The following is a 72,089-nucleotide window of genomic DNA, read 5'->3' on the forward strand; positions in this document are numbered from 1 at the left end:
TTAAAACATTTTTTTTTTCTTTTCCTTTTTTTTTTTTTTTTTTTTTTTCTTTTACTGCTAGGGCTTCCAGGACTTCTGATGTTTGATGTTGGGAAGTATGGACATGTGAAGAAAAGATCAAAGTACACTTCAGACTAATAAAACTCAGCAAAACTTACTGCACAAAATGCTGGTAAAATTAGACTTTATCAAAGAATCATGGATGGCTAAGGATAAAAGAAAAACTTTAAAAATCAGAGCAGAAATATTAAAAATAAAAAAGGAATTTAAAAATTGTTTTAGAAGTGCAGCAGGGAAAGATGCAAAAAATCATGCTAAACATCATGAACTAATTCTATATTTTCTTTTTTACATTGGTTTACAGACAATATGCCGTTAGATAATCTAAGTACTGTTCAGTAATAATGCTGGTGGAAAATGAGCATGCCTCCTGAATGACACCACTACATTTATGTTCAATATTCTAATGCTTCATAGTATTCATAGGGAAAAAATACAGTCTTGTTTTCCAGAACAACAGCAACAAAAACATGATTAAGAACTTTAGTTATAACATTTAGTTATAAACATTAATTTTAAATTTCAGCACTAGTTGTTCCATAGGAAAATTGTGCATCAAATACTTAGAAGGGACAGCAAACCTGTATGCCTTATGCAGTCAACTTGAAATAATTTTCTAATATGTTGGTTGTTCCAAATGTAGTGTCTCTTAGTAATTTTCACAGAAAGGCACATTAAACATGATTTCCAGGGCTCATCTGCCTACATATGGTGGGTTCTGTGTGAGGAATATTGATACAAAATTTCAGTGTAGAGAGACCTACCTGGATTGTAACCGAATGATTTATTTTTGTTATTCAGTTATAGTACCATTCTACGTAGCTTGCTCTGAAAGTAATGCTTCCTATTTATTTTCATGGAATCTACAACAGATACAAAGATCACAGTAATGCTATTTGATAGAGCAAATCCTCAGCTACAACACACTATTTTTCATCATAGCCACTACTATTAGCTAAGCATTTTTGCAAAAATTGAACAACAGCCTACCAGCCAGAGTTATAAACATCTGCATGGTTGAGGAGAATGTGGCTTTTCTTTCACATCACTGTTGCGACTGCTGAAATGCACCACCCACCACCTCACTGTGTTCACATACATTCAGCAACTGTTGGTGCATATCAGTGGGTGCCAAGTTTTCCCCCTACGGTGGAAATCAATCACATACCTTTGTTTCATTTGCACTTCTATGTCAGACACCATTTTGTCATACTGCCCTTTTGCTGCTATCTGTTGCACAGCAACAAAATCTAACAGGACACTGATGGGAAGGTTCAACCTCTACTGCCATATCACCAACATCTTCCTCTGATGATGTGGGCCACATAATAAAATAGGGGGTATTACTTTTGGAGCAGCCCTTGTAATACATTTTACTGTCAGTTTTCCAGTTACTGTTATAAATGACCAATATTTCCCAAGAATAACTGACATTTCCTGGCAGTGAGTTTCATATATTATTTGTATTGTGTAAGGTGCGGTTCCTCTTACATGTTTTAAATTGCAATTTTAAATTTGAATGTTCTTCGATTAAAAAAAAAAAAAAAAAAGAATAAACACTTGATTTTACTTTTTTCCATGCTTCCTATTAATTCAGCAATCCCAGTTCTCTAAACATAATTAAAGTTTTGTTGGTTGTTTTGTTTTTTTGGTTTTATTTTTGTTTTTTTTTGTTTGGTTTGGTTTGCTTTGCTTTGTTTTTTTGTCTGTGTGCAGTAATACAGAATGCTACAAATAATTCTGTCGCCCTTTTGTATTTCATTTGGTTATTCCAAGGAGGACACAGAGTGCAAAGTGAAAACTACTGATGTTATCAAACTGTTCTATGCCACTGTTGACAACCTATTCTTTCTCTTGTTCTTCATGTGAATTAAACTCTGGCTGTTCCTGGACACCAAAGAGGTGTTTTCTTACACCTGTCAAAAAATACATTAGATTCTGCTCTAGACAAGCATAATTATGCCGACTAGATTGCATCTGAAAAGCAAGAGCTTTATTAAACCAATCCAAAAGGAGCAGTGAAGATCTAAAATAGTGCAGTCCTCCTTATGAGGTACTACTTAATGAGTCTAGCCCAAGAAAATTACAAAATTTGCATAGTGTAGGATGATGACATTGAGCTTTCCCTTCAGAGTCCTAGAACAAGGATTCAGTGGCATTAAGATCCCAGGGTCTTCATCTTATTAGACAAAGGTTTAGAAAGCAAGTAGAATTCCCTTGCAAGTGAGTAAACTTCAATACCATGCACAGCATGACTTGCCACTCACATTTGCCTATGCACCCAGGTGCCATAGGAGAGCCAAGAAAACTGAATATGGATATGTCATGCCCAGTGACAAATTCTTTTCCTTCTTACTGAGGAATAAACAACCTGTGGCAGCTTCCCTAAGAACAAGAGAAATATAAGAACAAAGGAGGAATAAGAGATTACCGTTATATGAGTGGAGAAAAGCCCTCCTATTCTTCTTGGGGAGATAAAGAAGAGATAGTTGACCACATGCGTTAAGACCTGCTGATTACTGCTTTGAACTGAAGATGGCTCTCCTCTCCCACATTGATTACACATCGCAGGGAAGATAAAATGAAGGAAAATTTGAGACAGACACAGAAATATGAAGTTATGAGCATTCCCTTGCCCACAAAACTCATGTTACTACAATCTGTCTATTCAGTGTTTGCCAAGCAAAAGCTGCTACTTTACCATGTTAGATGGGATAAATATTTTCTGCATTGAGATAGTTAATTTAGGTGTCAGCAACAGAGCTGATTATTCTGACTTACGCTTTCATTACATTTTGAGCATTGATTTAAATTGCTGTCTCTCAGTGAGACTCAGAACAATGAGGACGTTCTGACTTTGATCTTTCTTTGCACAAATTATGCAAAGAAATCACTCAATGTTCACATTTGAACTTGTTAAGTTTTTATGATTAACATTTAACTAGTGAATAAAAAGAAGAGACAGCTCCCTAAAATTCAAAAAGTAGCATCCCAGTTTCCTTAAGACATCACTGAAGTATGATCAGTTTTTGCTTTCAGACACACTGCTGTGGATTTAAAGTCTTTTTAGTGAGGTTTGTGGAGCTTCTTGCAATTTGGCTGCCCAGTCAGAAGCTATGAAAACAATTGCTTTCAAGCAATTGAATAACTTCCAATATCAGTTTCTATGTTTATATATAAACTAAGCTTTGTACCCATTTGTTCAGATTCCTGGGGAAGAATCATATTCAAAGGACATTTGGCAATTTGGATTCCAGTCCTCTTTACTTCTTGGTAAGCAGAACCAAGGTATTATTAACCATTTACTCACAGGAAACATTTTAGAACTGGTATATTAGATCTGATACAGTTTTAGTAGCTAATTCATATTGCATTATTCTTTCCATACTTTAACAAGTATTAACTTAGCTTTTTCCTTTCATTCTTATTTCCTCTCTGTCTTCATTGTGTATGTGCTCAGTTTTGCTTCCCTCTTTTTAGGTTTTTCCATACACACTGTATTTCACATTCCCCTTCATTTCCTCCATCTTTTCCCTTCTTTTTACCCCCCATTTTACTCCTTCCATTTTCTTCACCATTTCTTTCTTTCTTTGTTACTTCATTTCTTTCACCCTATCAATCTTTTGATTGACAAATTAATGGATAGCTTTGAAAGGGTTCTCATGGGTGATTTTACCACCACAGGACCATTCAGGTGTACAAGAAGCATGTTCATTTTCAATTCATTAAATCATCACTTGACTTCTGAAATTGACCATGTGCAGTGACAACATTTTGCGTTGCTTCTTCAGAGATTTACATTTACTAGATAGGCATAATTCTTGTATATCAGAATAATACGCATCGAAACTGCAGTACATATCCTGCACTGCTCAAATTAGAGTCTGCTGCCAGATTGGTTGAAAGAGTATACAGGAAAGTACACAGCTGTGGCAGTCTCTCACTAAATGAATAATGCAATTTCAACATCTGTAGGATTTTTGAAATGCTAAACGTTCAGATATGAAATCTCTGCTGAGGACACAGATGGTAATGATGTTATTTTTGCAGCGGTTCCCACCAGAAAGAGACAGAGTTCCACAATCAGACTGGACTGCTAATGCATGAAACAATACTTTCCTTCAGCAGCACAAGCTCTCAATGCATCTCAGAATGATAAATGCTTTGTGGGTTGCATTTAATTCTAAGTTTTGTTAAGCTAAAGAAATCCAATAATGAATATGGACATCTTCAAGCACGAGTACAGATGCCAGCACCAGCTGATAGCACTCAGCAGGTGAATTTAAACTGACAATCCAAGTTAAGGTAGAATAATTAAAATGAATTTTCCATCCAGGGGAAAAAAAAAAATAAAATGTAAGAAAGTCCTCTATTTACCACAACAAAACATGAACAACCAGGAAAATTTACCCTATAAGCACAACAGTGCTATTTACAGGACTATACATATTGCTTAAAGAATATCCGTACATGCTGCCCAATGAAAGACAAGAAAAAGAAACAAAATAAATCTATGAATTCAAGCAAAGAAATATTGTTGTTCATTGGGTGTTTTAGAGCACTGATGTCTTATAAGTTATTCTATGTCCATTATTTTTTCTTTCAAAAAAACTGTGTTCCAAAGACAAGCAAATATGAAACTGGACTAAAAGTACTTTTGGTTAAATTAGATGATGCCCCTGGAGTAGCTGAAAGTACTGGCTGAAAACTCAACATACAATTAAGCAGTGTTGAGAGACAGAGGAATTATAAGAGGTTAATAATGAGAGAAATAACTGTATGATACAAGCTTCAGAAGGAAGGCATGATGTCACCAATCAACTCATCTGGACAGTTGTAGACTGAACGCTTGATCCCAGACAAAACTTATCTTCTTAGCTGGGATAGGCTCTCTAGAAAGATCAAGGATTATTTCCTTTATGCATTGACACCGCTGAGACAAGCGTATCAGAAATTTTAAAAACTGTACCCAGCCAAAGAAGAATATTTGAAAGGCTTAAAAAACAGGGGAAAATGTCAAGATGCTAAATCAGAAATTCCAGGAAGTCTGTGTAGACAAAGAAGAAACAGGATGCATCATTTTCTAAAAATGCTCCTAATTAACCCTACATATAACTTAATATATTACAATAACTCTCCTTGTTTGATTCATTTTCTAAGACCAGAACTACAGCCAAAAGAAATCTGATTCAAACACCAGTTACCTTCGCTTTCTAAATGCGGGAAACATTATCTTCAGACCCATCCCTGTGAGCCATGGAATTAATAACAAGTAGCTCTCTGGGAAGGGAGACAACATTTATATTCCTACTAGTGTTCTGTAGAAAAAAAAATCAGAAAGGGATAGTCTTGCATCATCTACACTACCATCCTCAGGAGCTGCTTAACAGCTTGTGCTTTTATCATGTCCAGAATACTTACCTTATAATCCATGTCCTGCAAAGATAGAGAGCCACATCCCTCTGCTGCTTTCTGATGGAGATTTTAAGAAAATTGGGTTCCTGCTTTCCTTTTGGATACATCTCCTTGGGTTTGGTATTTTCAAATGTTTGAGCTGCTATTCAGTAGAAGATGGTCTTGCCTCTGAAACTGGTGAAGCCACATAAGCAAAGTTTGCAGAGGATATGCTTTTATTTCATAGAAGAAAAGAAACTTTCCTATTCCTAGAAATAAGATTTTGGAAAAGAGTAATTGCTATTAGAAACACCTGGGGACAGGAGGTGAAAGGGAGGGAAGAAAAAAAAAGTAAGAAGTGAAGGTAGATAGCAGCACAAGTGCTTCCTATAGAAGTCAAATAATTCTACAGTACTTTGTAGTAGGTCTGCTGATATGGGACCTTCAAATGAGCTCAGTATTTTAATCACTTCACCCTATGGAGTGCAGAACTATGCAAAAAATCCCCTCAGATACAGATTTAAGAGTGTGAAAGTTGGTGTAAAATAAAGTCACTTAGGTCTTTTCTAGAAAAAAAATAAAAAGTTTGCTACTCTTCCCACAGGAGAAAGAGAAATGGACAAAGAATAGAGACAGGCTGTGAACTCTGGGGTCGCAGAAGCTGTTATAGCCAGGACTAAAACCCAGTGAGGGTCATCCTTAGGTAGAGAGGAACAACTCAGAATCTCCATGCTGTAAACTGAAGAACTTATTTTATTGACGTGGCCAATAGGGATTGGAAACATGCAAACATATTGTGTATAGTGCCAGCCAAAAGCAATAAAAAAGTTTTAGGAAAAAAATAAAAAACAGCTCTAAGATCCATATTTCTCCATAGAAAAAAAAACTTGAGGAACTGATGAATGTACATCTGGATGCACAAAACATTTGTATTTTGCACATGTTGGAATATGAGCTTTAAACTGAGCCACAGAGGGCCTTAGTGACTTGCCCAAGGTCAAAATATAAAGCCGGTGTAGGGCTCTTTGATTATGATTTGCTTTCTAATGTAGATAAAGCTCACATGCTGGGGGAACTGAAACACTTTTCAGGCATACAAGAGCTCCATCTAACTAATTTACTATTCATATATACTTTAAAGAATCTGATCCCAGTAGATGTTTGTTCACATCACAAAGCTACTACGTATTTTGAAGTAATCTGTTAGAGTTGGGAGGCTCTGTGGAGGAAAGGCACAGAAGTCCAGAACTGAAATAGGAGACATGTTACAAAGCAGGATCAAAAGATATACCAACAGATGCAGAGAGGAGGTGGAGGTGGTGTTTCTGTGCTCTGCTAATAGCTTTAATCCAGGCTATCTTTCGGTAATATCCACATCTAGAGTTTTATCAAAGGCTTAATAATGGCACTAACATGGTAATATGATTCATACTCTCTTGTGAAACTTCCACAATTGCTAAGTGTTCTATTTTACTTTTCCTCCTCTTCATTTTCTCTGTATTTCTTTCTATTGCTCAGTTTCTTAAATAAAAAATTCTTTGTTATACTCAGGAACATCATGCCATCTATATGTTCACTAAAATATACTCAGACCAATAAGAACCTCACTTTCTGTTAATAGCAGCTTCCTGCAAAAATACTAGCCCAATCTACAAAAGCCCTTGGATACACTTATTTTTTAGCTTTACAGTTAAATTCAGTTGATTAATCCGTTCAAATAGGTTCAAATATTATTAAACACTTTGCTGGTGTTGGTCAGCAGCCTCACTGCCAAACTAATTTCCTCGTGTCCTAAAATGTGCATGTAATTCATATATATTTTCTATTTCCTGAGAACATCAGAGTCTTTTTTTCTGATTTGCTGCCAAATAAGTAGACACCACTATCTGCTGCACCTTTGCTGCCCAATTAAATGAAGACAATATAAGCCTTTCCCATAAGTCTTTGATGCTAAACCATCTAATAACTGTGGTGCTCAGGCAGTTTCAGAATATCTTCATCTGTAGACATATCTACATATATATATATGTAAGTACGTTTCAACAGACAAAGCAGTTCCCTAGCTGAGGAAGCTGATCCATAACGGTCACTGATACTACAGATTACCGATGCAAAGCCAAAGAAACAAATGACCTGTTTGGAAAGATTATGATTTGTAGATCTAGGACATTAGATTTCAGGTTAGGTTTCAGCATGTTGAAGAATCTTATAGGAAGAGAACAAAATGTGCTGTAAAACCTTAAATTATGTAAAATACTGAGAAGTATTATGTGAGGCATTTTAAATAAGGGCAGAATAAAGGCTAAATACTTCTGAACTACCTCAGAAAAGTTAATCCTTCTTAATTCATGCACTGTTACTAGACTCTAATATTAAAATGTTGCCTGCCTTTAGGGTGATGTAGTTAATAATTATTCACTTGTTTTAATTCATATTTTATGTATGATGTATTTTTATGCCTCTGCAGTTGTGGTGGCATCCAAGAATTAGAAACAAGCATAAATTAATCTCTCTGTTACCAGCAACTGTCTTCAGCTAATGAACTAAAGGACCTTCCATGATTTTCAACTGAAGTTCTGAATAAGTCAATACATCTAATAGAAATATTGAAAAATCTGAACTTTTCAAGAACACCTTTTTAACAACACCCAAAGGCCACGTTTAACACTGAGTAATAATGAAAGCTTCAGATTTTTGTGTCTATGACTGGGTGCCCAGCACTAGGTAAAATCCTCTCAGCACCACTTTAGCTGTAGCTAGAGTATTGATGCTGGCAGCAGAAAAGTTATGTTCAATTTTATTTTGTAGCTGAGAATTTGCTCTATCAAATAGTGTTATTGTGCTCTTTCTATCTGTTGTAGTTTCCATGGAAATGAATAGGAAGCATTACTTTCAGAGCAACTTACACAGACTAGTACTATAATTTAAGAGCAAAAATAAATCACTCAGGCCTCTCTACAGTTAAATTCTGTATCAATCTTCCTCACAAAGAACCCACAACATGTAGACAGAAGAATCCCAGAAATTAAATATATCATGCCATACGGAGGAAATAAAACCAAACAGTTTCACAGCAAAATAATAATAAAGCCAGATTTCAAAGTGTTCCAGTTTCTCATATACTTCTTGTATATCCATTGTCATATAGTTACAATCCTAAATTATGCGAATCTATATATCCACTTCTCTCTTTAAAAGCTGCAGAAAGAAACTTTGCTAGTGCTGATTTGATTTTGAAGGTTACATATGCATATGTATTCATATACCTAGTGTTAAACTAAAAAGATTATATTGCAGATTTAAGTACTGAGACACTGATAAATGTAAAAATACTTTCATTTGTAAATTCTGACCATATAAACAGTATTTGTTTCCATTTTCATTTTATTTTGTAGAACCTTTTAAAACTTGACTTCCTGTTATCTTAGCTTGTTCTGATGAACTAAGTTCCCCAGGTCCCAGGTCTAGTTTATCTAATCTAAGATACTGCACCCAATTAATTCTCATTTATTTTGTGGCAGGATTTATTAGCTGAGGTATACCGACACAATTAACATAATGCCTGGCCAACTCAGCATTCAGGCACAAAATACACAAAATATGTAACTCCCTTCAGAGGTTATACAGATTCTCTATTGGTTTTCTAGATTCTTTCCACAATATCCTCTACTGTGGTTTCTTATCTCTAGTTCTCCCACACAGCTACTTTTCAAGCAGATCTAGCTCTTGGCACATGTGTCAGACAGCCTTCCTCTCCTTTCCCCTTTCAGCCAGGAGCAGACAACATTTTCACTACAAGAAATGAGACATATGATGGCTAGAAAACACTTCAGGGATCAGTCATAATAAAATATAAAAAACCTGTATTTAGCAGCCTGAACCTGGATAAATGGGGTCAAATTTTCAATAGAAGGCAAAGGGCACAGTCATGATGCAGCAGCCCCTCTTTGCCAAAACGGTTACTTACTTAACAATCAGAATTGATGATTACTTTACATTCAAGCTCATAACTATTTTTTCTGTGCTAATGAATAAACACTTTAAGAATTATCCTAATTCAGGTCAAGAAATTACATCTGAGTAAAATTTGAATCACCTGAAAATAAGATTCAGTAGGCCAAGTGTCCGGTAACATGAATATCTCATGTCCAAAAAAGCTGAAAATGAAAACCTTCTTGCACAGACAAAATATGTTCTGCATGCTATTAGTTTCTATACAAAATGAACGATAATTTTCCAGTACAAAGGGCAGATGTGCTAAGGGTGTGCATGCTGTTTACGTTTCTGCACAATGTTATTTTATCAAGACATCAAACACTTGGCACAAAGACAAAAAAAAAAAAAAAAAAAAAAAAAGACATCAGTTGTCACAAACTCTCCATGGAAGAGCAGCAACATTACTGAAAACTTTAGTGATGTATAGTTTATTTTATCCTCTTGTACTCAGACAGATGGGCATTATAAAAGAGGTCTCACATCTGAGGTCACACAGGAGCAATAAAGCAAGTGTTCAGATCCTGCTCTGTGGTTGTATTTCAGATATTATCTATTATTTCAGAGGAACAAAAGAAGACACCAATTCCTTGTCTGCTCCTTCACATTACAGATAACACTTCAAGAAATGGTGTCAGGCCAGCTGTGGTGATAGATTTTGTAATACAGAAGCTGTTTCACTATGAGAGAGACATAGGTCATCAACCCATGACTCACACAAACATGCTCAGGGATGTTAATGCAGGGAACTAACCAATTTTTTGACGTTTTCAGAACTATTAAGTTTCTACAAGAAGGTGACGTCATCTTGAAAGCTCTCAAACTTTTAAAGTTCTGATGAAACTAAAACTACCACCACAGTGTGTTCTCTCACAGCACCTTCTTCTCCATATAAAATCAGAGCATAACAAAACCACCCACCCTTCAATTATGCTAGAAAATTACATCAAAACTTACCAAAGATACAGCCTTATTTTGAAGCAGTACAATCTGATTCTGAAATAAAACAAACAAATAAATAAATAAAATTGTATTTTTATATAAAGACTATATTATATAAAAGCCTACGAGTAAAACTGGACAAGCACTGTCTTCCTGCACTACATTTTTTCCAAGCTGTTATTTTCTTGTCCCGTAAAAGAATAAAATTTAAATACTGAATCCTCAAGTATTTTTCAGGAAGTGATAATGCAAAAAGAAATCAAGGCGATTCTAAGTGCTTCAAATAAAAATCACAAGCATTATCATTTTCTTAATACTAACATGTTTTTATAACATTCCCCAGAATTAGATATAAATGTAATCAACAGCTTTGCACGCTTGGCACAATGGATTTACATATTAATAGTAACATTTACTTTTTCAGGGAAATAAAAAAGTACTTATTCTTTGTCTAAGATTGTGAAGATAGAAATTAGCAACTATCTACCTATGATACATTTTGGTCTCTCTCAAATAAAAGCACATCAAAATTCCTATATACAGTGCAGAAATGAAGAGTCTGAATAGAACACTTAGAACAGTTGGAGTAAAATGCATATGATAGAGCTGAATAGGTCACTTTAAAAGTAAAAACTGTTTTTCTTTATCAGTATAAAATAATCACTTCAGATTTATGGATGTCTTCAAGAAGTAGAAGTAATTAAAGCCTAAGAAAAACACTTTTTCAGTACAGCAATGTATTCAAAACAGATATGCTGCCTGGATACTATCTTAATGTCACATATAATGAAATGAAGACTATCATTTCATTTCAGCAGACAAGTGATCAGTCCCAAGATATCCTTTGCTGTAGTGAACTTCACTAATGAATTTCAATAGAGAAAACTTCCACAGGTTGATGTTAGATACTGTTCTGGAAATTGTTTGGGGACAAGTTACTCACACAGCATGTAGTAACATTTCCCCAAAGGAAGGAAAAAAACATCTCCAGCAACATAAGGCACAAGCATCTCAAGGTAACACTTGCATTTTAGTTTTCTCTGTGTTTATGTTATCAGGATTTCTGGAAGGTTATTTTTCTTTATCTTTAAATGAACAAGCTATAAGATGGAGCACTTCCACTTCAGATGTAGCATTAAGTCCTCTAGGTTGGACTTGATCTTGTACAAAGTTGAAAGCCCTGAAGAAAACAGACAGAGTTCAGAAAGCTTTATTGTCAAAATGATATAGAAAAAATCTAATATCTGGTCAGTTATTTTTCTTGTCATTGTTCTGCATGTATCACTGGTTTAAGATCAGAACTAAGGATGTTAAATATATATTATTTTTCTTTTTATTAAGGCTCTTGACAAGGTGGTTTCCTTCACAAAATCGATTGGCTAGAATTTTCTGAATATGTTTGGTTTATGAGATGTATTACCAATCCTGGTTGTGAGGGACCCTATGAGCAAGCCTTGTATATACACAGGTGTACTTCCTACCTCTTTAATTTTACATACCTTGTTTTCATCAGGTCTTCCATGTTTTTCTTTCTTTCATGAGAACCCAATGAGTAACATCAAAGTAAAAATACCAACCATCATTGAATCTCAGAATAAACTTCCTCCTCTTTGCTCTTGTGGAAAGTGTAGAAAACTTTCTCTAGAAGGTAAAATTGCAAACATGAACCACTGAAATTTTCTATGAGATACAACTTTGAGACATAAATGAGCCTGCAAGATTTTCTTGTAAGTAAGTTTTATGTCATGTTCAGCCAGTACTGATGTTTTCACACACTCTTGGGCTTTCTGCCTGGAAAGGAAAAGAAGACCACAGTTTGGGCTCTGCAGCACACCCACAATTTAACAGGAAAAACAGCAGCTGTTTTTTCCTATTATAACTTCCCATTTGGCAAATTTTCTGCACAATTGGCCTATCACCTGAACTTATGCCAGCAGAAATAGGAACCTTTGAATTTAGTCAGTGATTAACAGAATAAATTCCCCTTCCCACAGCCAGAAAGTCTAGATTTTGTCAGAAGGGTTACACCACAGAGGCAAGAAACATTCACTGGACAGAAGTCTACTCCTCCAGTTAATGATCGACATCAGAAACATGGTACACGCTGTTTAGACAGCCTGAAAAAAAGTGATTTATTTCCTATCAGCTCAAGGAAGCCTCCACACCTGTGAACACTGATTGGGTACCTACATGCAAGCAGAGATGCTACAACTGCTTCCTTCCTCTTCCATAAGACTGAATTCAGAGAGGGCTGATTCATATATTTCAGCTGCAGGCTCTAATTTTTTGTTTTATGAACGATTAAGAACAAAACTCCAGATAAAAGTCGGCTTTCTTGTCTGCCTCATTTTTCTCAATATCTCTATAGCTATTCATAAATATATACTTGTTAATAGTAATATAGTACTGGCTCTCTGACACCCATGACAAAACTGATCTGGGCTGTAGACCAACACTTGTGGAATGCAAAAGTGCTGAACTCCTGTGGAAATCTCACCCGTGTTATGTTCTGCATTACATTTGTGCATGTAACTACTACAGTTGTCTTAAAGCTTTTCCTGAAACATAACAGCAAATTATATTAGGTGTAACGTTCCCTGCTCCCATACAGCAAATATATAACTATATATTCAGAGCTTCTCACTGGTGACAGATTTGAATCAGTACCAATCACAAGAAAAAACTCACGTAACTACTACAAGTGCTAACACTCTGAACTCAAGGAAATCGCCAGCATCCTTTAAAATGTCTGTCAGGGTACATCAGGCCCTGAAGTACCTCAGGAAACATCTACAGTACTGAAAATTACAGTTGTTTCCAGTGAGATCCTTGTGTTGGTTTTATATGAAGTATTTATAGGAAAATATTGAACTGTATTTCACAGTGACTCAGTAAATAACTCATGTCACACTCAGTGCTTTTGGGCAATAATTAAAGATTTAAGGCATTCAACGAAAGCGTCATTCTTAATTAAAAACAACAAAAATCTTTCCAATATTTGCCTGTCACCACTCAGACTTTATTCTAGGTGTACTATAGGATTTTTGTGGCTAAGCTTACTTAAAGCAAGCAGTAAGCTATTTTTCCCTGGATGAAAGCTTTAAAAAATCATATTGCCTTAATCTTCACACTGTTAAGAATTTTAATATGAATTTATTCTTCAAATGTGCGGTCCCATATGCATTATTTAATTTCATTAGAGATAATGGGCAAATTGATACTTGCTATACTTTCATATCACTTGTGTTTCTTTGTTGAAATTGTGGAGCTATAATCTGGTTATTATCAGATAGAGCATTACAGACTGCCTCAGCCTCTAAGAATGGCTCTCAGGTAATTCTCTCCAGCAGTCCTTTGGTCTATAAAACCTGTGCAAACTGTTAGTCCCTTTGAAACAGTGAAAAGTGAACTTCCTCCTCCTTGTCCCCCCCCAGGCAATTGATTTGATGAGTAACATTGATTGGTGAATTAACCTTGTAGAGGCCTCAGTTTTATCACGTACTGGCCATCCACATAATCAGAAAAGCAAAAGAGACAGAATGCCCTGAAGGAAAGAAAAACCCAGAATCCATATGTATTATCACAGTGAGAAACATTAAGAGGGATTTTGTCATGACCCAAGTTCAAAGGAATAGTAGGTGTATATGAGATCCTCAAATGCTGTATTCTCAGCTTGTGAATACCAAAAAGACGTGGAAGCACATTCTAGATTACTTGGCCACACAGACCCTAATTTAAAAACTAGAATGTCTATCTTTTTGCCTACTGACATCAGTGTAACTAGTCCAGTGAAGTTCTTCACTCAGTTCTTCCAAATCCAAGTCAGATATTTCCCTGATGTTTAAATATCCTGTCATTGATTTCCTGTTCTCTATTACTTTTATTCTGACATTTAAAGAAGTTTAATTAATTTGTAGGTTATTCTTTTACGTAACTGTGACAGCAAACTCAATCAGATTTTCAGAGTTTATGTATATTGCATTTTAATTTCAGCTCATAAAAGACAAAGGAATTATCAGTACCAAACATTTTGGCTGATCCTAGATTACTGTATTTCATTTTCCACTTTAAATAGAGGTATACAATTTTTCATTAATTTATTTTTGCTTCTTAATATCCACATAGGCTTCCCCTTTGATATCTTTAAGAAGCCTTTGATCTGTTTTGCACCTTGGAATATTTAATAATTTTGAGTTGATATAATCATTTTTGGTGGGTTCTTTTGATGTCTTCATTGTATTTATTGCTTTGCTATATCTCTTTATTTTTACTTTCAAAGACCTCTCTTTGTTCAGAGACAGATATTACTTTCCCAATATTATTTTCCTGACATGTTCATCTATAAGAGGTTTGCATTCTTTATTTTTTGAGGGGCTTTTGCGCTGTGCCATTCATAATGCTTACTTTCATTCTATGACATCCTTTACTGCTAAATACAACAAAAATGTATCCTCTTGTATTTGGTGGCAGTTGCTTCTGGATACTGCTCCTTTCTCAATGGAGATTAAACAAAGAACAGAACCTTCTCAGAACAGTGGAAGGAGAGCCACTTGAAAAGTTAATACACATCTCTCTGTTTTGTTGTATAGTGTTATTGATGAGCTGATATATAGCTTGTTGAATTCTTCTATGCTTTGCTGATGTTTTCTGCCCCAAAATGTTACTCAGAACAATGTAATTCATGCCTGCTTTAGGAGTCTAGGGAAAAATACAGCACAGATTACTGATAGTAGCAAGTTGGCCACCCTTCTTGTCTTCGTACTGCAAAGTGCATACTCAGACAAAAACTCTGTGGCATTGTAGCTAATTCTCATGATTTTTAACTTTAAACAGTTATATGAATACTTTCAAGAACACTATCATTCTCTGATTTGTTTGGTCTTTGTTCGGTAACTTATAACATTTATGATCATTACTAGAATATGTTTCTAGGAACTGAAGTTTGTTTGGTTTTATTGTTGTTTGCTGTTTTCAAAGTACATCAAAGCATTATCCAGACTGAAACCAGACAACACATGAATCATACACTGATCTCAGAAGTTGTCTTCACTTTAAAGTTCATTACATAGCAGACAGTAGTCATTTAAATGTATCAACATGTATAACTGCTAATGGAGTGGTACATAACTTTGTTTCCCTGATTAAACATAGAGATGACTTTTTTCTCCAGCATTACAATTTATCCAGAATAAAGAAATCCCCAGCTGACTTATTCATGTAGTATTAAGGTCTGTTTTTATGAGCAGCTCAAAAGGGATTTAGGGCAACACAGGATCTATACTCATTCACAGTTTGCAATTCATATTTTCATTCTCACAGAAGGTACTGTATCAGAGAAAAACATATCAATTATTAGGATAAATTATTAAGCATCTGCCAGCAGTTGACCTGAGCTCCTGGAGCCAAGAGATTGGAAGATAATTTCAGCTTTAATGTTAAGGAAATTTAAGTTTTTTATCCCTCAAGATTGTCAACAAGTACAAAATAAAATTCCCAAACATCATAAATAACAAAATAAAATAAAACCTAAAGTGAATTAATAGTTTTTGAGATGTGAACATTTTCAAGACAACTGTACTTTTAGGAGACACTGAAACTATGATTTATGGAAATAAAATCTACCAAGACACAGAAAGATGCTTTTTTTATCTCACCTTTTGAAGCGGTGCTGCTAGTCAAGGTTCATACTCCCTTCTCATGCAGTTCATACTATGGGAGGAGATGACCTTCTGGCACCTCTCATCTGTGACTCCCCAGTGGTCCACAGAACAACACAGACCCCTTCCTCCAGAATTTTCATGGTGGTACAGACTCAGGTTTTATCCCCAGGAACTGAAAGATACATATGTTTGGGTTGTTTTTTTTTTTTGTTTGGTTGGTTTTTGGTGTGTTATTTTTTGCCATTTTTGTAAAGAGAAACAAACAAAGGAACAAAAACAATGTCAAATAGCTCCCCACAATCCTCAAACAAAATCTGATAAAATACAAGATTCAAAGATTAATTCTTTAGCTGTATCTCAACATTTTCCTAAATTTTCCTAAATATTATTGCGAAAGGCTAGCTACTGTATTAGCTCTGATTTTTAGAAAAACATCATCTCAGAGAAACTGAATAGAGAGTAGTAACATCAAGATGAAATTACCAACAAAGAATTTCTAATTTCACTGAAGTAAGCCCCACAGACACTGTAATGTAATTTCTTGCTAATGAATGCATTATTAGAACTTTGCCACAGAAGAGCACTCTGAATTTTAAACTCTCATAGATCTTTGTTCAAACTGTGTAAGACAAAAACATTATTTATACCAATTACATATTTCATTTACACAGTTGGATGAAATAATGATAGATTCAGAGTTTATTTCCCATCAACTCAGAAACAATTATTAAAATAATTAAAATTCTTTCCACAGCATAAAATTTTGCCTATGCAACATTATCTAGAGATCCATCAGGAGGACTGGGGATTTTACTTGTACCAAGTAGCTAAGATCCAAGGTTTAAGGGAATAGCAATTTGTACAGCAACTTTTTGAAGCCGGATTTGTCTTTTCCTTCCCTTTCTGCTCACATAACAATGAGTTTACCAAGGAATTTGTAATGCTCGAGTTCCTAGTAGTCCTCTTCTGTTGCTATTAAGCAAAAAGCAACCCATGCTTAACATGACGCATAAGCTTCTAGCCCCATGCACTAATTTCAGCATTTACTTACCTTCAGCAAACCCAAAAGTACACGGGCTACTTACAAAGAGCCACTTATGTAAACCATAGACATTTATTATGAGAGCACAGAACCTTATTTGGTTGTACATTCTTCTTCCACATTATGCAGATGGGAAATAATTCATTGTCGTTCAAGTTCATTAGCAGCATCAATCAGTTCTGGTGCTTTATCCTCATCTTTCAGCTACAGGAGGAGGGCAGCTGGAGCCCACATTATATGACTCAGCAGGTCTCACTTGGCCCTTGGGCTGCACATTACATGCCCCAACTCAACTGTTTGATGTGCTGAACAATCTCCGATTTCCAACTGGGGATGTAAACTGATAATGAGATTGCTTTAATGTTCTAAATCTCAGTGGCATTATCACAAAGGCCATTTTCTGGCTTTTGCAATTGCCTGAAAGGGAAAGGAGAATAAGCAGTAGAGGTAAAAACAGAATTGTTGTGCAAGTTACAAGACAAGCACAAGCTGCTGATTCAAGAGAAAGTGTTAACTGGTTTCAGGAAAATAGAATTTTTACTTTCTTCTGATACACGTCATGTTAATTACTTATTTAAAAATACTGTTCTGGTAAACGGGTACAAAGAACATTGCAATGTATTTCCACCAGCACCTTGGTAACACTACATAAATGCTGCAAATGACTTGCAAATGTTCTAACAGCATAGTAGCACATACTATACTTCTGCATACAAACACAGTATGCCAAGATATCTGCTTTATATCAGCAACGAAACCAGTGATCTGTTAAATGTAATATAAAACAATCTACTAGCACTTCTGCTTCCAGGTATTATGACGGCCCGTAATTACTTCTCTAATTCTCACTTAACATTTGTGCTACAGCATAGTTTTTAGTTGTCTGGCATCATGTAAATGTATCTTAAAATTTGCTAAAGAAGTATTATGTATTGAGAAACCACAAGCAGCAGGGGCTAACTTTTAATAAGAATCTCTGTTAATGTCACTTTAACAACATGATTTCCACTGTTTTAATCACAGGGGGGTCTTTAACTTGCCTTCAGGGACACACAGTTAAAGCCAAGAAAAATGTCACAATTATCAACTGACTACCAAGAAGAAAGAAAAGTAGTTGTTTAAGCATTGTTAGGAAATTATACTCTTAATTAGAGCATTCAAATATTTTTATGCTTCTCACTTTGGTAGCAACAGGTAATGAGAGATATATTCACATCAGGTGTAAACACTGATAAAGACCTTTAGCTGATCAAGAGTCTGTTGCAATGCCCCTGAACGTCTGAGACAAGTCCGCACCATCCTGCCAAGCTGGCCATACTGTGCTTCTCAGTGTGCTTTCCTGTGCCAACACATCCATGGCATTTGGGGGCACGTCACAGACTCCTTCCATGAGATATATACAGCCCTACCCAGTGATATCCCAATGTATGCTACTATGCTGATCACTGAAGGAGAAATACAGTCACCAACCAAAGCCAGAAAAGATCTTGTAAACAAACTTAGGTTTGCTTTCTCTGAGAAGGTTATCATTAGACAGAACACAGTTATAAGAGTGAAGAGACATAAGGGTTTTAGGCTAAGGTTATACATGATTCAAGAGTGTACTAACCTAATCCTTGTCCAAGCTAAAATTTCCTCCAAGTTTTTTTTTGTTGTTGTTTTGTTTTTTTTTCTTTGATTGGTTGTTTTTGTTTTTTGTCTCATAGCAACTAAAGCAGCTGCAGTCCAGGTTTGGGAGATGAGTAGTATTTTTTGTCCATTTTGTACTGATTGAGAAAGATAATGACAGTGACCTGGCATTTGCCTGAATTCCTTACATACCAGATCAAATCCAAAAATACCATTCATATATGTCATTCTATTAAAGGAAAGACTGTTAAGCAAAAAGTATCCCATTATCTGATTCCCCTACTACCTGTTTAATTAATGTAATGGTAGACAACAGGACAGTATCAGACTAAATAAACATGCTGCTAATTTTAATGGCACTGGGTCTTGGAAGTATAATGAACTTCTGATCTACTGATGACTTTCACCATTCTAAGAATAATGACAGCATATTCAAAAATATTCTTCTGCATGCAAGTTTGCTTTGCTTGCTTTATAAAATGTACCATCTAAGGTCCATCTAAGTTATGACTTATGTATTTATATGGTACTTATCTTTGCTGAACAGGGTAACATAGAACCTAAGGCTCTACACTATCAGATCATATCTCGGCTGCATACACAGTACAGGAAACTATAGCACCTCCTTCAACTCCGTGTAACACATATTTATTCAGGTGGAATTTAATTAAAGTGAACAAATTAAAGTTGACTTCTGGCTCTTTCAAAGCACTAGAGCAGAGAAAAAGACAATGACACTGGAACAATCTGCAACCATCTAGGACACTACTATCTCAAAGTAGCCCTTTAATAGTCATTAATAATTGTGTGAATTTAGAATTGATTTGCACAATGTAAAAATATGAGTTGAGATGTAGAAAGACCTGTCAAGCTATGCACTCATAAGTCTCTCAAAATGTGGAATCACCAAGGTACACACTGTTTGACAATGATGAGCAACTGTCACATTGGTTAAAACACATATCACTTCATCATCTATGCTGTATAAGTTTTTCTTTCACCTACTGAACATAAGCTGCCGATCCTCTTTCTGGATCCATATTATATGAGCTGAGGCTAAAGCTAAATGAGCACTTTGCACACACATCTATGTACTTATCAAATCATAATTACAGAAACTGAAAAAAAAAAAAAATGTATTCAAAAATTCCTTTTCCCCTTTTTGACTTTGTATTTACATCTTTGATTGCCCTTACAAGTCAGAAGCAACTCAAATTGAAATATTCAGAGAGCAGCTGTAAAAGGGCAGTGTAAAAGCCATCTGCTCACTCAACTCAATCTGATGTACCCCATGCCAGCTTCAGTATTTGAGCAAGATTTGCATTTGATCAAATTATCTGCTTATATGGGACCACTTCATAACCTATGGTATTCACAGCTTTATGCAAATGAAGTCTGACTATATTTAACATAATCTGTCCTGAAATGCCTCCAATCTCTACACCCAAGGGCAGTTCTGAAAGTAATGCCTCTCATTTTATTCTGATGGCCCACAACTTCAGATGTAGATGTTGGTGGTATGGCAGAAGAGGTTGAACCTTCCTACCAGCATTCCATTATGTTTTGTTCCTGTGCAACAAATGGCAGTAGAGGGACTGTCTGACAGAATTGTGTCTGACATGGAAGAGCATACAAAGCAAAGCTGTGTCACTGAATTCCTCCACGTAGAAAAAAACTGTATGCATTGACAATCACTGATGGGGAGACCAAACAGTGGATGTAAGCACAGTGAAAATTGGACTGTGTGGGCAGTGATGCTGTCATAGCAACTGTGAACAGTGGGTTACCTCCTCTAGTGAAGATCTTTATAGCATTTAGGCTCTTATTCATCACAGAAAAATAATTAGCTAATGGTGGTGACTATGTTATAAAATAGTGTTTTGTAGTTGAAAAACTGCTCTATTAGATAGCGTTATTGTGCTCTTTGAATCTGCTATAGTTTCCATGGTGTATGGGAATGGTTGAGTCTCAGCTTGAACTACTGATTGAGCACCTGGGGAAAGGACCGGGTCAGCCCTGGGAGCACAGGTAAAGGCAATTCCTGGCTGGTGGAGCCTGACTCCATCTCTCTTAGACCTCATTTAAGAGCTGACTGCCACTGGCATTGGTTCTCTTTCTGGGAAGTCCTCCTTGGTGAAATTTTTCCCTGCAAATCTAGAGTCTTCTAATGTGGGTGAGCAATCTTCTTCCCTTCCTTTATAGCACCTTTCTATTGTGCTTGTCAGAATGGAAGAAAATAGTCAGCTCTATCGTTAATACGGGCAAAGGATGTGTTTTCATCTCCTTTCAAAGATAAGGAGTACATAATTGACAAGACAGGTAATACGTAATGTGTGATTTTACAGTTTCACAGACAAAACCACAGAAGCCATACTTTCAGATACGTGACAGAAGCACATAACTCCCATTTTACACAATGGAGGTTTGTGGAAATGCTGTGTGCAGTGTTATAATTCAAGAAGCCAAGAAACACTCATTACATGCAGAAAAGCCCAGAGCTACCCAGAAGAAAACTGTAAATCAGGTTATTTAATTTCAATCACAGTTTAGTTATTCAGGAAAATCCAAATGAGAACAGAATGGAGAATCAAGGCCTTATGTATCAACTTCCCACGTACTTTCATGACAGAAAGTCAATAAAGGTCTCTCTCTGTTTTGCAAGAATAATACACAATACCAGCATTGCTATATTAGAATTAGGAATTGTTTGTGAGCAAAGTCTCATCATCTAAATACATTTGCTGTGTGTTAGCTTTCCTTGAAACAGTTTAAACAACTAATTTCCAGGCTATTTTTCTGCAAGTTGCTTGGTTCATGTGTTCACAGATTTGGATAGTAGGTGGTTGCTCATACAAGCCTCACTGTTTCAATTTTCATATTGGCTGACAACCTTCCTACAAATAATAATAAGTAAGTCCTCCACAACCACCCATGCTTGCCCTGGAGGAATACTTAGATGCATAATTGATCCTTCTCAAATAATTAAAACATCTGAGACTGTGAATGTTTGTACAATTAACCGGAAGATGCTAGAAGGCTTGTGACTGATGATTAGTAGCCCACTATGGAGCCCAGCTATTCAAAATTTGACACCTGTCCTCAGGAACAGCTTTGCATTTATGAATTTGATCTAAAACATTTGTTTAGTTTTGAAACAGCTGTGGACACTAGCTTAAAAACCATTTTTACTACTTAATCAAAGTGCACAAAATAGTGCAGATGCTACGGGCATAATGTTCGCCTAGAATAAATCAACAGATTTTATACAAAGCTGTACTCCCCTAGACAACTGATGAGATTTGGACAAAGACACTGGACAGCTAATAGATCTTTTTGAAGCTATTAAAAATAATTAGGTAGGACATGCATCTTTTTACTTTTGATATTAATGACAGCAAGGAACATAGGAGGAATGTTCCATCTATTTCAAATTACTACTATGTGGAAAAAGAGCATTCATACCTGTGAATAGACACAGGAGTTAAAATAGGAGAGTTACTTGTTTTGATGTCCAAATAAGAGTTCAGTAAAGACCTTGTGAACAAAGTAAAATATGAAATTATTAACTAACAGAAGAGTGTATTAATACATTCTATAAAGCATAGAATCATAAAATCATAGAATCACCAAGGTTAGAAAAGACCCACAGGATCACCCAGTCCAACCATCCACCCTTCACCAATATTTCTCACTAAACCATGTCCCTCAACACAATGTCCAAATGTTCCTTGAATACCTCCAGGATCAGTGACTCCACCACCTCCCTAAGCAGACCATTCCACTGCCTGACCACTATTTCAGAGAAGTTGTATTTCCTAATGTCCAGCCTGAACCTCCCCTGGCACAGTTTGAAGCCATTCCCTCTAGTCCTATCACCAGTTACACAAGAGAAGAGGCCAACCCCCAGCTCTCTACAACTTCCCTTCAGGTAGTTACCAAGAGCAATATATAGAGTCATAGAAAAGATCTGAGAGTTGAAACATTGGCAAATGTTCATAACTAAAGATGATAGCAAGGATTTTGAAAATAAAAACTATGCTAAGATCTAGAAAGCTAGATGAATGAACCCCTCCCTATATTCTAGAAACACCACTTCTCAAATGCATGTGCTCTCTCAGAAATGTGTAATGCATTAGACAGTGGAAAGCATACTAAAGCGTGCAAGTAGTAGAATTCTGCATTTGTAAGGTACTTCATGACTTTTTTGGTCTGATATGCTTAAAATTTAGTCCTATCCTTACAAACTTTGCAGAGCTTGTTACTAGGTATATTCCCAGCACAGTTAATTGAGCAACTCAGGATGAACTGAATTGCCTGTTTTTAAATATTTTCAGGATCATCCCTAAAAGAGACAGTCTGACAGTTTTGGAGCTCAATGTTAAATGTTACCAAACCAGACACTGAAAAATTATCATAATCATTCAAACAAAGTAAAGAATGACTAGATTAAATTGCTTGAGATAAGTTATGTTGCACATATAAAAATAAAATATTAATTTGACCCTTGTAATGTGGTTCAGTGTCTTGTATTGGTGGCTGCATATAAAAAATAAAAGTCATTTAGGAAACAAGAACAAATGAACTTCAAGGCAATAGACTTTAAGGTCCTATGATAAAGCTGGGATTTCTATTTGGACTGTACATGGTGTCTGACGCTTTCCCTACTAAATCCCTGTGTATGCCATTCAACACCAGAATGAGTTTAGTGAGTTTTTTCTTCCCAGTAGTGTCTCCAGTTGTAATGTTTGAAGAAAGAGTGAAGGCTCAGCTATCTGTAATCCTGCACTTCCCAAAGTTCAAATTAGGAACTCACTACAAGCATTAAAGTCCCTGGAATATAAAGAGATTTGCTCAAGCATCCTTACAAGGTGTTAAAATTCAGTTATTAATCAGCTATTTCCGAAAGACTGTACATTAGAAAAGACATCACAAAAATAGTGACTGACAATTACATATTTCTCTGTTTTTTTCACAAGTTAGATAGGATTTTTGGAGGCCAGAAATACTTTTCTGGTAGTTTGCCCGAGAAAAAATTAAGAAGATAAATCCATCCTGCTGTCTTCCACATATTATTGATTGCAAAGTTTAACATTGTTATAGCCTTCGAAGGTTAGCAAGAACATAATCTCTCTGCATTTTTTTGTTTGATAGTCCATCTACTTTTTACCTTTTCACAGAGTTCATGCATAGTTATTTCCTTGCCATGTATAATCATGCATAACAGGTTGGTTTAGTAGTTTCTGTGTTGTTTACTACAATAGTAGAAAAAAAACCAAACAAACCAAAACAAGGAAAACATCATCAAGATTCAACAAAAATAAGCCAAGAGGACTATTTAGAAGGTAGGATGCCTCTTAATTATTTCTAAGCATAACTAGATTTCAAGTTTATGGCATTCTCAATGCCAGTAAAAGCTATAATTTTGTCAGCCTGCAAAACTGAAAGATTTTTCACTATTTCTGAAGACGAAGTGTGACTGTAGAGATCTTCCCCAAACTACCCCCAAACATCTTTCCATTTTCAAAGGATTGCTTTGAAAAGATTGAACAGTAGTCAGTTTCTGTGGCATTACTTACCCTCTTATGCTGCCATTAGATGGAGTGCTAACCAATATACTTTTGGCTGTCCAGAGATTGATCGCATTGGTCTTGAGGGATAGAGTGTACATCTCAACACCTTTAGGAGATGGAAAAACAGTTAAAGTTGTTGTAGAGATTGTTTCAGTTTTAGACACATCTACCTCAGATCTTATTTCTCTAAATCTTTGGGAGGCCCAACTGTAAAAAAAACACAACACCTGCTGAAGAGAAAAAAACAATGATTTTGAGTTTACTAAACTCAGCAGCTATTCCCAGCTGCTGAGCACTCCAGAAGCTGAGGAAGCTCAGATATAAGAAGGAGGAATACAATCGCAGTTCCTCATCAGTTGACAGCAAAATTTCCACCTTCAACATCTATATCTTGGCAGCGAGAGAGTGACTGGCACAGTTCCCTAGCTGAAAGATATTAGCTTATAAATGATCGATAAAAGCCTCTGTTTTGCCAATGCTTTCTTACTGCTGCTGTCAACAACCATAAGGATTGTAAGCTTCTTTTGTCCGTATATCTTATTGATGGATAAGATAACAACAAATATATACACTTTCATTGTTCAGAAGGATCAATACCACTTTAATGTTACTTTACCGCTGATTTAGAGTTGTTTTATCTTTAGAGTTTCTTGTGGGGAAAAGTATCTCTAACTAGCTATAGATTCTGAGTCCCTCACATAACATAGCTACAAATTTTTTTAGCAGCAAATCTAAAGCTGGATTTTTTCTTGACAAAAAGTTGCATGATCTCAGGATAGTATCAGGTAAAGCCTATAAATTACAGGATAACATTTATGTTAAAAAGAAGCTGCTACACACTGATTTCATTGACATTTCTCTCAATTACTATTTCTGTGACCTTGGACAATTAATTATTCTCTGTTTTATTTCATTTCTCTATTAGAAAATCAGCTCTTAACAACATTTCACTTAGTGGTTATTTGGATCCTTCTGAAAAGAGGGCTGGATACTTGTTTGGGCTCATCAGATGAATTTAAACAGGCCTACATTTTTATACATTTAAATGTGTAATCATTTGTATTATCTTCAGAAAGAGCTAACAGGGAAAAAAGGTCTTCTGATGCTTAGTCCTTTTAAAAGTATGTTCAATAGTTTCATAAAAAACTTAATTGAAAACAAACAGGAACATTTATAGAAAATACATACTTCTTGAAGAAAGCCTTCAATCAGCATCCATCCATTGTTCAGGTATTTACCCTTCTCATTAAAATGCTTCCATAAGTCTGATCTTTCATCTCTTCATTCTCAATAACTTAGAAAACAAAACAAAACAAAAACAAACAAAAAACAACAGTTGACCCTACAAGGTACAATAAGGTACCATTTTTATTTTTAATTTTTTGTTGATTTTTTGTTTCAGTATTGTAGCCTACAAAGCAACATTTCATAGGCTCTGCTGAATAATATTTTGAAAACAGAGGGATGGGAAATGAAAAAGCATTCATTCTCAGAAAACTTGTAATCTGCTAGTCTTGACAATTCCCAGACAGGTGTGTGTAAAAATATATTAAACTACCTAGTTTCAAATTTTATCCTTTCTTCCTGTTTTCTTACTGAACTGCGTTTGAAAATACTCACACAATATATATGTTAATTTAATGTGCAAATAATCAGTGTCTTTTTGATTTCCTGAAAGGTTACCAACAGTATGTTAGACCCTTGGGAATTGAGAGCATTCAGGTAGTAGCTAATCTAGCTTACAACACTCAAGTAGAACATTCACATAGGAGAAGTGAAAAATCTAAACACAAGAAGGTCTGCTGAGATTGGTTTCTGCCTCCTATGCCTACTGTGAGTACAAAATGAAGCACTACTATGTGTATAAAATGAAGCACTACTATGAGTATGGAGGAGAGTCATGGTAAAATTTCAGTGTTTTTTTTTTCATTTCTTCAAAATTCACATCCTTCAGATATGCCATTGCAAATGCTTGAAGAGACACAAGTGAAGTCAAGCCATGATAACAACATAAGGAAGTCTCCAACCTGTGATTACAAACACAGTTTTACAAGCAGGCAGAAATATCAGCAAATTCTTTTCAGCAGCAGACAGAATCTGTGTCCCCACAGATTTGATTCACATGGAATTGCACAATCACAATATTTCTCATAGACTGCAAACATACTGTCATTGATGCTGTTATACACTATGCTGTCCAGACAGAAGATTATAAAACATAAATTTCCGAAAGCATACCTGCAGCAAGTCCAGTGTGGTGTGAAAACTGATAGTATCTCAGTAACTCAGAACCATTAAAATCAATAGGAGATTCAGCACCATTTAGGATTACAGCCATAGGCCAAACAGCTGAGGTCGCTCATATTGTCACAATCCTGCAGCTAAAATATACTACCAATTTATCTACAATAATTTGTGCTCATTATACCATGGTATCTTTGGCTTTTTCTTAACGTCAGTATTCATGTCAAGCTATCTTTAAAAAGGCTCCTGTCTCTTATACACAGTCAGAACAGAATGACCATATTTTATACAAGACGTGCCATTTAGATTTCATTTGCTAAAAAATCCAGTTAACTTGAATACCTACAACAAATAATAATAAAAATGATCTTGCATCCACTGTATCTATTTTTCCAGATTCACTCTATTATCTGCTTAGATTCCCTAGAGTAAATGTATAAAGACTTAATTCTGCCATTTCTCAGTACATTTGCTATTCTGGAATTCAAGTGTCAAATAACAACACAAGGAAAAATAATACTATGTAATTAATACATAACTTCATGACTATAACCTCAAAACTGTAAAAAGCAGCAGCTTGATTACCTATGAATTCAAGTTGAGATTTACATAAGAAAAATAGTTACAGTTCTTTAACAACAAATATAAAGATGTAATCAGGATGTGTTTTTTTTTAACTGAAAACAAGTTTCAAATGTTATTTCAAATGAATCTGTATTGATTTTCACTATGCAAACTGTGAAAAATATTTGTGTTAGCAAAACAACCTAGAACTCAGGTATTTAAGGTCTACACAGAAGGTGGAGCACACAGGAAAGTCAGATTTCCCTCCTGCCTCTCTGCAGCCTTATGCTGGCATTAATGCCTAGCCCCTCCCAGACCGCTGTTCAGTCCTAGAATGTGGAAAGATAGATCCAGATTTTACCGTAGTAAACCAGTGAGAATCCACACCCCACTGATACCTCTGGCCTGCAGTTAAAATGGCCTTGCCTGGACTGCAGAAATGTTGATATTTTGGCCATGGCTCTCAGTAACTGTGCAGACTACTTTTTCTTTGCATCCCTCAGCTCCAAAAGCAGTTCTGCATCATTTGCATTCAAATTTCTGAATGAATTATTCTAAACAGAAATAAAATGCACAGCAAGTTTTGTGTTCACACTTGTTCTGAAAACCATACTTTAGAGTCAGTTATATAGCAAAGCGTGATGTTTCTTTGAAAAAAAGTCAATCTTTTCTAAATTCTTTCTTCCAGAGGCACTTAAAATAAATATAATAACAAAAGAAGAGAATTAAGGAAAACCTTATTTCAGAATTATTAGAGGGCAGAAGAGAGAAGACACTGCTTTTTGGAATAGAGTAGACATTGAAAGCTCATTCTACTGTGAAGAAAAACCATGTAAATATACTTGTTTCTCAAAAAAGTCTGAGCTCTGTTCAGACATATCCACTACAGACTTGCAGCTTTTGGAACTGGTTTCTGCATCTGTTGTCTCCTAAAGCCTCTCTATACAGATCATGTGGGGAAAGAAGCGGATGTCAGGGAGGAGTATCATTTACATCTACTGCCACCCAGTATAGTGTCCAACAGAGAAAATATGCCACCAGCTTAGGTTTGAGGTGCACTTTGGCTGCTTTATTCCTGCCTAGGAGTGATCTGGACAATTATGTGGGGTTAGAAAGCTATAACTCTATTCCCTCCAGACACAGGATGAAATGGTATTTTGGGATAGTGATTTACACTGAGATTAATCAGTCATGGCCGTGGTGAACTGTAATATAGTGATTTCATTGTTCTACACATATTAGATCATAGAAAAGTGAGTTTATGTTCTTGGTATTGAGTGAAAGTAATCATACTGCAGCTATTAGATACTGGCTGCCTCAGTTAATTGATTAGATGCTTATTTAACATTGTTAGCTACTAAGCCTTATGTCATTATAATTATTCAATTCTTACATTCATAAATAAAAGTGGATATTTTGGCTCAGAATCCTGAACATCTGTCAATCTGTGTGGCGTCTAGATCCAAAGTTGTGTTTCAGCGAACTACACATATGTGGGCAGCTGCACCATTTAGATGTGGATCCAGCCTTGGACTGGAAGACCCCAGTCTGGTTTGAACACTTCCTTCCAAGGTCTGGCAGATTTCAGTGTGATGGTTTTCAGCTACGTACATTTACAACAAAAGCAAATGCAAATGAGAAGCTACTCAGAAAGCTACACTGCATATCAATTTTCTGCATCAATTTATAATGCAATGGAAACAGATGGTACATTCAGGCACTATCAGAGAAAGTGATTTTGGGTTTTGGTGACTATTCCTTTTTTTTTTTTTTTTTTCCCCTCTTTTTATTTTTTTTTCTCTTTTTTTTTTTTCCTCTTTTTTTTTTTTTTTTTTTTTTTTTTGACAGTATATTTAATCTATTTTCATACCTGAGGTGTTTCAACACCTGTGTAAAACAGGTTACCATCATACACATAAACCAATCTTGGTGCTACATGCAGCTTTCTCAGCCTGATGCAATTTTCTGATCAAGGGTCTAGAATGTAAAGTATGACCTTTTAGATGGCTCTTAATACTATTCACTTGGTTTCTACTTGGAGAAAAAGTATTTATCAAAGATCACGAGAAGCAATTTCCAAAACCATAAAAGGCTCCTTCTATTTTTAGAAGCCATGCTTTGTGTTAAATACAAGTAATGAGATCATTTATTATTGAACTGTACTCCACACAGTATTTTTACGTTACATTTTCTATTAAAAAATAAAATAAAAAATAAAATTTAAAATTTAAAAAAAGGCCACAGTTGCTTTCCAAGTTCAGGACATATATCTCAGAGAAAAGATTAATTCAGATGCAACTTACTGCAACTGCTACCCCTGTACCTTTTCTGATTAATTCAGCTGTAACAAAAAATACACCAATGTTTGTTTTTCTTTTTTAAAGGAGGAGTTGGAAATGCTCTCAAGGTTGCTGGAATGTAGCATAGTATTGCATGGTTCTGATGCAATGATCTGTCAGAAATTTTCCAATAATAAGTTTTCATCAGGAATTGTTCATTCATTAAGCAATTCAGTCCACCAAATATCTCATCCTCACGCCCAAAACAAAAGTTCTGGTCATGATGAATAGAGGCAATGAAGAAAGCCCAGTTGTAAGCACACAGAGAAGCTGATTTAATTTTGTGGATTAAACCTCAAAATTTCTACATTTTAGTAATCTGAAACCTGCTGTTCTCTTGTACATTCTTCAAGTCCTGTTTTACCTTCTATTTAGTAATTTCTTCCTTGAACAAATATCTGAATTCCAGCGATAACATTATCAATCTAGAAAGTGTTTTGTCTTTTTGATCTTCTTTTTCTACTCCCAAGCCTACTGTATTGAATTTTTAAATTCCAAAAATCTCTAGGAACAATAAAATCATTTTTCTTTAAGCATTAAAGGAAAACTAATACACATTCTCCTGATCATCCTACTGATGTCAATTCCAATAATATAGGATTCTTAGCATCCTCTCTGCTGCATAGAAAACATTTCTTTTAATCACAAAACATATTTTATGTATCTATCAGAAGGTAAATTAACACTAATTTGAAGTAGTACAGCAGTCCTTACACATAACTGAAACAACATTGTTGAAAGAAGAGTCAAGTAACATTCTTCCATAGGGTGCAAACAACTTCAATTTTATATGATGCTGTAAAATGGAGACTAAACACTGTTGTTTGTTTACTTGTCTGTTTACGCTATGAAGACTCCACAGCAGGTTCTATGGAGCTTGGCACACAAACACAGCTGCAGCCTCTAAATTTTACAGTATTAATTGATGAACCTAACCTGTTAGGTGTTTACAGTAGCATGGCTGCCTGGATCAGTGTAGCAGGTAACACCATTGTGTTCACTAGCTGTGTGTTTCGGTTGATTTCTCAGTATACACAGTTGGTACAGACAGATCCTTACAGCAGTGTGAAGACATGACAACTTACTGGTTGTGTTAGTCACAGAAATGAAGTGTGACGTCGCATTGTACAACCACAGTTTGAGGCAAAAAGAAATAAACTACATGATACATATTTTCCTGTGAAGGACATGTTTCGTATCAGATTTATACTCATTAGCAAATTAGCACACTTTGTTATTTACACATATCAGAAAATAGATGTTGTAAAATTCTTTGTTTACATATCTTAATCTATTTACTTCATATTTACAGATAAATAACATAGACGTAGACCAGATGTAAATCAGGGAAAATCATATGTCTATGTTCATCAACTGAACCTTATTTTTTGTGAATTTGTTGATAACCTATTATTTCAGTTACAAAAAACAAGTAAAACCTTCCCCCAAAAGATCAGATTCTTCTTCTATTTACAATGCAAATAGAGGCAAACTGCAATTTCCATTTCTAATTAAGTCTCTGCCAGTTCCTCAATCAGGTAAATTGCTATTACCTTCTTGCTAAGTTATTTTGGGGACTACTTTGAACAGAATTATTCTGGTTGCTATAATTAAGACTTCTAAAATTAATATTTAAATTTTATAATTGCTGGACTATGGCATCCTGAGAAATAATAATTACCTGTCTGATTGCAAAGTTGAAGTGAGCAGTTATGTGCGTTTGACTCTCTTTAATCTTGCAGTTTGTATCCCTATTCACTTGAACAATGTTATTAAGTTTAGAAACTGATTACATGGGTTGGTTTGTGAGTCAGACAGCCAGCTCTTCAGGCAACTAAAAATAATATTCTGTTTCATTTGTTAAAGGGGAAAAAATGCCCGTGCCACTTTCAGTGAACTGAGCTAGACCTTAGAGTAAAAGACAAGCCTGGTCTAAACAATTCAAAAACTTCATATCAAAGCTAAAGTTCCTTTTCTAAGCTAAAGTCAGAGGGCAAAAAATTCTTGATCTCAGCATTTGAATGGAGAGCCAAGATGGATGTCAGTATTTCATCCAGTCTGTTTGCAGTTCCTGTCCTCAGGTCTGAGACTCTCTCTCAGACTTTGATAACAGCAGGGAATTTGAAACAGAAAACACTAGAAATTTTTAAAGTAATTGCTTAGAAATAGGAAATTATTCCATAGCAGGTTATTATCCATAGTGATGTTATGTTAAGAAACAGAAAAAAGATCACTGCTCATGTATAACTCAAGATGACAACATCTGTAAAACAAAACAAGGGGAACTATAAATGATTTTGAAGACAAAATACCCTGAGAGAGTTCAGTTCAAGTCTGAGTTTCATGCTTTAGTTTAAAGGTCTTCAAGAAACTATGGTACTTCTTCAAATGCATTAAGGGACCTGTGCTGCCATTTTGATTTTTTTTTTTTTTTTTTTTTTTTTTTTTTTTTTTTTTTTTTCCTCCTCCTTAGGAAGCATGTTCTGAGACATTTTTGTCATTTCTATATATTCACCCAAACATGAAGAGCAGGTCAATCTACAGAGTAGTTAAAAAAGGCAGATGAGGAAAGACCAAAGTCCAGTATATCATAAAAGAAGACATGGTATGAAAGGAGAAATGAACTTCAGGAGACAAGCTCTCATCACTCTCAGGTCTACTCTAGCCCTTTCTAATATGAAGGAACCTAACAAATATTTGTTAGGTAAAAGCTGATTAAGACCCAACAGATAAAGACAGCTTCTCCTACAGTGACTGAGTTAATGCAAGACTTGAATTGCCCTCTAGAAGTTTCGCTTTATTGATTATAGAAAAACCTAGGACAACCACACTCTTAATTAGGATCCTCAATTAAGTACTTAAAATTTGGTGGGATCGATGCCAACCAAAGCAATTACCCTCACCTTTCTTTTTGTACAAATAGAGTTCTACATCATGCCTTTTATTTCCTGGGAGACTCATCACTGAAGATACAGTTCTTAAACTGAAAACAAATGTGGGTTTTCTTTCCAAATTTCTGTGTTGCCTTGTTTCAGAGGCCTTTTGAGGAGCTGAAGTTGTCTTTTCAATATTGTTCCTTTTCTCCTTCCCCTTCTTTCCCTCTTTTGCTGAAGGATTTGTCCCCATTCTGTCTTCCACTGATGAAGAACTTTCTGTCACTGAAAACACAACTTTCTTGTATAAAACTGCAGTGATATATACACGCAGAATAGCCTCTCAAAACCAAAATTAATGCAACTAAATAAGCATGTTTACAAATAGTCTCTGATGCTCCTGCTTATGTCATCCCCTCACCTTCAGAAGAAGAACATCAGTTTCCTCCTACACTAAAGTCCTTGTTGCTCCATAATTTTCATTGCTTGTTAGTATTTTTACCAGAGCTTTCCTAGAAGATGGTGGTTGGAGCTGAATGTATGGCAGGTCCCTTGCCATCTATTTGCAAAATTTCAGAAACATCTTACTTTCATTTTTGCTTCTGATGGACCATTTTAGGTCCTAATCTTATACTACATGTTTAAGAATGTATTAGTTTACATGTTGCTGAATTATTACATTGTGGTTCCTTACATGACTAATTAAGTGTCAAGCATCAGTTTGAACTACAGGTCATTGACTCTTTAGGGAACATTTAGAAAAAAGAAAAACACTTTCTTCAGCTGCTCCCTGATCTATGAGATTTCTCAGTAATCAAATTTAGACTGTCAGCTGAATTGCTACAAAGAAAATATCTGAGAAAATTCCTTCTTTAAATAAGAATAGAATTGCAGAACAAACTTTCTGGTTTTAATTATTCCATAAGCATGCACTACTTACAATAATTAACAACTGTATGTAATTATGGGTGCGTAACACAAAATGGCCTGCTGAATGCTATAGTATTTCAGAGGGGTAAGGACATGAAATGTTACAGAATATGCTGAAAATAAAGTTTTCCTCTTCTGATAAGGGGTAATATGGTGTTCAAATTAAAGTTTAATTTTTCTGCTATCTTTAAAAACTGTTGATCTATTTTGGCAACCAACAGAGTCACATATAGAAACAGAGAGATTTATTTGAAGTATGATATTTATATCTAGAAATGTGGATGTGGCAGGACTAATTCAATGACAGTCTCTCTTATGTAGGCTGGTTATTACCAAGAAAAAAAAAAAATACTACTTTGGTCTGTGTGTGTGAGGTGGGATAGTTCTGTTAATCATATTCAACTATTTTCTGAACCCAAAATTGGAAACATCTACATTAAATAAAATTAAGCACCTATTCAACTAATAACCATTATAATCTGAGAAAAGGGGGATTGTTTCAAGATTACAGAATTGCATTTCTTGAAGGCTGCACATAAGTGTGGCTGCATGATTGTATACATGAATGGACATTATCTGCATACATATTTCTAACTCTAATAAAGCTGAGATTTCCTCTTTGTAAGTTTCTGTTCAATAAGCATTAACAAAGTCTTTTATAGTCAAGAATCAATCATTATTTGGAACCATTCAAGATATACTTTTATATCCTGATCAGTGAGAATAACAACACTCCCAAGAAACAAAATTGTGAATGCACTAAGTAGAAGTGACAAAAGTCCCATCAGAAAACAATGCACACTGCTATGTTTTCCTATAACAACAATTTTTAAAACAAAAAAAGGTCCCATATCTTTTGTCAGTAGGCAGTTAGAAGCTGAAATTTACCTCAAATGTCTTTGTAGTTGCTACAAATCTATTTTATTATAAAGATTACACTGCCATCTATTGGGTGGCATTACAATATGAACTGTCTCATTCCTGTCTTTGGACTCAGAAAGGTAAAAACAAAACAAAACAAAAAAACCACAAAAACAAAAAACAAACAAACAAACAAAAAAACCAATCTATCAGAATTCCTGTGGATTTTTATTAGCAACTATATTATAACACTTCTTATTTAGTGTATAACGTATGACTTATACATAGAGCTTGGTCCCCCCTTTGCTACCATTACTAATTACGCAGAATGAGACATTTTAGCATAGTGATAGAATTAACTTCAGAGCCATGCCAGAGGAATAAAGGGGTGGGGGTGGGGGAAAGAGCAAGAACAAAACAGCACCACCCTTAAATTGCCTCACATCTCACCAAAAACTTATAGAGAAGTTTTCATCCACAGTGTCAGTGAGTAGAACTTCATCACTCACTGCACAGGAATAAAAGACCTCATTTCCATGTAAGTGGCAAGATTTTGCAATACAAAGAGATCCCTGTGCTATACAGAGACTTCACAGGTATATATATTTTTTAAGTAACCTAGTAAAGCTTCAAAGGAATGTTTTGCCCATCTAAGACTGATTTCTATTTTATTATAAAATTTTAATTAAAGTTCTGATTTATTTTATTATATTGTATTACATTTGTAATATCCTCTCCACATCTATCTATATCTTAGGCAAATGAAAACATTGATTTTTATGGAAAAATCAAATGTCAAAAGCATAAGCCCTGGAAGTTTATGTACAAATTTTGCTAACTGCAGCTTTGTCTCTTATTTTAGATGCATAGACCACAGGTAACCAGACTGACTTCTTCTGTCTAAAATTATCTTGGAAGGCCAGTTGGCAGACAGTATATCTCTACTTTTCAGCAGAACAAATTAAGCCCAGAACACTGAAGTGGCAGAGACCTGGAACCACACACACAACACTGATTGCCCAGGCACTACATAGAGCAGAATTTGAGGTTCAACAAGTCCAAGTGCTGGGTCCTGTACTTTGGCCACAATAACCTCGTGCAGCGCTATAGACTTGGGGCTGTGCGGCTGGATGACTGTGAAGAGGAAAGGGACCTGGGGGTGTAGGTCAGTGCTGGGCTGAACATGAGCCGACAGTGTGCCCAGGCAGCCAAGAAGGCCAACGGCATCCTGGCCTGTATTAGAAATAGTGTGGCCAGCAGGACCAGAGAGGTGATTATCCCCCTGTACTCAGCACTGGTGAGGCCACCGCACCTCAAGTACTGTGTTCAATTTTGGGCTCCTCACTACAAGAAAGACATTGAGGTCCTGAAATGCATCCAGAGAAGGGCAATGAAACTGGTGAGAGGTCTGGAGCACAAGTCTTATGAGGAGCGGCTCAGGGAGCTAGGATTGTTTAGCCTGGAGAAGAGGATGCTCAGGGGAGACCTCATTGCACTCTACAACTTCCTGAAGGGAGGTTGTGATGAGGACGGTCTCTTCTGTCAGGCAACAAACAGAACCTGAGGAAATGGTCACAAGTTGCACCAGAAGAGGTTTACATTGGACACTAGAAGGAACTTTTTCTCTCAGAGAGTGATCAGGCACTGGAATGGCTGCCCAGGGAGGTGGTGGAGTCACCGTCCCTGGCAGTGTTCAAGAGACATCTGGAAGAGGAGTTATGAGATATGATTTAGTGGTTTGCTGTAGCTACGGTAATGGGAGGGCGGTTGGACTGGCTGATCTTGTAGGTCCTTTCCAACCTTGTGATTCTATGAATTTCTCTTTGAAACGTCTTTGACTTTTATATTACCAAGGTTAAACCAAGACAAGTGTGCTAAGGCTAAGAGGAATTCTCACAGAATGCACAATATTCTATTCTGTTGTGCCTGGAAAAAATAAAAAAATAAAAAATCTTCAGGCCAGTGTTCTATATAGGTATAAATGCCTCCCATTACCATTAATGACATAGAAAGCATAGCTAATAAGTATTAGGCTAGCACAGAGAAGATCTTGTCTCTAATTAAAGTTCTACTACAGCATTTCTATATGACCTTGGGCCAGACACTAAAATCTATCTGCGCTTCAGGCTACCACTGGTAAATGGAAATAATTATATATTTGTCCCATGAACAGCATTGTGAGGTTAAATTCAGGTTACTCTAATATTAACATTTGTTTTCCAGAACAAAAAAATGATAAAGGCCAATAAAAGTCTACTGTAGAAAGACTAGAAAGTAGTTGGACTTACTCTTCTTATGCTTACCTCTTACTTGAAATAAAAATCATGTAACAAAAAAAAACAAAAAAGAGAGCAATTCTTTCAGAAACAGTCTCTGCTAAACAGAAACAAAAAAATGCAGTAAAGCTCCTGTATTAAATGAATGTTCAGTGAAAGCCTAAATTAAGCTACAGTCTTGTTCTGTAGGAGACTGCAGAACTTACCTACAGAGATACTAATAGCATGAACTCAGTGTATTTTGAACAAATAGAGTGTCACTGCTCTTGAAGGGGAAACATCTGATGTGGCACAAGTGTAAAAATCACAGTCTCTTCCAGCTCCCATGGTAAAGGGAGATGATAAAGTAGCACTAGCATAATATCAACAACCTACTTTACATCCTCTGGTTATCTGTCTAAAACAATGGAATTCTCTAATGGAAATGGGACATTCCTCTGTGAGCAATAAAAATCACAAGGGCTGAAAATACAAGAACCGTTGTCTATCAAGGCTTGTATTTAACTGCTGTAGAATATGCTACTTGCAACTTGGTAGTTACAAAGCAAATTCTAGCTTTAATACTTTGAGTGGTGGATTTTGCATCACACAGGCTACATAAAACACAGGGTTGAAGATAAGTTTGTAGACATTTGTTCAATCTCATTTCTGCAGTACAACTGGGGAATGAGTACCAAGTAGTTTTGAAATCCATGTTATTCTGTTTCTTGATCTGAAATTCTGCTTCTATTTTACTTGCATATGTCAATTAATATAACACATTCTTTTAGCAAAACTAGAAACATAAATAACTCTTTACCCTTTAAATTATCATCACACTTGCATTCCCCCTGGCACTGAATAACAAATTGTGAATGAAATGAATAACAGTTCTTTATATTCAGTCTCTGACCTGTGTGGAACACATGAAGTAACAGCACATATGAGTGTGATGAGCTAAAGGAATTCAGTATTGAATTGGTATATTGGACATAGTTGTCATGAAAATGAAAGGATTAACTTCTGGTTAAGCATCAGCTAAGCACCATATTGAAAAAATTGATTATTGTATGTGTGTCTAGAATGCCCTCTCTTCATCATTCTGTAATTCTGAGGTTCAGAGAACCAATTTAAATCACATTTTTCCTCTAGGGACCACTTTGAACTTGAGAGATTTGTGATCTGGCTTTTCTAAAGGACTGAACACCAGTAGCTGTAATGTAAGTCAAAAGCATTTGTATTCTAAATACATGGATAAGGACGTAAAACACTGACTTTACTAAAAAGGTATAAGCCATGCTCAGCAGCCAGTCATCTCAGATCTAAAAAAAAAAAATAAAAAAAAAAATGGGAAATGTTAAAGTTTATGTGCTCAACACCTGTTTCCCAGCTACTCACTGGACTATGATCAGGTGTGGAATTAATACTGGCTATTTGTATTGTGTTGGTTGCACAAAATATTGCGTTTTCATAGAATGGTTTGGAAGGAACCTTTAAGATCACCTAGTTCCAACCCCACTGCTGTAGGCAGGGACAACTCGCACAAGACCTGGTTGCTTACAGCCCAATCCAGCCTGGCCCTGAAAGCCCCTAGGATGATGGGAATACCCACAATTTCTCTGGGCAACCTGTTCCAATGTCTTACAACCCTCACAGTAAAGAGTTTCTTCCTAATATGTAGTATAAATCAACCCTATTACCTACCCAGTTTAAAGTTATTTTCACTCATTCTGTCCCTACATGCCCTTTCAAAAAGTCCCTCCTCAGCTTTCCTGTAGGCCCCCTTAATGTACTAGCAGGTACCTATCAGGTCCCCCTGGAGCCTTCCCTTCTCCATGCTGAAGATCCCTAGTTCTCTTAGCCTGTCCCCACAACGGAGGTGCTCCAGCCATCTGATCAACTTCATGGCCCTCCTCTCAACCTGTTCCAACAGCTCCATGCCCTTCTTGTGTTGGGGGCCTCACATCTGGATGTAATACTCCAGGTGGAGTCTCATGAAAGCAGAGTAGAGGGGCAGAATCACTTCCTTCATCATTCTGAATAAAGTTATCGAATAACTGTACTCTGATCATTATTCTATTCAATGCATTATATGATCAGTAAGAAAAAATTAGCAAAACATATTGTACTTAAAGAACATATAATACAGCTCAGACACCAGAGACGATACAGTTGAATAGTAACGTTAATTATGGTATTTTCTATTATTTCAGTGGTTGAATGTGTTCATTTAGCAGAAAGTTTGAGTACGTTTTTGAGAGGAGAAGGAAAGGGCTTGTGTTAATAATTCACATCCACATCCAAGCACTGATAACCCCTTTGTTTACCTCAGCTTCTTAATGTTCTTCTCTCTTGACTTCCTTTCACTCCTCCTCTCTTTTCAGTTGTTTTTTTGTTGGTCTTTTTCACCCTCCCTCGGGCTCCTTCTCTTCCTCCCAGCCTTTCATGTTTCAGTGGTAGTAACCTGTACCAAACACATGTGAAGCAAAAATTAAATAGTAAAACAAACAACTGCTCTAGTTTTTATTTATTTATTTATTTTTATTTTCCCCCTTCTTTTTCCCCAGGAAACTACAAGTAAGCAAGGCTAAATGACAATTCCAGGTATAAATGTCTTCTTTCATAGCAGCCCGTCAGAGAGAAAAAATAGGTGAGGCCAAAAGGTAGACTAAGTAGGTGGTATATTGTAACAGGACTGCAAGATTTTACATTGTAGTCATTGTGGATTAGTTAGCGAATTCAAGCTAACTGTTTTCACATCCTGAATGTCTTGAGCACGCATAACTTTTGGGAATGGGAGATGCTTAAACTGTTCCTTATTTAGCTTGGCTTGCTCTCCTTTGGGTTCTCTGCTGTTTAGTGCTGGGTGTTCCTGAAATCAAGTGAAACAATCAGCTGATGCTCAGGAACACTATTGAGGTTCCCAAAAGTTGACCTTACAGAAAAGATAACATGCACATAGACCATTTGAATGATTACACAGTATTTAGAAAGTTCACCACAGTTTTATACTTATTAGGGCATCACTGTAAAAGTTTGTCACTGAATGAGGGAACTGACAGTAATGGCAATAAAGCATTTACTATTTAGCTTACATCTAGTTTCAGTGATTTTTTATTATTATTATTTTAACATCAACTCCCTAGAATAATACATTACAGCTTACAAGAAATATAGCAGTAGATAGAAATGCAATTACAAGAATCTATAGATTCATATGTTATTTGAACCACTGCAACAACTCTTCACGTTCACGCCAATAACATTCAATTAGCTCTAATGAGTGTGAGTTTTAATGCTTAACCCAATGCCTCTCTAAGGATAATTTTGCATGGAGGTGTAGCTACTAGCTGGTAATATATAACACCATTTGATTAGGATAAATTATTTTCAAAACATATCTGCCATAAAAAGCTAAAATGAAGGGTAAAGTGACAGAACAACTGCTGCTAAATTCTATTTTCAGCATTGTAATTGGTATAATACACCATAATTTATTTTAATGAGTTACAATTAAGAAATGGTTTCTAGGGTTGCATGTAATTTCTTTCAATTATTAGTTATTAGTTGTTCATGCATAAATGTGTTTTAATATTGGCTTACTTGAGCTATAGTAGATGATTAAAGCTGCTCAGTATATTAAGTTTTCATTTGTAGAGCCGTACATTGCAGGGGCAATTCTAGCACAAAGCAGTTATAAGAAAGCAATCACACTGACAATTGAGAGAAATATTTCTTAAGTATTACTAAAAAAAAAAAAAAAAAAAAAAAAATATATTAAAGCAATATGGGAAAGGTGTCATAGAAAATCCTGATATGGTTAGCTCTGAATTTTTCTTTATCTAACTGCAGCTACGGTTTAATGGCCTCTGTCTTAATAAAAAATTTAAGTTAACCTTGTTGCAGAGAGAGTTATTATACTATGTATTCTTCCACTTTATTAGGATAAAGAAATATTATCTTGGGAGGCTATGCTAACAAGTCTCAACACTGCCTGTATTGTTAAAGAATAGGTTTACATCTCAGAGGAGTGTAAAGACCTAAGGAAACTGCAACCTTTTTAACTTAAAAAGCATTCTACTTACCTAATAGAAAGTAGTCTATTCTGTACTAGGAAGAATGGTTTATAACAGCCTCTCTGCTATCAGTCATTCTCATATAACACAATATTTACTGCACTCGCTGTAATCTAAGTGAGAAAAATAAATAAATAAATGCTGAATGTCTCTTCAGAAGACAAGCATAGATCTAACCTGAGAATAGAGCATCTTAACCTCATCATTATGAATCTTATGGGAAACAATGCATTTGCTTTCTTCAGTAGAAAACTGGGCTATAATAAAAGATCTTGGAGCAGAGAAAATTATTATTTTTTTTTTCTTACTTACAGCATTCTGTCAGATTATATTTATGTTCTTTAGGTCCTCATGCATCCAGAAACTTACAAATAATGAATAAATCTTTCAAGATTTTGCTTTGTAGTTCATTAAAATTAAGTTACACTGCTTCAAGAAATATGGTATTTCTACACATAGTGAGTATGTTGATTTTGTTGCATTTTAAAACACATTTCTTATTCCAGTTATGTTTAGCCATTGCAACAATTCCTCACAATAATTAATAATTATCTACTGCAACTATTTTTCAGGACATTAAATAATGCACCATGATTTACTAACCCCTCTTCATTTCAAACAGTCCTTCATGGCTGTTGAGTAATAAATAAATGTCAAGTAGTCTTAAATCTATCTAATGAGAACGTTTCTTTTACTTGTAGAGCATATATAAAAACAATTGGAGGTATGAGGGAGGCTTAAGAAACCAATTTTTATGAACCAAATTCAGCACACGAGGAGGAGTGAGGACAAATTTCACTGTAATCATTGGATTTTACTTGACCAACATAGTAATATTCCTTATTTGCTAAATTCAGTAGCCTCTCAAGTAAAATTATCTGCTCTTTAAACTCATTGAGTTTTTGAACTCAAACTGGCCTACAACAATTTTGCTTTTTTTGACTAAGAGGATCTTCATTGTCAGATTATGTGAAACAACAACTTCTGCCTTCCTAGTAGGCAAGCTGCTCCAAAAGCAATGCCTCCTGTTTTATTATAATGGCCCATAAATTCAGAGGTGGAAGCTGGTGGTACAGCAGTAGAGATCAAACCTTCTCACGAATATTTTGTTACATGTTGTTGCCAAATGACTAATGGCAGCAGATGGGCAGTCACACAAAACAGTATCTCACGTGAAAATGCATATGAAACAAAGGTGTGTCACTGAATTCCTTCAAGCAGAAAAAAAATTCATCTACTGATATTCATTGGCACTTGCTGAATGTTTCTGGAGATCAAAGAGTGGAAGCAAACATGGTGAGACAGTGGGTAGTGAGTTTAAGTGGTGGTGACAGCAATGTAAAGGCCAGCCATATTCCAGATGGCCATGCACAGCCATAACACAGTTAAATGAAGAGTATCTGAAGTGCTGAAATAGTACATAAAACGGCTTAGCATATTTTGCAGAAACGTATTAACTGTTTAGAAAGGAATGACTTTTCTTTAAAAAAAAAAAAAAAAAAAAAGAGGAGATTGTTCCCAAAAAGTTTCTCGAGCTTTTCTGATTTTCAGGGAGAAAGAACTATGAAAAGTTAAAAGTATTCTACTGGAAAATGATCTGAGTACCAAACATCCGTCAGACTGTAAATAACGCAGACTACTTCATGAATGGGAATGAGAGGAGTGAGACCTTGTAGGGAAAGGAATAGGGGGACTACATTGTGACCTACAGGTCCTCACGAGGGGAGCATCGTTGTAGCACTGATTTAAGTTCTCTGGTGACAATGACAGGAGCTGGGGGAACCAGCATAAAGCTGAGTGAGAAGAGGGTCAGGTGTGATATCAGAAAAATACTCTTCACCCAGAGGATTGTCAGGCACTGGAACAAGCTCCCCAGGGCAGTGGTCACAGCATCAATCATGCCAGAGTTCATGAAACACCTGGGCAACCACACAGCATCTGTTTTTTAGGTGGTCCTTCATGAAGCCATTGCCGTTTCAGTAGACCCTGACCACACTGCTCCTCTAAGCTCGACTGAAAGGCTTAGACCTTGAATCATTTTTAACTATCAGATGAACTGAACAAAAGAATAAGAAGCCAGAGCATATTTCACTTCACCATTTCTTAACAAATTAAATTTTGTTTGGAAAAGACTGCTGTGATCAGCACGAAGGTTTTATGCATCCTGTTTCTCAGGATGTTGAGGATTGGTTTCCATGAGAATTCATTACTTGTTTTTTCCTTACAATCAAGCAAAGCCTATTTTATACAGATACAAGGTTGACTAAATCCCTTTTAGATAGTAATACAGTGTACGTGAGCAACACAGCGCAAGGAGTATTACAGTCTGCATAATAAATTTATTGAGGCCTTTATTTTCCTGTAGACTTTAAATCTTCTGCTGCTTGAAGATTATATTCATCCTGAAACATTACCCTTCAAGTGTTAAAATGACAAGTGCTGATGAAGGTAAAGCTGATCAGCTGCAAGACTCCCACTGCTGAACATTATAAAGTTTCTGTTGTTCAAACAGCTCAGTTAATTATCCAAATGTGAAGGATATCAGGAGGGAACCTGCTGAGCTTTACAGCTGACTTCCAGGGAATTATCCATAATAGAGCTGTTCTAGGAAAATTATGACAGACCTAACCGACAGGGACCTCTGCTTACCTCTCTTGAGGATTTGTGCGGGACCTTATAATCAAACAGGGAGTTAGGAATTTTCTCAGAATCAAACAGAAGCTACATTTTGTGTGGGGAAAGCAGTGCAATCAGCCTCACAGCATTTTATCACATAAACCCAGAGAGGATTCCAGAATCACACATTAATTGCCTGCTGCAAAGATGACTGCCATTCCTCCAGTGCCAGCAAATACTTTACCAAATTTGATTCTTAAAATGACTATCATGTGTTGTCTGTAGTTAAAAATAGATTTCTGGCTGTCTTTACAGACACTTTTTGAAAAGCTATAATATCTCTTTAAAATAAGTACTTGTGTTTTTCTGCCCAATTATTTTGGGAAAGTCTTGCACTTAGATAGAAAATAAGTCATTTTGTTTTTTAATCTTTTGAATAAACGCTTACTGGTATAGGTGTATGGTATTGCGTTCATCTGTGTAGGCATTCCCTGGCTAGAGAAAATGGCATAGGCATGTGATGAAGCTATGCAGGAGAAAAAATAAGGCCTTACTGAGGAGTTAGTACTGGAAATCTAACGTAGTCCATTTTCTCAAGGCAAATAGTTAGTTTTCCATATCATATAGAGGGAAATAAAAATATTACCAACACATACACCAGAGCTCACCATGATAATCATATAAACCTTTATAAAGTCTATCACCATAGCATCTAGATACCACAAATACATCCTTTCAACATAAGCTCACTCTCAGTGGACATTCTAAGTAGGTACACCTAACAGATTCTATAAAATGATGTGGAGTAGAATGAGTGACTTTAAGTGTGACATGGATGAAAATGAAAATTCTGTCCTGAACTTGTTACCACAAAATCATAAATAGGATAGCAGAATGATGGTGTACAGTCATAATTACAGAGTAAATAGTCAGAGGCTATGTAAGAAAAGACTCACCAGTGCTTAGGCTTTCAGTTGAAACAGATGCTCACCAATGTCGATGTCCATCATAAAAAATCCACAAAGGAGCCATCCCCAAAAAGAGATGCTATCTTAGTGGTGGTCAGACCTTAAATGGGATCTAAGAGACATGGAGTCAGGCTCCACTCTTTCTGAGAGCACAGCTGAATTACCTTCACCTGTGCTCCCGCAGCTGACTCGTGGCTTGCCTCAGATGGTTAATCAGAAGTTCAAGCTGTGATCAACAGTTTCCCTTACAGATAGAATAGTAATGGAAAACCACATTTCCATAATTGAAATCAATTATATCCTGTAGCACCATAAGTTAATTTGTAAAATTAATTTCATGTGATAAATGCCTATAAAGTTGTAAGACTAATTACCCAAAGCCAAAATCACCAAGATGTTTCTTATATAACCATTGAACTATTTTTTTCTTTTCTTTCTTCTTTCTGTCTATCCTTTGTTTTTAAAGACTCAAAGACTGAAAACTATATAATTTTTATTCCATCAGATTCTTCAGCATTAAGATTGGAAAGAAGACATTGCCAACCTAGCTACACAGCTGATTTAGTTATGCTACTTCCAGCACAGCCACTTGTATTATCTTGGCAGATCATCTTTCAAAAGAACCTTGAATCATTCACCTTAGCACAATAACCAGTACAAGGTTCGATAGACACTGCTGGTATTGCCAGAGGAGGTCTTATGCTAAATTTAAGAGTGTAGTGCAGTTTAGACATTTGAACAGTTCTTCTCAAGTTGTTGTTTCATTCTACTTTTACTGTTTTCCTTTTCTAGTTGTATTTCTGCCTGTCCTGCCAGAAGGTCCACACACAGATAGAATGCTGCCTCATTTTAAGCCAAATGTGAATTACATCAGTATTCAGTATAACTTGCAAAACTCAGTAGAAACAGTACCATAGTTCCCTTACAGTATTACAGAGACACATACTTTTGAATTTAATTTGGTAAAATAGCATAGCACAAATAGGACACTGACACATTAAAGTACATACAGAAGAATTCTGATCAAGTATTTCTCTTTCTGAGATAGTTTAATCTATTCCAAACTATGTCTCTACCTCAGAGCAACAGATATGCTAATCTAATGCTACTCTTCCCATATCTGTGGTCTCACTACAGATCAATGAAGAGGGGCATAAGTCTCTAGCCAAACCATCATCAACTGAGCATACCTCTAGCTATTACTAGGCATCTGGTTCTCCTAAATGACAGGTCCAATGTATTTATCTTCTTTTTGTAATTTAATTTGTTTACAGCAACAGCTCAGAGGAAAAACATCACCTTGACTGACTGTAAATTCTCTTAGAGAAACCCTTCGTGTAAATGCAGTGGTAGAGCAAATGGTTCTAAAGCAGTGAGGAATAACTCCCCTTGTGCTCATGTTATACTCCTATAGGAATCCTTTACTTTGCTTTCAGCAGTCTCTTCAAAACTTCAGTTAAATATTTAAACACTTTTCAGCTGATTGTTTTTTCTTGCTGTAATAATTCCACTCACTGTTGTATTCATTTTACTGTTACTACATACTATTTCACAAACAATATTTGCACGTACCACCACTAAGCTCCTATATGTACTACTCTTTCAACAGCTGTTGATAAAAGTCAAAAGTTGCAGGGTAGAATTGCCTGTCTCATGGCTCTCGTAGCATTTTGCAATTGAACTGAAACTGTTGAAGCGTATTTTAAGAAAAAGGCAAGCCACCTTTCTGGAAGGAAAAACAAAAACAAAAAACAAACAAACAAACAACAAACATGGAATTTTATAGTAAGTAATTCTGGGTAATTGATTACCCAAACCGCTTATAGAAATGTGAAAGAGATTTTGAGATTTTATGTTACAAGATCCAGAAGAAGAGTTTAAAGGTAACAGTCATTAGATATGAAACCTAAAAAGATTTAAGTGCCATTAAAAGTATCCTGGTTGCTTTGACAATGCCTAATTAAAAGTGATGTCTCTTTAATATTTAGTCTACCCTAGGGACATATGATTGGGTATTTTGTCCCTGAGACTTGTACCTATCTGAATTGTTCTTCCACAATAATTTTTTATTTAGTTACCAGACAAACTTATGTAAAGTACATTGCAAAAACAAACTTCTTGAGAAATGTGCAAGTTAAAAGTCCTGTCAAGCACAGAATGTGAAGTTGATGAAATATGCAAAATCACAGTCAATTAAAAGGCCAGAGTTCCAGTTCTAGTCATCATGAAATATAAAAGAGGTGTCTCTTTTATAAAAGCAGGAAGCTTTTGGTATATTAAAGAAACAACCAAACTGTACTTTTACCATCAAGGATAATAGGATATATTGTACCATATAGCTTACCAAAACAGTTGTCTTACCTGTGAAGAACACGTTTCAAACACTTGGAATTTAAAGCCATGACTAAAAACAGCATTATACTTTCATTCCATGATGTCTACAGTAGTGACTACCTCAATTTTTGACATCTCATTTTTTTAATCATTTCTAAATACGCAGGAATAATGGATATTTCCCAACAGTTGAGTAAAAATAAAAATAAAAATAAAGCAAGAAAAATATTATTGACACTCTATATAATTTCTTAATGACCATGAAATTAGTCTTATTCTAAAAGGAATGTTTTCAAAGTCATTAGTGGTTGGTGGGTTTTGTTTTGTTTTGTGTTTTTTTTTCACCTTGTCTAGAAGTAAAATTCTCTTCATTGCAATCTGCTCCCTCAGAACCATTATTGAAACATCTCATTTTCAGGCATCACTGTAAGTAAACAGGGTGTTCTGAAGAAACAGACAAGGCTTTTCATGAGAAAGAATTGTATGGCTGATAAATTTCCCAGGAGACAACACAAATTATTTTTAAAATACACCATTCAGGAGAAAAAAAAATCAAGCAGCTTTTCATGAAACAAGGTCTCTTGAGGGCCAGCTCATAGGGCTGCCCCTGTGCTGGTTTTTCATACTAAATTCCTGAAACTGAAATTGATTTTAATCAACTTTTTTTTCAACTCATTCCACATTCACTCACTCCCTAGTTTTATTTATTTATATTTTAAAGTCCAGTGGTTTTGAGATATTGCCTTTCACATTTATAACCTCAAGGGCATTTGAGTTCTGATGACATTGTGAACACCAGACTTTAGATGACTCTCAACTTTTGTCTTATTTATCATCCTTGTCTTATTTCCCAGCAATATTAGGAGTCAGTAGAAAATAGCCAATACTTTTACTGTGTAGTTCACAAAATACATCAGAAGAGAGTTCTGTATTACCTCCAGGAAGAGGTACCCTTTCTTATCAATTCCATAATTGCCAGCCTGGTCAATTTTAACTAATTGAATCTTCAATGATTAATGATCTATCCTTTCTACAGGCTTTCCTTATCTCCTTCTTTCTACACCTTGCCTGGGAGGTTTATACCAATTTTTTATGTTTTTTTACTTTTTAATTTCCCTATCTTTCATCTTCATCTATACTGTCCTTACTGAAGCACCTAAATTACATATGCCATTTATTTCTTTTTGTCAAGTAAGGCTGTGTACACATATTTGTCATACATCTTTCTCTCCTACTACGACTTCATCTTTTACCACATATATTTCTCAAATTTTATCCAATTTCTTAAGATGTGAATAAAATGGATATATGATATGTTTGTGTACCTAATTAACATTCTACTTATATAGGTATGCTTTTATCAGAAAGCTGGCATCCATTCTTAAATACCACAAAAAGTACTCTAGAAATGCATATGTTTCTGAAGAAATTAAATGCATTTATAAAAGTATAGCTTTACTAGATAGCCTCAATTAAACTGAAGGTACCTATTATTCAGTGTTCACCTCATCTGAAAAATCTGACCCTAAATTGCTGATAAATGTGTGCCATATTTAGTAAGAGTGATTTCAACAAGTCTTTTCTACAGTTTCTTTGTCTGCTTAATGGGATTAAGAACACTTTTCTACTTCACTTGTAATGTTGCATTTATAATTGTCCTAAAAGGACAAAGATATTTTTACATGACAGCAGTAGTACTGAAGGAGCCTGTGACTAATACAAATAAAGAAGTAGCTCTTATAACTTGAAGCAATTACATCATAATCAGACAGACTAAGCTGGAAAGATCTGACCAGTCTATGTGTTTATGCAACTTGGTCCTAATTTTAGCCAATGGCATAGAGCAAGACTAAGCCATCGGTGAAGACTTCTGATTTAGAAAAATCTCATTTCATACACAGTGCCAAAATTTAATACAAGACATTCATGCAGTTGTACACACAGCAAGTACCCTCAGAAGTCAGCACTGTTAGACACTGTAACTTCTGCTTCAGTGCTGCATCTACAATGAATTGGATCATTTTAACCTGTAGAACCCAAGCAAGGCAGAAACTTGAACAGTCTTGCTGCCAGTAGAAATCTCTTGAATGTCACCAGAAGATTTAATGTTCGTTACCAGAACCACTTATGTAGGATTACATGCTGATACCCTGATTTGTTTAGCTGAAAGTCTTGATCCTATTTTTATATCTATTACCTTGGAAACCAAATGTGAATAGGTGGATGTTCCCTTTAAAACAGAGGAAGCACTGAATTTATAGCCTTGAAGGCTGATGCTCTGTTCACAGTCAATGGCATGTACAATCCAGCAGCAAAATGCTGAAGCTTCCTTTTACCATCTGCAAAAATGCTTTAGTTCTGACATGGAAAGAAATTGCAAACAAGGGCACACAGATCTTTCTCCCTATACACACATACACACAATCTCTTTCTAAGCAAAGTAACACTATCAGTAACATTTCTTTTGTTTTTGTTTTTGTGACGTAGGTATAAGTCCACTAGATCATACTTGTTAAAGTAATTGGTCAAAAGGTAAGTTTATGGGTTTTAAGACTTTCTATCCGTTTTGTTATACATTAGATATGATGAAATAAATTTTCTAGTGCTGGCATATCCTAATTCAATATATGGCTCTACTTTCACCATCAAGAATGATGGTAGTAAAAAAATGCATCCAGTAATTTTGCATGCCATCAGCATATTCATACTGACAGCCATCTTTTAAGATAAATTTATTGTATATTCTGTACCCAAAACTCAAACACTTCGTTTTGAAGTCTGTTTAATGACAAGCATTATTCAACAGGGAGATGTCTACAAGATCATTGCTACAAAAGATAGCAGGAGAAGTAGTTGTGTGCATGCAGGAGAAAAAAAAAACAAAAACAAAAAACAAAAAACAAAAAACTGAATTCCACAAAATAATTCTGTGTTCTGTAGCCTGAATAGGTTGAATGAAAGGCTCGCTAAATGGCCTGGTAATTCTCACCTCACCTCTTCCTGGAGAAGAGGTCTATCACATTCAACTTTTTCCAGTTTTGGATACATTTTCACTATGGTGAACAACCTGAAAGGGAAAACAAGATTATGCTGTGAAATAGAGTGCTGGATCAGCCCTCTTGGAAACAGAAAGAGGGTAAAGGAAGCACAAACCTTTAAAATCTTTTCCATATAGATCAGAGTTCTCTTTTAAATACTCACATTGCATAAGGTTGAAATACCATTACAAATATCTAAGACAGCGGAACAAATATGAAGTATTCAATGTATAAATAGTGTCATCAGTAGCATTTCTTTAAAAAGAATAAAGGAATATTTATTAAATATTCTGTGAACTGCTAATGTCCCCAGTATACATACATTGGTCACTCTGAAAGTCATGCCTCCTATTTATGCCCATAGAAACTACAACCGATACAAAAGAGCACAATAACACTGTTTAATAGAGTGAATTCTCTGCTACAAAACTCTATTTTCAACATAGTCACCACTATTAGCTACGCATTTTCACCAGCAATGTATAAGAGCCTGCATGCCTTGCTTGTAAAAGTATGCACCAGTGGAGGTGACCCAATATCTCTGTCACCACTGCTGAAAATAACCATCCACTGCCTCACTGTGTTCACATCCACACTTGGTCTTCAGAAACATAATGCAAGTGTCAGTGAACGTCAGTAGGTGCAATTTTTCTGCATGGAGGAATTCGGTTGCACGCTTTTTGCCTTATATGCACTTTCATGTCAGATACCATTTTGTCAGACTGCCCCTCTGCTGCCATCTGTCTTACGGCAACAACATGTAATGGAATATGGATGAGAAGGTTTGATCTCTATTGCTACATCACCAGCATCCACCTTTGATGATGTGAGTCAACATAATAAAATGGAAGGCATTACTTTTGGAGCAGATTTCATGCATACTTCTTTGTAAACTGAAAATAGCACATAATAACAAGCAAACTGCTTTTCAAAAAGAGACTCAACTCTGAGCTGACTATCAGGAGTCACTGCAAAAGAGTACAGAAGGATTCCCTTGAGCAATTTGGGCACATGTTATGCTCTGGAATGAGGTGTGCAGAACATCTATTACTGATATAGGTTATTCCTACTGATACATACATGAGAAGCTATTAAGTAATACTCGAGGTGATTAGTGTTCCAATAATCCTGTCCTAAAGTAAAGCAACCAAAAGTAGAATAGCTTCAGGTAAAAATTTTGGAGACAACTTGAAATGCTATTTAGTGGAACAAAATCTGTGCTATATGCTAAAAATCACTCACAAGTATTGCACATGTATTAGGTATGTGTTGTATCACTTAGAGTAAAAGGCCTCTGTTCCCATGCCAAAACAATTTTTCATCCTCTAAGATGAATGGTAAAATACCATCAGAACAGTAAAATTCATGTGAAAGGTCTTGTTAATAAATATTTGTATTTGCAGTTCTGGAGAACTGGCTGCAAGTTAATGAGGTTTTAGTATTCAATAACCAAAATTAAATTGACCCAGAGAAACAACAGAGCCATCAGGTTGTCATTTCTAACAGACAGAATAATGAAACCTATAACAGAGGGCAGTTAAGAATAAACGAACATTAGCAATCTGGTTGGAAATAACAATTTAACAATCATTTTCCATATTTAAGGATAGCCCTTCCTAACTCAATTAATTGTTGTACTTTTATTGCTATGCAGCAAAGCCAGCAGCCACAAGATATACATGTCCATATGTTTTGCTTTTACTTTTTTTGGAAGCCAGTATTTCATCTTAAAGACAAATTCTCCAGGAGAATAATTAAACTCCATGCAACTGCAGTATTACAGCACCAGTAGCTTTTGTTGAGTTAAGCAGTATTTAAATATACTGTTTGAATTCTGAGCACAGAGCTTCCAATTGGAAGATGACAAAAGTAAATGTACAGTATCACTAAATATCAAAATTATTGTTTGGCTGTACTCTGAACATACCCTCCTCCCCTCCCCCTCCCCCCAAAAAAGAAAAAGAATGCTTATTACAGTAGAGGTGTAGAGATTGTTCTCCAAGAGAAATGAGCTTCCTTTCCAAAATGTCAATAAAGAGAGGGAAACATAACAAACTGTCCTGTGGGTTCTTGGAAGGACCTTTCCCTGGAGAAAAGGCATAGGGGCAGCCCTTGCACACAGGCAACACAGGTGAGGCTGAGGCAGAGCTGCTGGATTGCTTCAGCAGACATTAGAAATACCCAACATTTAATATTCAAGGGAATTTTCTGCTCTCCTTTTCTTATTCAGCATACATTTGAAACAAAAGGAAACAAACAGAAGCTGTTATGGCACTAATCTAATCATCTCTTGCAGTAAATGTATATTACTGATTTCATTTTTTCACCACAGAGCATTAGTAGTTCACACAGCTGACAATGGATATTAATGCCCTTCAGCTCTGCTATAAACTAAGAAACCTTCTTTGCACAGCCTAGATCCTAGAAGACAATTAAATCCTGGGGACACAGTACTTAACATAGCAGAGCTATGCATGTATTTGACAGCTATTTCCACTAGTGCATAACATGGGAAGTGCACTGAGATATTTTCTGAGCAAGATGTGGGCTTCTAGTCTCACAGCTGTTTGTAGAGTGAGTAAGATACACGTGGACTAGACAAAGCAATAGAACTATGAGCAGATATCACCCCTTACAGGGCCTAACACCCTTCCAAATCTGCCAACAGAAAGACCCTTCCTGGTTATCCTGATAGTTTGGGCTCTTGTTATGTAAAGTCATACTGGGGATAAGGGATGAAAAACATTATAATTTACTAATATTATAGTTAGAGGCCCCTGCAGACTTTGCTTTTAAAAGAAAATTACAGTAAAAAATTATTTTAATTTAAAGAAGCTCTCTAAAAAGTAGCTGAGAAAGTTCATTTGCTTTAATGTCAGTGGTTTTTGTATGGGTTTGGCTTTATATGTATTACTGCAACTTTTCTGTGGATTCTGTAAGAATGTCGGATCTTATAAGCACCTCCTTATACTTCCAAATGTCAGGAGTTAGAAAATAGACACGTACTCTCTTTTTAAAGCTAAGGATGTCTCTGCAGTCCCTACTTGGCTTAATGTCAGCATACAACCATAAAATCTTTACTCATGCACAACAGCACTGCAGACAGATGAAGCCTGTTTGGTTTCCATTCTTACTGACATTACCGTTATGAAATGAATCTACCATGCATAATGCTATATTCAGCAGGAAAAAACAAAAACAAAACAAAAGAAAACAAAACAACAAGAACAACAGCAACAAAACAAACCAAGAAGAATCTAATGTTTGTAGGTTTGGGGCAGGTTTCTTACTGGTTCTGGTTTGGTTTTGGTTTCTGTTTGGTTTCTGTTATTGGTTCAGACACATACATACAGGTCTATAGAACCAGAAAACCATTCCCATACCCCTGGACTGAATTTACACACAAGTCACAGAGTAGCATTTGCCATTCTTGCCAATTTTAGTTATAGTCAACCAAATTTATCTTCCCCTTGGGGAAAAAACAAACAAACAAACAAAAATAACCAGCAACTGCACAGAGGTTTCATTTCATTTCCAGAGTTTAAACAAGTTCAATTTTATACTGTAAGTATGCATCGAATAAAGGATGATGATGACATCTTCCTAGACACCTCTGAATGGAATCCTTACCTTACTTCACAGTTTAAAGGAAAGTCTTGGCTGACATTTCCCCCTCTGTAATATGGAAACATTTGCAGTGTACTCTAGCTCACCAAACTTTTACATATGTTGGCGCTTCTAAGAAGGTGCAGGACTGGGGTTCTGGTCATTGTGAAATCCCAACTTACCTGTTGAGAGTGCAGAGTCCTTTCCTCCTACTGGCAGATTATGCAATTTCTTAATTAAATCAACAAGGAATATTTGTGGGTCTAACTTCCTTTGTCCTGAAATTGAGCATTTAATCTTTGAGCATGGTAAAAACAAAGCACAGAAAAAATTAAAAGAATCACTATACGAGATTATTAAAAGGAGATGGAATACAGCTGTCTTTCTCTCTTTTTTTTTTTTTTTTCCTTTTTTTCTCTCTCTGCCCTTTTAATCTAAGTCTTAAAATGCAAAACACTTAAACTCATACCACTTCAACATGAGAGATGACCACAGTGACAGAGGATGGGTTTTCTAGCTATGCTTTACACTAGATAGAATCCTTCACAAATGCATTGATTGACTGGTATTATCTTGTATAAGCTGCTTAAACAGTAATTGTACCAGAACCCAAAAATGAAGATGACTACAGTCTGAGCACCTTAGTAGGAACATTGCTTAGTAGCAAGGGCTAAAAACTGCTGAAAAGAGATCTGAAAACAGTCTTCTATTCCATCGGAGAATACCAAAACCTGTGACACACTGAAGTAAATTCATTTTCTCTTTCTGGCCATTCTGTGAATGTACACTTTAATTTCCTTTACTTTTATTGCAACTGTTAAAACATTTCTCAGCATGCTAACAGCATTGCCTTCTCAGTTCCGCTGTTCTTAAACTGTATTTTTGAAGAAGTATAGAAGAAAAATATCATTCAGCTCAACTTATGAATAATTTGTCTTGTATCACCTCGCTGTCTCATCTAACATGAGTTTCCAAACTTATAAAATATATATTTTGGGGTAAACAGCATAATACTAGTAACTGTATTTCTTACAGTTCACTTCAGAGCTGATGAAAGAGCTTCAGTATTTTTTGAACACAGAATAATATTCATTAAAAAAAATTATATTATTTTAACTAAAGCATTCTCTTTTTCAAAACTATTGCAAAATAAACACTGTGGTGACCTCCTAATTCTTTTCAGTGTTGTAAACAAAAATTAAACAGGAAAAAATATCTTGACATGCTGTGAAAATAGCTGTCTGCTCCCAGAATTAAAAATAAACAAGCAAAATACTTCCCACCGTTTTCCATCTTAAAATTGCTTACATAATAATACTGAATAAAAGAATATCAGTGTACACTTTTCTTTAACTCTGACAGGCCAATCAAATATCACAGAATTCTCACTATGCTGAAGATAACTGTACACTATCAATAATTAGAAATGTATCTAAGTCCTTAATTGTAGACCAGAATATGTGGAGCTTCTTGCACAAACATTACAATTATCTGTATCTATGGTTGTTTTCTTTTGCCCTTTCATAATTTAATTTACGGGTTTCCTTACATCTTGTCTTTGTCACATTTTCCATGAAATTCTCCCTTAAATTAAATGTGAATTAACTTCTAGCTGATCCTCAGAGTAAGTTAAATTTCAGTGTCTGGAACTAGGCAACGTCACCGAAGTGCATGTCTCTTATAAACACCTCATGTCTCAGATAACAGAAAATGTCCTGTGGCTTTTTGTTTGTTTATTTCTTTCCCTGTTAAATAATATTGGTAATCCAACCGAAAAATCGTGATGTTTAATATTTTCACGGAAACAGATGACACAATTTCAACGATACATATCCTTTGAAGGTCAGCAGCCACTTTCTCTGTAATATTGATCTAACTACATTACCATAAGTATATGATCTTGAGACTGCATCACAGAAGAAATTTAAGTGCCAGGACCTCTAATCTTAACACACAGAGCATTAAAATTCCCCGAATTGCCTTTTACCCTGTTTTGAATAAAATAATTTTTAAAGCACTATGGCCAATTCTATTTTAAAATATCTTACTTTAAAGGTAAGGAATATAACTAATTCTACTGATCTCAGTGCTGGAAACATGAGTGAGCTATGAATGACAGCTTGAGAAATCCTGATCAATATAAAAAGGAAGCTTTAACGATCATTTAATTGAAGTAGAGTAAGTAGAATCTTACATGGTTTAAATAATGTCAACAGGAAAGTTGCTGTTTTCAGCTCAGTACACATGATAAGACTTTAAGAGTCATTGGCACCTAATACCATCTCAGGAATTTAGTAGTGAGTAAAGATTACAGCTTACTGTCTCCACAGGGTGCTGAGCTCTTGATTCATGTTTTTCATAACATCAAGTCTGGATTATTGTAATACCTCGTTCGTAGGCCTCTTTGATACAGAGGCTTGCTGTTCACAAGCTTTAATGTGCACAGATTATAACAACTCAGATTCTGAGTGGAATTGAACTGTATCAACATCCTACCAGACTTGACTGCCTTTTGGTCAAATTTAAAATGATTTTTAAATGTATGTGTTACCTATATGGTTTTGGAGCATTTTTCAACTTTCCTTCTTTATAAACTAATTAAATGACTTCTCATTTTTTCTGTTGCATATTAAAGTGACCACTGTTCTATTGACTTTTTAAGTGGGTATTCCTTCAATGTAATGTAAGATACGATGAGAGAAACACCATGAAATGTCATGGAAATTGGAAAATGTAGAAAGAGACTGGAGAAAAAAAAAAAAATACTAGTTGGCAACATTCGTATCTTAAAGTAGAAGGAAGGTGGTAAAATTTTTAATTACCATACCTATTCCCATCATAGAAAGAATATAAAAAACGAATTCACACATTTAGCTTAATTTCAAGAGAAGTCTGCACCCCAATTACAACTGCATGATGACCTCATTGGCTGTGGGCCATAAGAAGTTATCACATGCAATTCAGGTGATGTAATTATAGATTTGTACATGAATTCAGATATACCAATATAGCTGATGGTAGATATGTATATATAAATCTAAATCCTTTCACAAATAAAAAGGTAGATTATATTTAAATCAACCTAGAAATGAAGTTGTTTTTACATACTATACATACACCTGCAAACCCAGAGTCAAGTGACAGCTCGATTGGGTGCTGAATATTATCTACCTTTTCATGTATGGCTGACATCTAAGGAAATTACTCAAAATAATCTGGGAATATATTACTTGACTAACGTACAGGCAACACGTTAAGAAAATTCATTCTTCTTTAGCTTTATCCAAGAACCATTATATTTGCATTTAGAAAGCCAAGAAGAAAAAGGATTGGGGAAAAAATACCATCAGTAAAGAAAAAGGAGAGCAGAACAGAGGTACAGAAAAGATGGAGAATGAAAGCCTACTGAACAACCCTGTATTTTTATTTTTGAACAATATTTATCATTTTAGGTAACCACTTGAATTTAGTATTCTGTTTTTCATGACTAAGTGCACACTCAACAGCCCTACAGGAATTAATGGGATTTGCAAGCACAGTGCAGCCAAAACACGCTGAAGTCAACAGTAAGGTTTGTGATTTCATACTTAAGAATGGGTAAAATCAAGAATATTAAAAAGAAACGGCATTCTCTAAGGTCCCTTTCAACTCGCACGATACTATGATACTATGATGATATCAAATTGTGATTTTTTTTCTCTTTCCTCACTCTCACTGTCTGCTCATGTCTTCTTTGTCTGTTTATCCCCTTACTCACAGTACCATCATAAAATGAGACAGGAAATTCTCTGGAACACCCTTCTAATTTATATTATTTATTTGCAAAAGCCTTGATAGAGTGGGACCTGTTTCTTTGATTGCAGCTCAGAGGTACTAGAAAAGTACAAATATGATGACTCTCAGTACCACATTATGAACTTCTAAAGCTCTAATCATAGTTTCATTTTATGGAGTGCTATAGAAGCAAAACTGTTAAAATATCTCCCAGAAATATAAATGTACAAATTATTTTAGTAATATACAGCTGGTCAAATACTTTCTTAAAGGCTAACTTTTTGCTAATCAATTATTTTGTTGTCAACAATTTAAATTCAACTCCTTTTACTTTCTTCTCTTCTGTTTGCAATCACTATCTGAAGGGCTGTTATATCTCCTTTATGATTAGACATATTTTTCCTTCCAACTTCTCAAGCCTGGCTACATAGAAACAAATGCACATCTTTCTTACTACCAATTGTCACCACTATTTTGGTGAAGCAGTGTGTCATCCCAACTATTTAAAGCTGCAGAAATAAGATACATTATTTCACACAAAATCAAACAAGTATGATTCAAAGAAGTTTGAATTTTAGTCATTTTCTTTTCTTTTCTTTTCTTTTCTTTTTTTTTTTTTACCTTACACAGATATACAGTATCTGTTTCTTCTTGTTTTGTTTTTATTTTTTGTTTTGTTTTGTTATACTTTTAATTCTGATTCCATCTTTTGCTAATTATATGGATAAATAAGATTCACGGAAAAATCCTTTGTAGGACTTCCTTCATGACTACTTTCTTTCCAAATTGATTTGTCCTTTCAAATACTTTTTCAATATAATAACATAAGATTAACACGAGGATAACTGAATAGAAAATTTTCATTAGTCAGAACATGGACTTGGTGACTTCGCCTCAGCTGAAGACAAGCAGTTTCCCCATATTGATATTCTGAGTCTATGCTTTTTGTCTCTTATTCCTTCTCTTTATAAAAATACAGATTTCCTCTGAAGTTATTTCATCTTTTACTTTTTTTGCCAGCTCAACTCTTTTTCTTTGCTACAGCACTGAATATATATTTTAAAATTACTTTCATTGATGTTTCTGCTGCACCTGCTGCTTACACAAATTCAGGTTATTTATTACATTCCTACATTGAAATGGACAAGCCTCTGAGTTAAAATATGTTATTAAAACTGATACTGATGATGTGTCTTCCAAACAAAGCTTTCAAATATCTGTCTAAACATTGATCAACTGATACAACAATTGACTTAAGAAAAACAAACTACACTGAAACAAACAAATAAACAAAATGTAACCTAAAAATGATGCAACTTCTCTTACAAACATGCATAAACTGAGTATTTCACAAGACTTTCAGGACTGTTTTTGGTCCTTCATATATTACACCTAAACTTTTTAGAAAAAAGAAAAGAGAGAAGGAGTCCTTGCCTGCCTGCGTAATTTTCTTAACAGACATGAAAAGGTAAACATTCTTTAAAAAATAAGAAGAAAAAATAATAATGGAAAAAAAAAAAAAAAAAAAAAAAAAGGAAATATCAGGCTCAGTGCTGAAAATCATAATTAAGGGAAGGAGTCTACAGGAAGCACTGTATAAGATTCCTAAGCCTCAGAAAGAGGAAGATGCATCCCTGCCCTCACCATTTCTTTGTGACTGGTTACACTGCTTTTCAGCAGAACGTGTGTCTTGCATGGATGAGTCAGGCACTTTCTTGCATGAGGAGACAACATGACTGAGTCTGCTTACAGATCAAACCCTCAATCAAGTGACATGATGACACTGCATACCACTGCAATAGAGACCCTCTGGGGCTCTAAGTCTCTATCATTCAGTATTATTCTATGCAATCATGTTCTTGATTCATTTTTTACAGCAAGATAATTTACTGATGATGTCTGACTCTGTAGACAGTTTCTTACTTTTGCATCATTTCAGCTGCTAACACTTTAAGCAATACATATGTTAACAGGAACTGCTACAATAAAGGAAAGCCATAAAAACAATGGATTCTTCAGGCTTTTTTCTGATATATATATATATATATATTTAATGTATTTCTGAGGGAGCTAGAAATTTGAAGTGTTAGACAGTATCTAAACCTATGCCACTCACAGTCTATTGTTTTCTCAGCCAGTAGACCCAGAGAGATGAACAACTGAATTGTTAGTTATAAGCAATGCTATGTAGGTCTTCATAGCAAATCTTTACTGCACATATCTTCTTATTTGTTCAAATAGAATCTCTTTTACATTAAAGGTAGAGTTGAGTCTGAAGCCTGGGAATACACAGAGACACTGTCACAAAAAGAAACAAAAAATATAAGGTAGAAAAATCTGAAGTACCTCTCTCAACAAATAACACCCCAGGATCTCTAATAAAATCTTCATGAAAATGACATTCATGTTGATGAAAATTACATTCTTGATTATCTCCTTTTTAATACCACCCGATACCTTCAATTTGCAAAGAAAAAGCAGAAATTTGCCTCCAAGTGTTTCTACTTCAGCAGATCTCTGTCTGACTTTATCTGTACAGTTCAAAAATAGAAACAAGTGGAGTCTGAAGTCATTTTCCTTTGGGGTCTAGAATAACAGCTTTGTAAATAAATATCTAAAATTCACATGTGCTTCTATTTCAGATTTTTTTGGTGAAAGAAGTTATATTCTACATATGTATAAACACTACAAGTAGCAATAAAACAATGAGTAGTCTCGTCAGCACACAAGATAAAGAAAAAAACTAACAAAAGTGATGTAACCAGTTTTGCTGTATTGTAAATGAAAGTAAGAAATGTAAAGTATTCACTGGCATTTAATCCTGTAATTAATGAAATGCTCTGAGACTGAGAATGCATTTGATTATTATTATTTTTTTAAATCTTAAATGTCATGATGAAAAAAAACCAGAATGCAAAGACTGTAATAACTTTCCTGAGAGTGCTAGACTGGCTACCACCAGTAATAACAATGAATGTTAAGCCAGAAAGAACAACTGCTGGAAAATGTTGCATCTGTGTCTACGGATGAAACAAATTATTAAATACTAAGCTGATTTAATTAAAATCTTCCACAAACTTGCCAATGACTTCCATAGAATATAAATCAAACTACATGCCACTTGCCTTTGAAGTGGGCAGAAATTTACTCTGACTCAGGAATTTCCTTTGAATACAATTGTCTTCCAGAAGGGCTTAGAAGTGAAAGACAATTTTGTATGTCAAGGTAGTAAACATTTTGGTGATAAAGAATTTGCTTAAAAGCAATTCTAAAGAACATCCTCATACAGAACTTTTATTTAGCTTAACACTCACTGTACAGAAAACCCAATTGCTTTTGCTCTGTTATTTACATAGAAAGGCCCAAATGCTAGTACAAGGACTTCATTTTCCTCACATTTTATTTCCAAAAATCACACCTGAAACAAACCATCAAAATTATTTGATACTGATGCTACTTAAGTAACAGATTTAAAAAAAAAAAAAAAAAACAAAAAAAACCTAATGTCAAAAGTCATTTCATTTTTCCATCAAGAAGAATGAGGCCATCTCTAAACATATTAAAATATTATTCACTTTGACAATAAAACTAGTTCAAAGACATGAACTATTGCTACATTACAAAAAGGAGGTGATCAGCATTTGTCATCTTCTAAGAATCTCTATAATATAAGAAATCCATCATTTCTAATGGAATTGGTAAGTATCTGGAAGGCAAATGTATTTTCCTATTTCCAGTGTGAAATCTGGTTTGAAACAAGCATTTATAGATAACTCACTTCTATAATATTCAGAAAAGTTGACCAATAATGAATGAATATTATCACCTTTTTTTTTGAAATGATACGTTTTTCGTTACTATTCTATGGTGGATTGTACTATTAAGGACAGACTCCTAGAGTGATGTATATGTGTCTATCACACATCCAGTGGAGCTGAGTTCCATACCTAAAGCACAAACAAGGCTGCATGAACCTTTTGGATTATATTTTATTCAGAAGCAGAAAAATATGTCAAAAAGCCTCTGTTCCCTTATGCAGTAGTACTCAGGACCTGTATAGTATAGGGAAAAATACTATCCTAATTCAATTTACAGGGACTGTTAAAATTACGATTGCCATCAGTTTTATTGCTATCATTAATTACTTATGTCACTGTGACTTTGGGAATCATAATTGTAAATAGTTTGCATTTTACACATACAATGTGGATTACAACATGAAATTTATTGAGATTAGTTGACAGGACACTGAATCCTTTATTGCCAGAGATATAACACTGTAATCACAATATGCATACATCTTCAGGTCGGACCACAAAAGAGAGACTTGTTCAAGGCCTCTCAGTTGCATATTTTGTTACCATTATGGCTAGGAACTTCCTGTCACAATTATTAAAGCAACCAATTCATTGCCACCTCAAAATAAATATCATGGTACATAAATATCAACAGTTTCTTGAAGATCAAAAGTGTTTCTTACCAGCACAATCAAATCATGGTCTTTTACCATAACTCAGAGCTTTACTTGAGAGGAGATAAATAAATGTGCGCTTATCCTCATCAAAGCCTTTAAGCTATCTAGCGTCTTTTTCTTTTCTTGTTTGCTGGGCTTTTAAATGCTGTCTAATATTACTATTTTTGAAAACATGGATATAAGTAAAACATTTTTATGGTGTATTGTATAATTATTTCCTTTAATTTAAAATTATGACTGGCTTTTTTTTTTTTTTTTTTTTTTTTTTTTAAATGTTGAAAATATGCTGTGGTTAACATGACTTTACAAAGGGGAAAATTAATGATCAGTTTTCTTATTGGAAGACCAGTAGCTAACGTCTCTCTTCAATGTGAAAGTCTAAACACAAAAGCACAGCATTCAGACTGAACTCTTTGTTACTATGGTGATATCATGAAGCATAGCAGAAAATGTTATTTTAAAGAATTCTTCCATTTCCTATTCAAATGGTTAGTACAAAGTATTCTGCAGTATATTTAGTTAATAGCAGATCAATGACTTTGTTCCTCTCCTGCCAGGCAAACTATAGAAAAAAATTCATGCTGCTTGACAATGCTGCTATGGGAGACTGGATTAAAATAATCAATATGGCTTTTAACACATGCTATTCACTTTAAACAAAATTTTAAAATTCCACTTCTTGGACTGTCTCCTACCAGTAATTGTACTGGATTGTATTTTAACTGTTATTTCACCCAGGAATGAACTATTGTGACATACGAATTACTACGTTAAATCAGATGTGTTGTCCATATTATCTAGTATCCTGTTTTTTTACTCTGCCTAGTCATACCTGCCCTATCCGAAATGCCAAGAAAGTTCATACATCAGTACAAATAAATCAGTGTGATGTTTCTTATGCTATAAGGCTAGTAAAAAGACTAAGTATGATTCCAGAATCAAAACTGTGTTGGATAATTCGCCATGAAGCCAGTTTAGCTGTATCTCCAAGTTATAATGACTGTGGAGACTGACTGGATTCAGGTGAAATCCAGCATCTAAAATGCATAAAATGTGCAGGAATTGTAGCTCAAACAGTAAACAATACAATGAAGAACTTGATTCTTTTAAAATCAGCTAAATTTCTATGTAACAGTACACCTATCTCAGTATATTGCGTACTTTGTCATTTTAAATTCATCAAGCAAAGTTGTACTTACATGCAGTGAGTAACACGGCAGAGAAGCTTTGCATTTAGTACTCATCAATGGAATGCACTGACCACAGTCATGGATACAGACAGACACTATAGTTTTACCTGTGAAAAAACATATATATACATTTAGGTATATTTCCTACTTACAAAGTGAATATGCTACAGCTGCATGGTGAGAGTGTTGCCTAATTTTGCATTATCCAACATCGGTGTCAGCAAGACTAAACGCTTCAGAGTTAAAGTAGCTATACACAAATAAATCTTTTAAAGAACAGCACACTGGTCTTTGAAAGCAAACTAGCTACCTAACTGGTACTAAGAATAATGAATGCATCTTTATAAAACATCATGTTGATTACTAGCAAGTACAGGAAAAATTTAAAAAGCAGTTTTCATGACTTCAGCACATATGACATCAGGAAAGCTTTCTGCTTACAATGCAAAAGGAAATTATTCTTTTCAGAATAAGTCATATAAAATAGAAATTCCCAGAGATGGTTAATTTTTCAATAACATTATTTTGTGTATGATAGCTCTTATATCACAAATTCACTTTCCTCCTATATTTTGAATGGCTATGTAAGGCCTCGCTTACAATGAACCTGAATTAAGAGTTTGCTGCACAAGATGCTCATTCAGTTATACATCCTCTTGTTTTCTACAAACTCCAGTGAAATCTACAATGTTCATAAGTCACTTATGATTTTGGGATATCTTCATCTGCAGGTCAAAACTTGTCAGCATTTTAAGATCTCACGTATAGCTGAACATATTCCTGTAGAAAGAAAAACTTAAAGATTATTCACCGAAACATTGTTTTTAGGAGTCAAACTTGCTGCTAAATTGCAATAAAAAATAGTCTGTTTTACAGGGATGTATAATATACATTTATGTATCTATGCACACTAGAATCTGAGTCCAGGAGAATGAAGACTTTCTCATTCTAAGAAAGGCCAAGAAGGATTACGACTTGATTCCCTGTCCCAACTGAATACCATGCCCTAGAACAACATAAGGACCAAAAGCAAGCACCTCTACTTAAAGCCCTCATTTAGGCAAGCCCAAGATTTCCCAGTTTCCACTCCTTAGCTAGAAATGGCTGCAACAGAAATGCAGTAGATCTTTTCAGTATCAGTAAACCTCTTTTCCCCTCCATACTTTCTTGAAGGAAAATATCACGACTATTTTACATCTAAGCTCAGTCTCCTCAAGACATACCTGAAACATGCAACTTGCTTGGAAGAGTGTGATAAGTGCTAAATAATTCAATTCAAACAAACAAACAAAAAAAACCCAAACATCTCCTTTTGCTGTTTTTTATACACATACGGCTGCATATCCATAAACTGGTGCATGTTGCTATGCTGTTCACATCTTGTCAGTCTACACTATTGCCTCTGTCAGAACAAGCCACAGGACTCTAACTATGAATGATATGATCCAGTATAACAAATCTCATTTTTTCATTCTCTTCAGAAAAAAATTATTATACTCACTTTTTCTTCACTTACAGAGATATTTCTTTTATTGAAAGTTGATGGCTTGCTCAACTTGATACAATGCATGAAAGGAGACAGTCCTTATGAGAATAATTTCTCAGTGTAGCAATGGAAAGCTACTAAAAAAAATCCCAGAAAGCTACTAATATATATTCTTTTCATTTCTATATATCTATATACATCTTTGTATTTATAGGTAGATGCACACGTACACAAGTAGCATTAAAAATTAAATTTTATTCAAATATTAGGTGTATACTATGCTAAGAGGCATTATGGGAGAAAGAGACATGAAGTAAAGAAACATAGGAGTTAGATGAAGTGTTCTAAACATCTAATATATGAGCATTCTTTTAGTAGAGATTATGAGCATCTGGAATATCAGGAAACTTTATCTGTGTTCTGAGATATCTCTAATATGTGTTTACCTTCTGTGTTTCCCCCTCAAAAGAGCTATAATACAATAAAATTTGGATGCAGGACGTTGATTTGCCTTTTTTTTCTTTTTTTTTTTTTCTTTTTTTTTTTCTTTTTTTTTTTCTTTTTCCTTTTTTTTTTCTTGGAAAGCATCGCCAAAATGAATTATATTTTGTTTGGGTTTCCTATGTTGTATTGAGCAGGATATTATTTATTACTATTATGTAACCAGTTGAGCTTTGGAAATTTGTTGGCACTGGGCATGATGTTTTAAGTGATGGTTCAAATTAAGCAGAACTAGCTTTTCTGCTAGGATATGACCATACATTACTTATAATAGGTATGACAAGCAGAGAAAATCTGCTCTCCTGAGAAAAGGGAAAAACATTCCACCAGCCCTGCAATTTAAATTCCAAACGTTTATCAGAAGACATAAAGGTCAGATATGTACCTGTATCTGTAGACACATAGATGTTATCTCCCTCTCTGAAGGAAAACTATTATCAGAGAGAGATGGTAGATGAGAACGAGAAATTAGATGTTAGAAGCCATATCAGGTGAAATCCTACCTTTTGGAAGATATCCTCTCAAAATCACGTTCCAAAAAATCTTTTCTGCAAAGACAAATGCTGAAAATAAACCCCAAAGCACCGTTTTATTCCTAAGATGTCATTTATGAGACCTATTCACACAAATATTTTGGATTATCATTAAGTATGAGTAATAGAAAATCCACAGGCAGCGGATGTGAGAAGTTCATCAGAAAAAGTGACCCTAATAGATGTTTGGATAATTGGGATTCCACTATTTTTCCTTTTAAAACAGACATAGAATGCTGCCTTAACTTGAAATAATGAAAAACAAATGATAGATGCATACTTAATTTAATTTATTTAAGCCTCTCGCCAAAGCTTTCCATCTCCACTCTGTTTTGTACATTCTGTAGGTGAGAGTTGATCTCCCTTCTGAATGAAACTTTTCAGAGGACTAAATCTACTTATAAATGGGGGGGGGGGGGGGGTGTGAAGTCAAGCAGGCAAGCAGAGCAATATCTCTGTGACTGCTGAGTTGTGACAGAGTACTTTATCTAGGGAAGAGAAAAGAATGCCAATAAATTAATTTAAAAATGCCCGGAGTTCTTGGTGCAATCACCAAAGATGATGTGGTGACCTACTGTCACCACTGCTAAAACGAATCACCCACTGCTTTACTGTGCCTACATCCACTCTTTTTTCTCCAGAAGCATTCAGCAAGCATTGATGAATGTCAATGGGTGCAATTTTTTCCTCATGGAGGAATTCAACAACACACTTTGTATTCAAATGTACTTCCATGTTAGATGCCATTCTGTCAGACTGCCCTTCTGCTGCCATCTGTCGCACAGCAACAAAATGTAACAGAATTTTGGTGGTAAGGTTCAAGTTCTCCTACGACACCACCAACAATCACCTCTGAGATTATGAACCAACATAATATAATAGGAGGCATTATTTCTGGAGTAGACCTCCTAGCTTGGTAACAACTGACAAATGTACAGGAAGAGAGCACTATTAGGGAAGAATGACATATCATATGATATTTAATGGGAAAACCATTTTGTGCGGAAGCAAAACAAAAACAAACCAAAACAAAAACAAACAAACAAAAAAACCAAACAGGGTTTTAGAGCTCCATCAGAAACTGCTACATATAGCCACATAAGTAGGAAGAGAATAACTTTGAGTGTTGTAAACAAATCTGAAAATAAAAATGTTTTTAAGAATACAAAAAATGGGGGTAGAAAAGGAAATGTAAATAAGAAATGAAACAACGTCTTGATCTCATGACTCAGTCACTTCAGGTCTACATCAATCATGTCTAGGCCAGGCAGAAAGAGATGATAAAAAGAGTTGCTACATTTTAGCAATTAGCACAAACAAAATAAATGAATTGGACTGATTTTCTGTTGCAACCAGTTCATCAGAACTTCACTACTTCTTTAAAGTAATTTGAAATCAATTTGCATTGGTTCAAAGTTTTAAAATCCAAAGAACTAACCCCTTAATTTTTTTCTGACTTTATTGGAACAAGTCCAGTAATTAATGCTGTACCTTGTAAAGATAAAATCTAGTTCAGGGTTCTGATAATCCACTTAGATATTAACAACTATATCCTAATCTTCTCATAACCCTCATGAATTCACTAACGAAAAAAAAAAAAATATGAATTATTCTAAAATACATCTCCTTCCTGAGATGTTCAACCTCACAAATAAATATTATCTAGGAAATCCAAATAATGCTCTCGCTTCAGAGATGCCAGTACTGAATTCCTTGCCTTGAAAAACTGACTAAGAAAAAAAATGAGAGGCAAGTATTTCTTGGATTCTTAGTACTATGAAAAACAGAGTGCTGAATGTCCTTAGTGAGAACAGAATCTTTGGGTCTGTGCAGTGCTCTTGTTCACATAGACTTTGCAATAAACATTCGATGAAATTTTTACATATCTTAGCATTGTTTCTGATCTTTGCCTTAGGACCTAAAAAGCTTTCAGAGGTTTTTAAAATGGAAAAATGATCCAAATATTTTACTTTGGTTTAATTTCTGGGAAAAATAAAGAAAAGCATACTTGAAAAGAAATCCTAGCATTCTGACAGATCCATCTGTCATTTGGAAAAGTTAATTTTAAATGAGTAAAGTGACAAAATCATATAGAATTGTAACATTTCCCAATCAATATTTAAACCTAATTATTTTGTATGATATATATTTTGAATTAAAGTCACACAGATATTTTCATGGGGCTAGTACATAAAAATGCAAAAAAGTAAAGCAAGCTGATATTTTATCAGTTTTAGAACACTTGTGAGTGTGATTACTTATGGCATATCTATAGCTATATCACGATTTTTAAACTGATTAAGACTTCTTAATATTAGAGAAACAATCTTTTCAGAAAGCTAGACTTCTGAGGATTTATGCATACTTCAGACAGAAAATGCTTTTTACAGTTAAATGCTTGTTTTCAATTTCTCTTCTTCTATATGGGGAAAAAAAAAAAAAAAAAAAAAAAAAAAAAAAGTTCAAAGAAAATATTTGAGCTGTTCCTCCATAATCTCTATTAGTACATAAGTTCCTTGAACCTGAGATATTATGTCTGGGTCTTACCCAGTGGAGCTTTTAAGTTATTTGATCTGGAGCTATTTGGTTTTCTTCATCATGGACCAAGCCCTCTGGACCCATCTGACCTTAAAAAAATTGCTGTTGACTCAGACATCCTTAATTCATTGATCAACTTCAGTGGAAGTTTGACTGCAGTTAAAGTTAAATCATCCTCTACCTAAGCAACTTGATGGAATCCTCTCAGCCTAACTGAAACATCATTTTAATAAAAGAGCTCTTTCATTAAGCTATTCTTTATAAAGTCAAGAAAAAACAAAAGCATTAAAATTCTTATGCCTTGTAACACAAATTTAAACACAGATTTTAAAAACCATGAGGCAATTATACCATATTTAGCTTCATTATTAACACTTAGTACAAGTCAGATTTGTCAGTTCCAGGTAGTTATTAATGAGTTATTTAATGGGAAAATTCTAACTTCATCATATAAAAGAAGATGTATTCTTGCCACATTCATAGAAAACAAAAGCAACCAAATAGATATGCTCAATTATTTAAGTTCTATGGAACTGGAAGTGATTTGCCTGGGGACTGAGCATGTATGTCCTTCTACCTATAGAAATACTAGCTAGTATAAGGCAAACCACTAAGTTACGTGGGACTTCAGAATTTTATGGAAATTGAACTTGCGATCATTCCAAATGAGTGTGAATATGCAATAAATTTATTTCAATTTTAAAGCTGTGATGAAATTCTTGTTTACAACTACTGTAAGGCAAATGGAGATGAGCAGGGTTCTCACTCTATCTAAAAGATGTGGTGGTAGATCTTGAAATAGGCTGTGAGGATTTTTACAGCAAAAAGTGATCAGGTACTGAATAACTGTTACATCCAAACAGCAATCTCTCTTCTGTCAGTCATATTTAGCCTCTGTGCCACTCATCTTTGGAATGTATGAACCACTGCTAATTTTTTCAGATTAAAGATTTTCTCTTAAAGGCTACTTAAAATAAATAAATAAATAAATAATGAAATTGCCTCCATTCTGTAGTTAAGTTAGGCAGTGAACTCCATCTTATTGCAGAACTTAATCACCACACATACAAATTTTGTCTGAATTTCACACAACATCCCTAAAAGAAGGATCAGAGTTCATGATTACAGTATTGTTCTAGGAACAATTCTGGAGGAGAAAAAAAGAAAAAGAAAAAAAAAAAAATAGTAGTCTTTCTAAATACCCATTTGAAATTGACTTCTTAGAAGGTTGTGTAGCTCTGAGAGTTAACCTGATCTTCACAGGCGACAACAGGTGGACATGTGGAAAAAAAAATCAAAATGCCTTTATCATTCAAGATGTTTACTGAAATAATATAACCAAGTCTACCCTCCAATTATTGAAAATGATGATGCAAAATTTGAGAGAGTAACAAACTGCAAGAATGAGTTAAAGGCTGGGAAATCTGCCTTACAGAAAGATTTAAGATGTTCAATCTATTTAACTCATCAAAGTCAAGCTTAAGGGATCTGTAAGTACAGACATGGAAAGAGGATATCATACACCAGAGGGCTTTTCCACATCATAGCAGGCTAAGATACAGCTGTATGATTTGGCTCAAAGTCAAAACTCAACAAATACAAATCAGAAGACAAGGTAATACAAGCAGTATTAACAAGTGAAGAAATTTAATAGGAGGTTGTCTTGTTTCTCTCATGTTTGAAATATCTAAAAGAAACATAGATTTCTCCTTTTGTTCCTTAATAAATAAATAAATTAATTAATTAAAATTATCTAGCATGTCTTGATGTTGAAATAGAAGAATACGAGCTATAGACTTCTGAATATGGCTCCAAATTTGAGTTGTTCCCTCTCTGGAACATCAAGGAACACTGCTTGTATCCAAACCAGTCAGCAAAGGCTTGGGAAGCTTTGGTCCACCTGCCAAATACCACTACAGTTATACCCATTAAACATCTATGTGGGATCAACTGATTAGGTAATTCCCTTTCCAATCAAGAGCAAGTGTTCATCTGAATGAGGTGAATCTCCAGAATAAGCCCCCCAAAAATACCTGTTTTTCATTTTTGATTATGGCTACACTCATAATCTTGTTATGGAAAAAACAAAAACAAAAACAAACAAAAAAAAAAAAAACAAACCAAAAAAAAAAAAAAACCACATTAACTAATTAATTTAAGAGAGCATTAATGACTATATAATTCCAATTGCCATGCACCTAGCGCATTGCCACATACCTAGCATATAATCTCCTCTAAGTCCTAGGACTGATATTTCAGACCTCCTCAACAAGCGCTGGGAATGATGTCAAATCATCCTGGGAGAATATGATGTCCCTGGTAAGGCATTCTTCCTTCTAGGTAATGGATTTGCTTAGGTTTACCTGTATATGCTTTCCTTGTCAATTTGCCTCCATCTTAGCAATGTCCAGCTAAACCAAGAAGATTTTTCACCAGCCCAACGAACACAAAGAACTGCTGCTTGTCATGCAGTGACTACCAAGGGGTGTCAGGCCATTCCCAGAGCCAGAAACAGCCAGGAGGAAATGAACGGTCACTTTCACCCTTTGATAACTGTTATCCCAGACAAAACACAGCTAAGACCAATGAGACCAGACAACCCTAAGAGCTGGTACTGTCAGTTTGGGCCAATGCTTGTCACTACCTTCTAAAAAGTGGCACAACCTGTATTCTCTGGACTACGTTTGGAAAGATTATAGAGCCTTAGCTGCAGACATCAGCATTTCACCAGATTGTATCACTGATGCAGAAAAACACTTAGCATCTTAAACTTAACACTTTTGATCAGGTTAGGAGTAGAGCACATCAAGTACTGTGTAGAAGAAACTGAGAACTTAAAATTGAGCTGAGCCTTTTAGGATTTCTGATAGTTCTAGCTTTTAATGACTCGGTAAAGACAAAAAACAGTTATTACCTTCTCTTGCCTAACCTTATTAACAGTCCTGGTTGCTAAGCTTAATTCAGTACAGAAATACCTTCTCTCTCTTTTTTTTTTTTTTTCCTCTTTCCTTTCCTTACATTCTTTTTTTCTTTAGAGGCATGTATACCATCTAATCAATAACTACATAATCTTTCATCTAATTTCCACTAATAACTACTTTGAGTTCATGCAGCAGAAGACATAAACCTCTTATCCAGCAAATTGCTTGCAACTCATTGTTACAGCTTTATTTATTCTTGATCAAAATCAGTACTCGAGAAGTGTCCTGAACCCCAAGGATTCATAAACTTCATATTTTTCATCACAGCTGGTATAACTGTAAATTCATAGAGAAAACTTAGCCTTTAAAGTGTCACAGCTATATTATTACTTTTTGAAGACTAATCATCACTTCAGTGCAAAACTGCAAAAAATTCATACTCTAATGGGAACTTCCCATATTGATAGGGAACCTGAATGGAAAGTAGCTGCACAGGACTTCTGCCAAAGGAAAATCTTAATTTACATTTAGGCATAGTTACTTTTAGTATACCCCACGTATGAACAAAGGGACAAAAGGGATGGTCTCTGCATCCTTTTTTTATTGTTGATGTATTTTTTTCTCTGAAAGTAAGTAATAATCAGAATCCTTCATTAGCTGTTTTCAAGTTCTCCATTCCTGTTCAGCTGTTGCAACTTCAATCATTATGATCAGCTTATTCTAGTAAATCCTATATTTATTTGCACGTTTAATCTTACTTTTCTAAAAATATAGGTACTAAAATGTAGCTAAATTGAAGGTCCAGGTGAAGTGCAGGAAAGGATTTTCTTGACAATGTCTGCTATACTGAAAATGTTACACACACATTTTCAAATATGCCTTATTACCATTATGTGTTTCAGGCCATATTTAGATAGTTAACCTGATAGCAACCAAAGGCCATCAGAATCCCTTTGAATTTAACACCATGAAAAAGCAATAAAGAACTGTTTCTAAATATTAAATGAATACAGTGAGCATTAGAATTATTTTTAATGCTTGAGATAAAGGCTTGTGAATTTCAAGGCAGCCTAGCACAAATATTTCAGTTCAAGTTCACAATCTTCATAAGAAAAACACAAGAAAGAAATTAACAGAGTTAGAAACTCATGGGGCAGGTAAGCCTCAGAGGAAAATCCTTCACCAGTGCTGTGGTTGGAAAGCAACTGTGTTGCCATGGCAGATGGGACAATAGTCTGGGGATAGTGATAAAAGCATTATTTTCAAAAGAAAGAAAGAAAGCACCGCATTTTGTAGCTGCTCAACTACCAATGACATTTGTGTTTTAATTAAAAACAAACAAACAAACAAACAAAAAAAAACCATACAAACAAAACAACAAACAAAAACAAAACAAAACCTTCCATTCACATAGTTCAGAAAGCTGAGTTCTTCTCCCCTTATTTCATTGTATACTTCAAAGTAAAGAATGCCTTCAACTTCTAACTTTCAGGCCAGAGCATGTTCATATCCCTTGGCTGGCAACCTACTTGCATTTTCAACACAACGGTTTAAAATCAGTAGCTGCTATAAGTGGGCAAGATTTTACTGTAGAGTACCCAAATACAAACATAACAGTGGACCATATCTAGATAATCATGAAAATATATTTTATAGGATTGAGTACTGATAAGCATAA

General features: G+C 35.2%; 1 long non-coding RNA gene across 2 annotated transcripts; it reads right to left on the reverse strand.

Moving 5' to 3' along the window:
• Positions 1-32,201: 32,201 nt before the first annotated feature.
• LOC140252239 (uncharacterized) lies at positions 32,202-44,106 on the reverse strand. Of its 2 annotated transcripts, none has more exons than XR_011903588.1 (3): positions 44,005-44,078; positions 38,684-38,820; positions 32,202-32,595 (listed from the first exon to the last, which is right to left on the reverse strand). It is a non-coding gene; the product is annotated as an uncharacterized lncRNA (long non-coding RNA). The 2 variants fall into 2 exon arrangements; XR_011903589.1 differs by lacking the exons at positions 32,202-32,595; positions 38,684-38,820 and adding exons at positions 38,942-39,228; positions 40,442-40,545 and having other exon boundaries at positions 44,005-44,106.
• Positions 44,107-72,089: the final 27,983 nt, after the last annotated feature.

Source organism: Excalfactoria chinensis, chromosome 4 (assembly GCF_039878825.1).
Source record: "Excalfactoria chinensis isolate bCotChi1 chromosome 4, bCotChi1.hap2, whole genome shotgun sequence".
In the NCBI taxonomy this organism is placed as follows: domain Eukaryota; kingdom Metazoa; phylum Chordata; class Aves; order Galliformes; family Phasianidae; genus Excalfactoria; species Excalfactoria chinensis.